Source organism: Aegilops tauschii, chromosome 1, assembly GCF_002575655.3.
Source record: "Aegilops tauschii subsp. strangulata cultivar AL8/78 chromosome 1, Aet v6.0, whole genome shotgun sequence".
Taxonomy (NCBI): Eukaryota; Viridiplantae; Streptophyta; class Magnoliopsida; order Poales; family Poaceae; genus Aegilops; species Aegilops tauschii.
In genome coordinates, this window is record NC_053035.3 from 117601896 (window position 1) to 117673984 (window position 72089).

At 46.2% G+C, this 72089-nt stretch overlaps 3 protein-coding genes across 3 annotated transcripts; 1 reads left to right on the top strand and 2 right to left on the bottom strand.

Annotated features, from left to right (window-relative positions):
• Nucleotides 1-12908: 12908 nt before the first annotated feature.
• Nucleotides 12909-15167, bottom strand: LOC109781852 (protein neprosin). The gene is made up of 5 exons (XM_045233205.2): nt 14515-15167; nt 14331-14417; nt 14023-14250; nt 13644-13862; nt 12909-13532 (listed from the first exon to the last, which is right to left on the bottom strand). Exons 1-5 carry the CDS (start codon nt 14689-14691, stop codon nt 12993-12995), a joined length of 1251 nt encoding a protein of 416 aa, XP_045089140.1. The 5' UTR covers nt 14692-15167; the 3' UTR covers nt 12909-12992.
• Nucleotides 15168-40204: 25037 nt separating this feature from the next.
• Nucleotides 40205-43448, top strand: LOC120967621 (uncharacterized). The gene is made up of 2 exons (XM_040394008.2): nt 40205-42566; nt 42845-43448. Exons 1-2 carry the CDS (start codon nt 41384-41386, stop codon nt 42874-42876), a joined length of 1215 nt encoding a protein of 404 aa, XP_040249942.2. The 5' UTR covers nt 40205-41383; the 3' UTR covers nt 42877-43448.
• A 3057-nt stretch (nt 43449-46505) lies between these two features.
• LOC109781853 (glycosyltransferase BC10) lies at nt 46506-51792 on the bottom strand. Its single transcript, XM_020340450.4, has 11 exons — nt 51140-51792; nt 50906-51022; nt 50720-50820; nt 49387-49458; nt 49050-49131; nt 48852-48932; nt 48505-48549; nt 47682-47747; nt 47458-47607; nt 47029-47157; nt 46506-46884 (listed from the first exon to the last, which is right to left on the bottom strand). The coding sequence occupies exons 1-11, from the start codon at nt 51443-51445 to the stop codon at nt 46864-46866; spliced, it is 1170 nt and encodes a 389-aa protein (XP_020196039.1). The 5' UTR covers nt 51446-51792; the 3' UTR covers nt 46506-46863.
• Nucleotides 51793-72089: the final 20297 nt, after the last annotated feature.

Genomic DNA, 72089 nt, shown 5'->3' on the forward strand with positions numbered 1-72089 from the left:
AGATCAAATTCTTCATATGGACCAAATTCTTCATATGGATCCAAGTCCTCATACGAACCAAATTCCTCACGTGGATCAAATTCCTCAAAAGGATCAAAGTCCTCATATGATTATCATCGTGCTAACAACTCTGTTTCGCAGGGAAGAGCTAAGGGCTATGAATATGAGCATTATTCTTCTAATCATTATGTTCATAAGTCCTCGAAGAATTTCTCTGCTTATTCATATGCTTACCCTAACTCCTCTTATGTGAAACGAAATGGATTGGCTTCTATGCCACCTTTCTCGTATGGAGCTCGCAGAGTGATGAACTCTTTGCCACCCCTTCAGATGTGGGTGGTGAAGAAAAAGAACTAATCTCTTATGCAGGGTCAGGTCTCCAGACGTACTTTAATGAAGAAATGAACTTTCATTTCTCACGTCCTCATACTGCTTTATCTGTTCTATTGCTGGATGAAATTTATCTGATGAATTGATGTCATATTCTTCACTGATGAAGTATATGAAGTTCGTAAGCTGCACTAATTCATCTGCAGGATGATCAACCCAAAGCCACTGAGTGGGTCCTCGATAGTGGATGTACAAATCACATGACTGGTGACAAGAATCTATTGATTGATGCTCCCTTATCACCATCGCATCTGAAGCATATCATCTTCGCTGACAAAGGCAAAAGTTAGGTATTGGGTCTAGGTAAGTTTGCGATCACAAAGGATCGACACATGGACAAAGTCATGCTTGTCGAGTCCTTAGGATACAACCTCATGTCTGTCTCAATGATTTGTGATCTTGATATGGTAGTTGTCTTTGGCAAGTATCGTTGTGTTGTGGTTATGGAAGCTGACAATTCCAAAGTCTTCGAAGGCTTTAGGAGAGGAGACTTGTATATTGTTGATTTCTCTACAGGACCGCAACCAGCCGTGTGCCTACTTGCAAAAGCTTCAGAAGGATGGCTATGGCATCAACGACTTGGTCATGCAGGCATGAGGAATTTGCACATGCTTGCGAAGAAGAAGCATGTCATTGGCATTGAGAATGTCAAATTCCTCAAGGATCACCTATGTGGAGCTTGTGAAGCTGGAAAGATGACCAAGGCTAAGCATCCAGCGAAGACTATCATGACCACTACTCGACCATTCGAATTGCTTCACATGGACCTCTTTGGTCCTAACCATTACTCAGCTGTCACAAATGACGCATCTCTCTATGGGCTTGTTATTGTTGATGATTACTCTCGTTACACATGGGTACACATTGTTACTTACAAACATGAAGTGCAGGAAGTCTTCAAACGATTTTCCTCGAGGGCTTCAACCAACTTTGGTGTGAAGATCAAGCACATCAGAAGTGACAATGGAACTGAGTTCAAGAATTCTGGTCTTGGTGACTATCTTGATGAACTTGGTATTACTCATGAGTTATCTGCTCCTTACACTCCTCAGCAAAATGGCGTCGTGGAGCGCAAGAACAGAACTCTTGTTGAGATGGCTCGCACTATGCTTGATGAGTACAAGACGCCTCGTCACTTCTGGATTGAGGCAGTTTATACTGCGTGCCACATCATCAACAGGGTATATCTTCACAAATTCTTCAAGAAGACTGCCTATGAACTCTTCACTGACAAGAAACCCAATGTGAGTTATTTCAAAATCTTCGGTGCTAAATGTTGGATTAGAGATCCTCATCACAATGCTAAATTTGCACCGAAAGCACATGAAGGTTTTATGCTTGGTTACGGAAAGGACTCGCACACCTGCAGAGTCTTCAACACCGTTCTTCACAAGGTTGTTGAAACTGTAGATGTGCGGTTCGATGAAACTAATGGCTCGCAAAGAGAGTACCTACCCTCTGTGATAGATGAACCAGCACCTGAGGAAACTATCAAGTTCAAGGCTACTGAGGATGTCATTCCTACCCAAGAATCTGCTGAAGAATTCATTCCAGAACGTGAAGAACGTCGAGCTAATGCACCTGAAGAAATTGCTGAAGAAAATGGTGCTGAAGAAAATGCTGATCAAATTCCTCGACGACAACCTATTCATCCTCGCGTTGCAAAAGAAGTGCAAGTTGAGAAGATCATTGATGACATTGAAGCACCAGGTCCTCTCACACGCTCAAAAGCTTCACATTTATCTAACTTTTGTGGGCACTATGCTTTTGTCTCTATCTCAGAGCCCACTAAGGTAGATGAAGCATTTCTGGAGCCTGAGTGGATTCAGGCCATGCAAGAAGAATTACATCAGTTCGAGCTCAACAACGTTTGGGAACTGGTCAATCGTCCAGATCCTCGCAAACACAATATCATTGGCACAAAGTGGATCTACCGCAACAAGCAAGATGAAAATGGCCTTGTGGTGAGGAATAAGGCACGGCTAGTAGCTCAAGGCTACACACAGGTTGAAGGAATTGATTTCGATGAAACTTTTGCACCTGTTGCTAGACTTGAAGCTATTCGCATATTACTCGCTTATGCTAACCATCATGATATCACTTTATATCAAATGGATGTGAAAAGTGCATTCCTCAATGGTAAGCTTGAGGAAGAAGTATATGTTGCTCAACCCCCAGGTTTTGAAGATCCTAAGCATCCTGACAAAATCTTCAGACTAAATAAGGCCCTCTATGACCTCAAGCAGGCCCCTCGGGCATGGTATGATACTTTGAAGGAATTCCTCATGAAGAAAGGCTTCAAACCCCGTTCACTCGACCCTACTCTTTTCACTAAATCATATGATGATGAATTGTTTGTATGCCAAATATATGTTGATGACATCATCTTTGGCTGTACTGACCAACGTTATAGTGATGAATTTGCCTATATGATGAGTGAATAATATCAAATGTCTATGATGGGAGAGTTGAAATTCTTCTTAGGTCTTCAAATTCGTCAACAGCGCGATGGCATATTCATATCTCAGGAGAAATACCTCAAGGATGTACTGAGGAAATTCGGCATGCAAGATTGCAAAGGCGTCAAAATTCCTATGCCCACAAATGGCCATCTGTGCACTGATGAAAATGGTATTGACTTCGATCAAAAGGTATACCGCTCCATGATTGGTTCTTTATTGTACTTATGTGCATCTAGGCCAGATATTATGCTTAGTGTTTGCATGTGTGCCCGATTTCAAGCTACACCGAAGGAATCACACCATAAGGCTGTGAAGCATATTCTTCGATATCTAGCTCACACACCAACACTAGGATTATGGTACCCCAAGGGCTCGACTTTTGATCTCGTTGGATATTCTGACTCTGACTATGCTGGTGATCATGTGGATCGCAAGTCAACATCTGGTACATGTCATTTCCTCGGACGATCTTTGGTCTGTTGGTCCTCGAAGAAACAGAACTGCGTATCACTGTCTACTGCTGAAGCTGAGTACATTGTTGTTGGATCTTGCTGTGCTCAATTGCTGTGGATGAAGCAAACTCTCAAGGACTACGGCGTCAACGTGAAGAATGTGCCTCTCTTCTGTGATAATGAGAGTGCCATCAAGATTGCTCACAACCCAGTTCAGCACTCAAAGACAAAGCACATTCAGATTTGTCATCATTTTCTTCGCGATCATGTGTTGAAGGGCGACATTTCTATTGAGCATGTGAAGACTAAAGAACAGCTAGCCGATATCTTCACAAAGCCCTTGGATGAGAAGAGATTTAGCAAGTTGCGGTGTGAGCTAAATATCCTAGAATCTTCGAATGTTCTTTGAAAAGGACACTCATCCTAACACTTATGCAAAATTGATGACTTAGATGTGCAACACATGAAGAAACGTTTTTCTTCAATCAATGAAGAATAACACTCTAAGTGTGAAGAAATTAATGAAGAATTTGATTCTCAGAACCCTATGACAATTGTACGCGGTGTCTGAAATCATCATTCTTATACGGTGGGTCACGCCACCACAAAATCTTCACTGTTTCCGTCGTTTCTCTTCATTGGCTATATATATATGAGTTTATGTCCTCTACAGCATTCACTTATTGCTATTTCTTCAAGTTGCTATTTCTGCTAATTGAATGTGATCGGACCCTTCCCCCTCTATGCTATACTCAACCCAATCTATTCACAAATTCTTCATGTGCGTTCTATTTGAAACTCGTTCAAAATCTTCACTGTGTCCTTGTCAGCTGAAGAATTTGCGAACGGAACTTTTAACTTATCTTATCCAAATTTTTGGCTTTGCCGCTCAAACCGTTCCGCTTCCCACGATATACTTATCTATTCACCCACGATCTAACACGATCTCCACTTCTCAGTACGTGGGTGACACATGTCATGCGAATGAGAAGGGCCAGGGGCACGTTCGTCCAATTTCTTCGGGCGAACCGTTTTTCACCGTGGCTATAAATACCCCCTCTCCCCTTCCTCACTTCTTTTACTCCGCTCGACCTCTCTCCAAACTCGAGCTTCTCAAACCCTAGCGTCGCCGCTACATCATCGTCGCCGGTGAGGAAGAGCTTCACTGCCTCGACCTCGTCGCCGCCGTACTCACGCAGGCCGCGGAAATCTTCACTCCGCCGCCGCCGTAGCCGTCTTCCTCCGCCAAGTTAGGGCGTGGAAGATCTGCACAGACGAGCTTCACTTCTCCACATACCAGTTCGTCGTGTTCTTCGTTCAGGGTAATTAAAAGTTACTTTTACTGCCCACTTTGATTCAAATGTTTACTACAAAATCTTCAAAGGTGTTTTTCTTCAAATCCTCACACACTAAACACCTCACATGTCATCTGCTCTTGATTCGTTTCTCTAAGCATCACTTTTCTTCAAGATTCCTCAATTGTGTGGATCTTCGATCTATACAACTCTGGAACCTAAGACAAAGAACGCTTAGTGAAATTCTTCAAGACTCATCTCGTCAAATTCCTCAAACTTGTTCTTATTGAAAAACCTTCTGAGAACGCATATGACCTCTCCAAATTCCTCGCAACTATACTCTGTTCACAGGTACTCATGTCCGCTGCTGAATCACTAGGTTCTCATCAACTTAACTCATTTGCAGCGTTCCTTGAAGAAAAGTTGCATACTTCTTCAGAGAGTTCAATTGTTCAAATTCCTCAACTAAAGAAAATGGCTAATGAAAAGAGGCCACAGAAAGGAGGAAAGAGGCCTGAGGTCAATACTGCCTTTGAAATCCCTGAGGACATTTATGCTGGGTACTGCACACCCCCTGAGGAAGATAAAAATCAGCGCAAGGTGTGCATTCAGAGGATAGAAAGGAGATGGGCAAAAGAGTGGAGGGAGTACAGGTATGTGACTCCAAAATACATGAAGAAATTCGCTGTTACTCCTCCATGCTCAAGACCTCCATTGGCACCTGGCCAAGAGGCAGATCCCACTAGCATCAAGCGCGGTGAGGATTTTCCTAAAGAATGGGCCAAGCGCCAAGCCAAGTTGGCCAAACAGGCAAAAGATGCAGTGAAGAAATTCAACGAAGATTCCACTGCTGCTGCTAAGGCCTCTGTACGGCCGAAGAAATCCATGGCAAAGAAGCCTGCGCACAAGCCAAGTGCCTCTTCTTCAATGCCCTCACGGCCAATTCCTCAAGCCGCTCCTGCTCCTCCAAAGTCCTCAGCTGCTCCGACAAAATCCTCAGCACCTGTGCATCTTGCCACGTGTCAAAGGACTACAGGCATCTCTATTGCCTCGGGAGCTTCAGCTAGTTCCTCAGCTGCACCAAACTCTTCAATAGGACCCTCTCTGCTGAAGACAAAGACAACTGCTGGACGAGGCTCTCGCCCAAGTCCTCAGAAGAAGTAGGTCACCTTCCAAGTGCCGTCTGAAGAAGACGAAGCTGATGATGAAGAACTTGCTGAAATCATCAGAGATAGGCAAGTCAGGGCCACTAGAGCCAAGGGCACAGAAGTGCCACTGCTTTTGGATCCAAAGCTAATCCTCGACTATATTGATCTCTGGCACAAGGACCCAAACACTCCTATGCCTGATTTCAAGTTGACACCTGGCCAAAGTCACATGCTGACCCATTTCATCAGTGAAGAAAAATGGAAATATGAGAAGGCCAGGCAACTCAAGAAAGCACAGTACAGGAAGGAGAAGTTTCTGAAGAATAATGTTGTCTCTATGACAACTGATGAACTCGTAAAGCTCCAGTCTGAAATCAAAGTCCTCAACGATGATTTCAACGCTTACTATGCTGATTGGAAAGGAGCCAAGGTCAGGTTCGTCAATCTGACGAAGACACTCACTTCAAGTGTCGCTGCCCCTGTGCATATTGAAGTCACTCCGGCTGAAGCATCTGCTTAGCAAACTGAAGAACATGCCAGCACCGCTGATGACAATCAGGCTACTGAAGATAATGTGAGTTCCAGGGCTGATGACTGCATTCCAGCCGCTGATGAAATTCCCAGGGCACCCACTTGTGGTGCGCCTGAAGAAAATGAAGAGGTCAGGGCAACTGCATCAGTTGTGCCTGAAGAAACTGCACCAAATTCCTCTGCTCCACCGGCGCCTACTCCAACTCCAATCCTTCCATCTGCATCAGATGTGAAGAAGACCAAGGTTGCAGAGCGTGCAGCAGTGAAGAAAAGGAAAGCATCAGCTTCTTCAGATTCTTCTGCTCCGAAGAAAATGAAGCCTATGACCAGCTCTTTTGCAAACCCGATTGATGCTATTCCAATCCCAACCATGCCATCAAAGGACCTTGTTCCTTTTGGTGAAGAATATGTGATCCCTAGCGGATCTGATGAAGAAACTCCTTCTGCTGCTACGTCAGAGCAGATGGATGAAGAAATTGAAGTGGATGAAATCCCTTCAACCCCAGTTGTTTCCTCGCCTGTGCCTCAGTTTACTGCTGAAGAGGCCGGCGTTGAAGAAATTGAAGATGAAGATGTGGACATTGGCTGTACCACACCTGTGATGAATGATGATTTTTGGGAAAGTCAGCACCCCAATTCTCCACTCTTCACTCCACTGCAGCAAATTCCTCAGTCCCCAGTCACTACAGTTCAAATGGGATCTGATGAAGCTCATGAAGACATTCCAGCCGCTAGTGCTGAAGAAACTGAAAATGAAGAATTCAAGAACCAGGCTGCCACTAAAGAGGAACCAGAAATTCCTCAACCTGAAGAACCTGAGATTGCAATTTCTGAGGTTGTGATGCAACTCACTGACACTCCTCTGCCCAAACCAAAGGATCCATTCTCCAAGAAGCAAAAATTCAAGACTGATGCCTTCTTTGGCAAGCATGTATTCTTCACTGATTACAACCCTTATGACTCTGCTCGCATAAGGAAGAGGCGTTTCTGGACTGCCAGCCAGGCAAATTCTATTCCTCAATGTTGTTCGACAAAGACAAAGTCTTCGATCATGAGCACATTCCTCACGTGGACATGGAATCTCTGCCGTGCTTCGTGCCAGTCCTCAGTGTTCTTCACGACGCTGGACTGTTAAATTTCTGCACTGACATCTGTGATTGGAATGAAGAACTTATTCTTCAATTCTATGCAACGCTGCACATCACCAGAAATTCTGAAGATGTGAATTCATGGGTGCTGGACTGGATGTCTGAAAACACTCACTACAAGGCACCAGCTACTGAATTGCTTCGTGCCTTACCTCTCAGTCCGCCCCTTGAAGGTGCTTGTTGCGTCTACAATGAACCTGAGCTAACCGATCACTACATGCAAGTGCTGATGAAGCCTTTGAAGCCAGGTCAGACCTCAAGAACAAAATTCCTTGTGAAGGAATTGTTGTATGTGCCTCGAGCTGTCTATCGCATTCTGACGAAGACATTGAGTCCAATCAAGGGCCACAACTCAAATGAAGAAGAAGTCGTTGGCATCATGAAGAATCTGCTTTTCAATATCATTCATGGCATTCCCATCAACTTCCATGATTTCTTCATGAGGACTCTGGCTAATGTCGCCATGTCACCATTTGAGTTGAAGCCTTATGCACCTTGGATTATGAGATTCATCAAGACAAGGTCTTCACTCAACTATAAAGCTGATACACTGAACCATTGCAGCTACTTGCCCCCAATTGAAGTCCTCAAACGGACATTTTCCTCAGCTGATGAAAAGGGCAAGGCTACTGCTGTAATTGATGAAGGCATTCGTCCATTGGATGGACAATTTCGCAAGGCTGCATCCTACTCCACCAATGATGACTCTGCCACCCATGACTCTGCCGCCAACGCACCCAAGCAAAATCCTCAAGGCACAGCACCCAGGGTGATGACTGACCATGAGCTTCTCCTCAGTCTTCACCAGAAGGTTGATCTCAATCATAAATGGGTCAAGCGTCAGTTTGGTTTAATTCTTCACAACATGACTGCTACCCACAATGCAGTGAAGAAAAACCACTACTACCTTCATGAAATCCTCAACCGCACCTGGGTTGTTCTGTCTCAAGTCTATAGTGAAGAAGATCTGAAGACAATGGGTCTCAAGGACGATCTTAACTGGGTTGCACCTCCTCCGAAGAAGTACAAGAAGGTCAAGGTTCCTTCCTTGGTGGCCAGCTCCTATTCTTCATCACGTGACACTGATGAACATGAAGATTTGGACGACACTGCGGCAGGCCCTACTCCAACAACCGACCCCAACAACGCTGACGCTCCTTCATCACCTTGATATTCTTCAGGGGCGTTAGTCCTCATTTTCGACCCTTTTGGTCATTCGATGACAAAGGGGGGATTTGAGTTAGTCTTCAAGCGGGTCTATCTTAAATGGGCGTTTTTTTAAGTTGCAACTCTCGTTCTTTTGAAGACTTTGCTGGATCGAGTTGTAAACTTAAACTCTATGGTGACCTGATACTTTTGCTGTTTCTTCTGCATTCCTCGTTAATGTTATTGCACGCATGCTGAATTACATCAGTCACCATATTTCATCATGCATTTCAAATTCTTCATATATTATGTCAAATGCGTGTATGAATTACAAGATATAGGGGGAGATCTCCATGATTCAACTCTTCAAGTGTGCATTGCTTCAAAAGCAAATTCCTCACTATGCACATCTTCAGGGGGAGTTCTTCTATATCTTGCAATCAAATTCCTCAATATCAGTATTTACACGTCATATATTTATCCCCATTGAAAACTTAACCTATATTGTCATCAATCACCAAAAAGGGGGAGATTGTAAGTGCATCTAGTGCCCCTTAGTGATTTTGGTGTATTGAAGACTTATAGGTTAAGGACTAATGCGTTTGTGAGTGTACACAGATCTATAAGTCTATGAGGAGTTTGATAATTACAGAGAAAGTCGACCCCTAAAAATGAAGTTCTTCGACTGAAGACTTTGGATTTCTGAAGCCTTTGAAGGTGAAGAAATTGGTGTGACCTTGAAGACTTGGTATTCATTTGAGGAATATGAAGCGTGAAGACTTTTGTTTTCGTAGTTTCATTTTCTCTTTCTTGAGTCATAGGAAACACCGTACTGTTAAAGGGGGTCGAGGAAATACTAAGGAAAAATTTCCATGTGATGCTCAACTCAAAATCCTACACCTACCAATCCCTTCGGTGAAGCCATTGGAAATCTCGTACAGTTCAGTCATATTCTTCAGTGACAGAGACGAAGTTCTTCTGGTCTCTGAGGAATTTGTTCTGACTGAGGAGTTAGGAATTCGCCAGTGCGGATTGCCTACACAGTGAGGAACATGATAGCCCTGAGAAATTTGAACCTCAAATTTTCGACCGTTGCTGTGCTATGCGCCAGCTGTCCCAAAATATCTACCCACCTAACGGTCATATCATTGAAGGGCATTTATGCCTTATCATGCGGGCTGCTCCCTAGGCTATAAATAGCCGCCCCCTACAACCACTAGCTGGTTGGCTGCTCTGAGAGAAACTGACACTTGTCATTTGAGAGCATCCCATCCTCCGAGGACTTTGAGCGAAAATCATCAAGTGAGGAAAAACCCCAAACCCACAAACACCTACAAACCCAAAGTGATTGAGCATCACTGAAGAGATTGATCCTGCGTGGATCCGACGCTTGTTATCTTTGAAGACTGTGCTTCTTCCAAACGGTTAGGCGTCATGGTCTAGAGCATCCAAGAGGAAATTGTGGATCGCCGAGTGACCGAGTTTGTGAAGGTTCGGAAGTCACCTGAAGACTTACCACGAGTGATTGGACGAGGTCTGTGTGACCTTAGTTCAAGGAGAATACGGTGAGGACTGCGTGTCCGGGACTGGATGTCCTCAGGTTTAAATACCTAGCCGCTCCAACCAGACGTACAACTGAGACAACAGTTGGAACTGGTCTACCAAATCATTGTCTTCACCAAGCCAACTGGTTCTATTTCCTCAACTCTTTCATTTCCTCATTCCTCTGTTGTGCAATTGTTCATATCTGTGTTTGAAGACTTTGACTGAAGACTTTCTCAATTTCCTCAGTTCAATTTCCTCAGTCTGTTTGTCTTCATCCTATGTTATCTTGTGTTTACACTTTCTGTACTCTGTGCTTGTTTTCATTTCATCATGATGACTATGCTTGTGTTCTGCTATGCATACTTTTGAGTACTTATTCCGCTGCAAGTAGTTCTTCGCTAAGGAATTTCCTCACCCACAAATTCCTCAGTGAAGAATTTATAAAAATCGCCTATTCACCCCCCCCCCCTCTAGTCGATATAACGCACTTTCGGGATGGTGGCCTCTCTATGTTACAATACGCTGATGACACAATTCTTTTTATGGAACATGATCTGGACAAGGCTCGAAACCTGAAACTCCTTCTTTCAGCGTTTGAGCAAATGTCGGGTCTCAAAATAAACTTCCATAAAAGCGAATTGTTCTGCTTTGGAGAAGCCGTTGAGGCGGCGGCCGATTATGCTGACCTATTTGGTTGCGCACATGGCCAATTCCCGATTAAATATCTGGGAATACCGATTCATTATCGACGCCTCACCATTGCGGAGTGCAAGCATGTAGAGGAGCGTCTAGAGAAACGGTTGAGTAGTTGAAAAGGCAAACTACTCTCAGTTGGAGGACGGCTGGTTTTGATTAACTCTGTCCTCACAAATATGGTTCTCTATATGCTTTCTTTCTTCCAACTCCCAAAAGGGGTCCTAAAAAGACTGGATTATTTTAGATCCAGATTCTTTTGGCAAGGAGACGGTGAAAAGAAAAAATACAGGCTGGCCAAATGGAGCATGGTTTGTAGGCCGAAAGACCAAGGAGGGCTCGAAATTCATGACTTGCAGGTCAAAAACGAGGCCCTACTCAGTAAATGGTTGTTCAAACTTCTTACTGAGGATGGTGTTTGGCAAACCATGCTGCGCAACAAGTATCTAGGTCAAAAGGCGGTGTCCCAGGCATTTTGGAAACCTAGCGATTCACATTTTTGGGCTGGCCTAATGGCGGCAAAGAAACATCTCTTTCGCTTCGGGTCTTTCGCGATAAAGGATGGGTCGGAGATTCGTTTTTGGGAAGACATCTGGCTAGGCAATGCCAGTCTCCGAGAACAATATCCAGGCTTATACAACATTGTTCGCGATAAGAATAATACTATTGCGCAAGTGCTCAGTTCATTCCCGCCAAATATTTCGTTCAGGCGGGATTTGATTGGCCCCCGACTTGTGTCATGGCATAATCTTTTATCCCGACTGGATTCGATTGACCTGACACAAGGCCGGGATGTGTTTTGCTGGAACCTTACTACATCAGGGTCTTTCACTGTAGACTCTATGTATCGTGCGCTCACACATTCTGAGGTACCAGTGAGTAATAACAAGAAAATTTGGAAGTCCAAGATTCCACTAAAAGTGAAAATTTTCATGTGGTATCTTCGTAGGGGGGTTGTGTTAACCAAAGACAATCTCGCACGACGCAACTAGCAAGGGAGTAAGAAGTGTTGTTTTTGTACTCATGACGAGACAATCAAACACCTCCTTTTTCAATGCAAGTTTGCATGTTCTACGTGGTCAGTCATCCAAATAGCGTCAAATTTGTATCCGCCCACAACTGTTGCCAATATTTTTGGTCATTGGTTGGACGGTATTTCAAATAGGTTCAAAACGCTAATAAGGGTGGGAGCGTATGCCTTAATTTGGTCGCTTTGGCTATGTAGAAATGATTTTGTTTTTAATGGAAGAAATGCTTATCCTCTACAGGTTATTTTCCGGTGTACGCAATTGCTACGTATGTGGTCTATGTTACAACGACCGGAGGACCAACCGCTGTTCAAGGCGGTGTGTATGCGATTGGAGCAGGTGGCTATGGAGGTTTTTTCCCAACATGGGTGGCAACATAACCTTCGGATCGATCCACCACCTCCATTGACATAGGCATAGTGTTGGTCTATAGGGCTCTACTGTTGCCGATTTGTCGGTTTTTTTCATCATTTTTTGTCAGACCTTCATATTGGGCCGTGTGCATCCTAGTTATGCAGAGGCCGGGTGTTACTCATAATGCTTTGTATCCGCTTGATGCTACATTTGAGATAATAAAATCGCCCTTTATCGAAAAATATGCAGCTCCAAAATGAGTTGGTTGAGCACATGTGAAATCACATCGGCAACCAGTAGATGTATCAGTTCATTCCCTTTCTATGTATTCAAAATAAATTTGATTGGGTTGTAAAACAATTTGATTGTGTTTTTATTTGAATGTGGAACTATTTGATTGTAAAAATTATTTGCAATATTTAATTTATTTGGTTGTAAAACTTTTTACAATGTGTGTTGTTTAAAAAATGTATACTAGGGTCTTCAGTTGGCCGTGGCGGATCAGATTTGGACGCACGGCCAGCACAAATAGAAAAACGATCAGACGCTCTGTCAGATCCAAACAGATAAAATCCAAATGGGGTTATGTGTTGGAGTTGGCAGTGCGATCTTTGGTCCATTGGTGCCAGGTGCAATGCGAGTCAATGTCCGTCCTTTTAAATAAATTCGAGTGCACACCCTATCTATGATCATAAACAAGCATGCATGCGAAGAAATTATAACTAAAGACTTTTTGTGGTATATTAATTTGCTGGAATTAGCATCTGTGGCCTGAGTAAGCAGTATTGGTTCCGTCCTAGCTAGGGGCACCGGACGTTCCTGCCAGGCCCGCCGTAGTAGAAGTAGCTGCCCCACGCGCCGCCCTGGCCGCCGGCGATGTCGTAGCACCCCGGGTGGTCGGCGAGGAGCCGGAGCCCCGCCGCCGGGATGAGGTTGTTGTCCCAGTCCACGACCTGCACGTTGCGGAAGTAGGCCGCGCGGCCGTACCCTTCCCCCGGGAACCGGCCGCTGCCCATCTGGGTGGGCGTGTGCGACCCGGACGGCCGCGTGTTGACCGCCTCTCCGCCGAACTGCACCATGTCGGCGCCGCCGCGGCCGCGCGCGCCCAGGTGGGTGAAGAGGGAGGACGGCCAGTAGCCCACCAGCGCGCCCGACGGGCCCAGCTGCAGCCACCAGTTGCCCTTCTTGGGGTCCTTCCAGATCATGAGCGTGATGTCGAACTGCCGGCCGCCGTAGGCCGACACCGGCGTGATGGCGGCCCCGATCACCACGCGGCCGTTGGTCTGCACGAAGCCCGCGCAGTGCAGGTTGTAGCACCCCGTCTCCTGGTACGCGTCGCTCTGCATCGCACACGCATTTCGCACAAGAATTTAACCTTCTTTTCTTGATTTTTCATGGACGGACACTTGAAGATGATTGAACCTTTAGACGACATCGTTTAGAGAGCTTACGGTCCAGTAGGTGAAGAACCTGGGGCTGTTGTCCCCGTATAGCTCAGGGCTGACCTGCCAGCCGGCCTCGATGGTGTTGAGGTCGTTGCCGAAGGAGCCGGAGATGACCCAGATCTGGGACAGGCTGAACTCGGCCGGCGACGACACCTGCGCCGGCCACACGTTCAGGCTCGCCTTGGCGCCGTAGAACTGCCCGCCGCTCACGTACCCCACCGCGTGCTGCATACGATACGGACCACAGTGACATTCAGTATCCGGAGTACACTAGTACTGTGGCCGTATCCTTTTGTCTGCATCCGTGTCCAAATGACTGACTGATACTGTATACTAAACAGAGACTGAATAGAGGGGGTGGTCATCCTTCTGGCCGGCGACTGACCTCATGGCCGTTGCTGGTGGAGTCCCGCCGTGCCGCGGCACTCCGGGGCTTCATCCCGAACCTCCGGACGGAGCTGGCCCTGAGCAGGTCGCCCTCCGTCGTCCGCCTCACCGGTATGGTCCCCTTGGGGCACCACTCGCCGGAGCTCCTCCACGTCTGCGGCAAGACCTCCTCCTCGTCGTCGTCTTCCATGGCGTGGTCATTCCCTGGCCTCGCCGCAGGTTCCTCCTGCATACGCAAGCAAACCATTACTGATCATGTCAAGGACAGACGCAAGAACACGATGCGCATTGCAGTCCAGGCCGTACCTCTGGTTTCTGGCCTCTCAGCCTGGGATGATCGAACGCGGGCTGCAGGTGAGAGGGCACGCAGTCTATGACGTCGCCGTCAGGGCTCTGCAAGATTACCAAAATCAGTCCCTGCCAAGAAACGGTACAAATCACACGTACCATGTGACGAACGAAGGAGCAGAACGTGTGTTGCAGTACGTGCCTGGATCGTCTTGACAGAGGCTTCCCTGACCCTGGCGAGCCGGGCCTTCATCCGCCGGAGCCCGAGCTGCTCCTCCCCGAATGTGCTGCCATTGCCCGCCGCGGAGGAGAAGAGGACGGGGAAGACGAGGAGGAAAGAGACGAACGAGGCAATGATTGGGCAGCAGCAAGAAGCCATTGACGCAGACGCGGCCCTGAGTTTCGTAGCAGCCTAGGTAGGATCAGAAGAAGAAGAAGAAGAAGAAGAAGAAGAAGAAGCTTTAATACTCTTCTGAGGCGTCAGTCAGTATGTGCGCGCGCACACCAGCATTGGCGCGGTTGTCTTCTTCCTGCTGCCCTCCTGCTAGCTATAAATACATGCACATCCATAGATCGACAGATACACGGATAGATACCTGGGGGAATGGCGCTAAACGAACCAGCAGCGAGACGGAATTATGAGCAAGTCATTTGGCCGTCTCTGCGCTCCGGTGTCCGGCTGATTTGGCTCACCAACCTGCAGGCCTTTTTCTTCCGTGCGACGGACCAGCACAGCATAATTGTCTCGAAATGAGCACCACGCGTAGCCATGCCTCCATCATTTTTCCTAGCTCCTGTCCCCTCTCCCACTCCACGCTGCTGCACTTTTGGTCTTTCTTTTAGATCTCAGTGGAGGCCAGCCCGCCCAGCGGCATGGTGTGTAGCTTTTCTTTCTGCTGCAGGACGATGGGTGCTCTCCATGTGCCGAGAGATTTCGCAGATCTGTGCAATGCCCAGAACACTGCTTGGTTAGGCAGAACAGGTTTACATCCTGTTACCTTTGAGTTCAGCAGTATAGACTGCGTAATTCAGAGGCACTGTCGAGGTTGCTGGATTCCAGAACATGCCATTACTTCTGAAATTTGCAAACCCAACTTTCCAGTCTATATAACAATAACATTGAAGAAAATAAACATTTTGCTAACGAGTACACAATTACCCTGTAAGAGTCGAGTAATATGCAGCTGACAATGTCAAAAATGCAGTTGAGAAGGAGAAATATGCAGCTGACAAAGGATAAAGATGCAGACAAGGATGTTGTGAGAGCATCTACAATCGGACCCTTCAAACCCTCACCAAATGTCCAGGGGGACAGTCAGGTCACTACCCAATCACACGGTCATCACAGGTCGCCACCCAACCGGACCCTCCAAAGCTAGCACAAACGTCCGGACTGTCCCGCACCCCTCAAACCTAGCCCATATGTAAGGCGGATATGGGGAAGCCGCATCTGCCAGTCGGATCCACCATGAATCTTTTCAAATCGTTCCCTACCTAGCCTGACATGCACTCTTCCTCTCCTCCCTTCTGCCTGATCCACACCGCCCCTTCTTAGCTCTGTCGCCATCCTAGCTCTGCTGCTGTCCCTAACCCACAGTGTCGCCACCGCCGGTTCCAACCCACAAGGCCACTGCCTGTGTCGCCACCGGCCGCTGCCCCGGTATGTCTAGTTCTCCGGACATACACCTCGCCCTCTATATGTTCGATGAAATCTCTTAGATGTTTTTTTTATTCTTTTGCTTGTTTATAGGCAAACAATGGATTTATCAGATGAGGACTATGAGAACAAGGACGTTGACGAATTCATATGTAAAGAGTTTATCGATTCGTCGGATTCAGACGACGAAGATGTTGAAATGATGAGGAGGAGGATCCAGGAAGAAATGGAGAAGCCAGAGGAGCATGTTCTGAATTTCAAGGGTTCGATAAAGGGCAGGAGAGTTGTTCCCGGGATAGGATCACTGGCTCATGGCTTCTCTACAATTACTACTTCAAACTAAACCCAACACACAATGAGGAGGGTTTTCGACGTTGCTTCCGAATGAGCAAACATTTCTCCTTGCATGTAAAAATGTCATTGAGGAATATGATCCTTACTTCAAGTTGAGAAAGATTGTTGTGGACAACTTTTATTCTGCAAAAATGCACGATTGCTCTTAGGATGTGTGCATATGGTAAAGCCGCAGATGTCGTTAATCCTAAATCTGAATCGGAGGGACCACATGCCTTGAGGCCACAGTAAAATTTGCCCGCACCATGGTGAAGGTGTTTTGACCGAAGTATATGAGGGATCCAACTGCCAAGGACACAGAAAAGTTATTGGCAATCGAAGCAGCAATAGGTTTTCCAAGTATGCTCAGTTTAGTTGATTACATGCATTGGCAATGGAAGAATTGTCCAAAAGGTTTGTGTGGGCACTACCAGGGTCACACCAAAGAGTCCACCATCATACTTGAAGAAGTGGCATTAAAGGACTTATGGATTTGGCATGTCTGGTTCTCACAATGACATCAATATGCTCCATCGATCTCTGTTGTTCAAAATATTTTGTGATGGGGATGCTCCGGCGTGCAACTACATCGCCACGGGCACAACTATACAATGAGGTACTACCTTTCCGACGGTATTCTATCCTCGGTGAGCGGCGGTCATGAAGACTATAAACGAGCCGCGAGATAGAAAACAATGTCTCTTTGCAAAAATGTAAGAAGGTGCTAGGAAGGATGTGGAGAGGGCATTCGGAGTGCTCCAGTCTCATTGGGGTATTGTTCATGAAGTTGCAATGATGTGGTAGCCGGAGACAATGTGGCAGCTTATGACATGTTGTGTAATCTTGCACAACATGATTGTGCAGGATGAGGGCAAAGGGGCATCCTGCACCCATTTTGAGAAGCCCGGAGTACAGGTCTACCTCCCGGAACAAGATGTGGAGCATGTCGTGAACTTTCTAGAGATGCATCGATAACTTCAAGATCAACATGTGCATGTACAACTACTCAACAATCTTGTGGAGCATGTGGACCCATGTTGGAAATCAAAGAATTTCATGTTCGAATTATGCACCCCAAATAATTTTGATGTCCAAATTATGTATTTTTATGTACAAATAAATTTTATTTGTGAGGTATTCATTGTTATGTGTATTTGTATCATCAAATGATCGACATGCACATGTTTGCATAGATTTAAGGTTTGAAAAGTAGGGGTTGTGGTTGCAAAGGAGGACATTTTGAGGGGAGGGCAGGCGCTATCCATGGACACATCCAAGCACACCTGCAGACATTTAGGGGGGGTCGAATTTGGCCAGTCTGATTGTAGATGCTCTGACAGAGATGAAAGTTAACAGCAAATATATTCTTTCTTATTTTTGAAAAGAAGGTTGGAACCCTAGCGGCAAGGAACGTCTTTGGAGAGAAGTGTCGTGGGGGTGGAAAACCGTCCCTCTGGATCTTTTAGATTGGGTGATTTTTTCCCATCTCCTATAAAACTCATGTGGCATGCACCTAAATCCCTTCAATCACATGAGAGTAGTACCATAGGTACACCGTCAGTTAAGGACAAAGGACACAGATGCAATTGACAAAGGAAAAAATGGAGTTGAGAAGGACAAAGATACAGTAGACCAGGATGCAGTTGAGAAGGGCAAATATGTAGTTGACGAGGATGCAGTTGAGAAGGGCAAATATGTACTCCCTCTGTAAAGAAATATAAGAGCGTTTAGATCACTACTTTAGAGATCTAAATGCTCTTATATTTATTTACGAAGGGAGTAGTTGAAAAGGATGCAATTAAAATTTTTGAAGTAGATAAAGCGAAAGTGTCCTTCTCAGCTCGAGCTCATGTGAGCTCAGATGCACAATAAAGCCCAAAATATTTGAAAATAAATTTAAAAATTCTCTTTTTTTGTCAAACTTCGACAAATGTTTGAATGCATGCAAAGTTTCATCGTGTAATGACATTGGTGGAAGTCGTGGCAAAAAATAAAAAGAATCAGCACTCCTAAATGCTTTTGAAAATACAATTCTTTGAGCATCAATTTTTTTTGTCACGTCTTCCATGAATGTCATTCGTTGATGAAACTATGTAACCAATCAAAACATATGTCAATGTTTGCTACAAAACAAATTCTATTTTTTTGAATTTGTTTTCAATGTTTTTGGATTTTACTTGAGCTCATAGGAGCTCGAGCTTAGATAATCCACGTCCTAGATAAAGATGCAATTCACAACTAGTGGCAGAGCTTGGGTCAAAAACTTTTAGGGGGGTAGGGGCAATTGGTTGGGCGAGACAAAACGAACTTTGGGTCGATATTCACTTGATGTATGTTCCAAGTGTAGAGAGAAATTTCCTCGTGTCCTAGGTGTGTGAAGCGGAAAACGTCTTACCTCGTAGAGAGGGGACACCGTACATGTTATAGGCAGGGGCGCGAGTCCCTTATACGCATACAGTTGAGATCTTACAAGAGAGGTTACAACTTGGAGATCAAGCTAGGTAGAGATAGAATTATAGTTACAGAGATAAACCTCCTATCCTAACCGAAGAACTCCTGCTAAGATACGTACATGCAATGCGCCTAAACATGTGTAACACGTACGGCCTGTTTAACACCCTCCCTTAATCACAACTTCATCAAGTTGAGATTATGCTTGAAGTCTTCAAAGCTTCTTGTAGGCAAAGGCTTTGTGAATCCATCTGCAAGTTGATCTTTGGAGTGCACAAAGCGAATATCAAGTTGTTTCTGAGCAACTCTTTCTCTGACAAAATGAAAATCTATCTCTATGTGTTTTGTCCTGGCATGGAACACCGGATTTGCAGAGAGATACGTAGCTCCAAGGTTGTCACATCATAAGCAAGGAGCCTGTTTACTTTGTATGCCAAGTTCCTTCAGCATGGACTAAACCCATATTATCTCGGCTGTGGCATTTGCCAGTGCCTTGTATTTGTTGGGGAACGTAGTAATTTCAAAAAAAATCCTACGCACACGCAAGATCATGGTGATGCATAGCAACGAGAGGGGAGAGTGTTGTCTACGTACCATCGTAGACCGAAAGCGGAAGCGTTAGCACAACGCGGTTGATGTAGTCGTACGTCTTCACGATCCGACCGATCAAGTACCGAATTCACGGCACCTCCGAGTTCAGCACACGTTCAGCCCGATGACGTCCCTCGAACTCCGATCCAGCCGAGTGTTGAGGGAGAGTTTCGTTAGCACGACGGCGTGGTGACGACGATGATGTTCTACCGACGCAGGGCTTCGCCTAAGCACCGCTATAGTATTATCGAGGTGGACTATGGTGGAGGGGGGCACCGCACACGGCTAAAAGATCAAACGATCGATTGTTGTTTTTTCTAGGGTGCCCCCCTGCCCCCGTATATAAAGGAGCAAGGGGGAGGTGCGGCCGGCCAGGAGGGGGCGCGCCAGGAGGAGTCCTACTCCCACCGGGAGTAGGACTCCCTCCCTTTTCCTTGTTGGACTAGAAGAAGAAGGGGAAAGAGGTGGAGGAGAAGAAGGAAAGGGGGCGCCGCCCCCCTCTCCTTGTCCTATTCGGACTAGGGGGAGGGGCGCGCGGCCCTTGCCCTGGCCGCCTCGCCTCTCTTCCACTAAGTCCCACTATGGCCCATTAACCCCCGGGGGGTTTCGGTAAACCCTCCGGTACTCCGGTAAAATCCTGATTTCACCCGGAACACTTCTGATATCCAAATATAGGCTTCCAATATATCAATCTTCATATCTCGACCATTTCGAGACTCCTCGTCATGTCCGTGATCACATCCGGGACTCTGAACAACCTTCGGTACATCAAAACATATAAACTCATAATATAACTGTCATCAAAACTTTAAGTGTGCCGACCCTACGGGTTCGAGAACTATGTAGACATGACCGAGACACGTCTCCGGTCAATAACCAATAGCGGAACCTGGATGCTCATATTGGCTCCCACATATTCTACGAAGATCTTTATCGGTCAGACCGCATAACAACATACGTTGTTCCCTTTGTCATTGGTCTGTTACTTGCTCGAGATTCGATCGTCGGTATCTCAATACCTAGTTCAATCTCGTTGCCGGCAAGTCTCTTTACTCGTTTCGTAATACATCATCCCGCAACAAACTCATTAGTTGCAATGCTTGCAAGGCTTAAGTGATGTGCATTACCGAGAGGGCCCAGAGATACCTCTCCGACAATCGGAGTGACAAATCCTAATCTCGAAATACGCCAACCCAACAAGTACCTTCGGAGACACCTGTAGAGCACATTTATAATCACCCAGTTACGTTGTGACGTTTGATAGCACACAAAGTGTTCCTCCGGTAAATGGGAGTTGCATAATCTCATAGTCATAGGAACATGTATAAGTCATGAAGAAAGCAATAGCAACATACAAAACGATCGAGTGCTGAGCTAACAGAATGGGTCAAGTCAATCACATCATTCTCCTAATGATGTGATCCCGTTAATCAAATGACAACCCATGTCAATGGCTAGGAAACTTATCCATCTTTGATCAACGAGCTAGTCAAGTAGAGGCATACTAGTGACACTCTATTTGTCTATGTATTCACACATGTATTATGTTTCCGGTTAATACAATTCTAGCATGAATAATAAACATTTATCATGATATAAGGAAATAAATAATAACTTTATTATTGCCTCTAGGGCATATTTCCTTCAGTCTCCCACTTGCACTAGAGTCAATAATCTAGATTACACAGTAATGATTCTAACACCCATGGAGCCTTGGTGCTGATCATGGTTTGATCGTGGAAGAGGCTTAGTCAACGGGTCTGCAACATTCAGATCCGTATGTATCTTGCAAATTTCTATGTCTCCCACCTGGACTAAATCCCGGATGGAATTGAAGCGTCTCTTGATGTGCTTGGTTCTCTTGTAAAATCTGGATTCCTTCGCCAAGGCAATTGCACCAGTATTGTCACAAAAGATTTTCATTGGACCCGATGCACTAGGTATGACACCTATATCGGATATGAACTCCTTCATCCAGACTCCTTCATTTGTCGCTTCCGAAGCAGCTATGTACTCCGCTTCTGTAGCAACCAGACCTCAAATGGCCTGTGCTGCTGTGCACCAGTGTCATCCCTGGATCAGTAATGCTGACACGCACAGTACAAATGGAGGATTTATAACAGAGTAGCAATCACACACTTATTACATCGAATATCTCCGAAGAGATTAAGTATAATAAACATGGCTTAAGGCCATCTAATAACGATAACAGCGGAAGACTTGGAAGATAAGTGAGTCCATCAACTCCAGCGGCATCACTGAGTATAAGACCACGACCTAAGGCACCTTACTCGTCGTCTGAAAAGTCTGCAACATGAAACGTTGCAGCCCGAAACGGGTCAGCACATAGAATATGCTGGCAAGGCAACACATAGAGAGCAATGAACAATGATAATGCTATACTATATGCATATATGGCTGGTGGAAAGCTCTATGGTTACAGTTTTGCGAAAAGCCAATTTTATCCTACTACAAAGGAATAAATTTTATTTAACTATCATGGTGGTTGAAACATTGAGAAGGTACCTCCAACTCAATCCCAATTAAGTAACATCATTAACCCAACAAAATTAATTATAAGTATCACGGTGATGAGATTCAAATGATAATCCAGGTACTAGATACTCAAGTTGTCCATAACCGGGGACACGGCTAATCATGATCAGTTTGTACACTCTGCAGAGGTTTGTGCACTTTTCCCACAAGACTCGATCGCCTCCGCTTGATTCTCGCACTACATGATGTTTGAGAAACGGATGACCGAGACACAGTCTTTCAGAAACAGTCACTCTCTACTCTGGATGGACCGGTACACCTACTTTCCCCTACATCTGCTAGTCCACCTCTTCAAGAGATCCTGTAACCTACTCAGCTATGCTAGAGCCCATAATAGCTTGCGGCTGCACACGGAAGTTTCTAGCATGAATAATCTTATGATCCCTTTGAGCCTGGGTGGCGGACCTTATACATACAGACAACACTGGGTTCTCCAGGTGTCGCAATCCACCCAGATGTGAGTTTTAGTTGCCACCTTACGTTAAACCATTATTAAACACTCACATCTGTCATGAATATCTCTCAAACCCAATCCACGTCTACGAGCATAGCATGGCAATAATAAAAGCAACGTAGAGGTAACTCCCAAGGGTTTGATAAGAAAACAGGTAATAGGTACTACCTCAACTACTTCCCAATACCCACAATTTAATTAGATCCTATTCATGCAATGTGTTTGAGGAAATAGATCTAATGCAATAAAACTGGGTATGAACGGGGTATGATCAAAGTGTTACTTGCCTTGCTGATGATCCGCAAAACCTAGCGAGTCGAAGTAACAAGCGGCACACTCCGGGTACTCTATCGCAAACAAACAAGCATACAATCAGTACTCATCTAATGCACAGGTAAAACTCGAATGAAAGATCCAACCAGAAAGTTCAACTTAAGAACTCCGGTTTGCAAAAAGAATCAACTCGAAAGAAGCAACGAAAGTCAAACGGCGAAATAAAGAAACTTCGTTTGCTAATCTGGATCTAGGTCAAATTTTACTGTAGCAAAAAACTTGTTTGAGTAGATTAAACGGAAAGAGAATTTCGAGACGAAACTCTAGGCGCTTGAATCACCTGATTCCGATAAACGAGCGAAAAGTTAAACAGATTCGAAGTTTCGATCAGAAATCGAATCTGAGAAAAATAACGGGAAAATCCGACGAAAAGAAAAACGGACGAACGGTTAAAGAACGGACGTTCGTTAACAGAGAAAAACCGACGAACACGTTCGTTAAAATGAACGGTTCGGTGAACGCTCGCGAAATAAGAAGACCGAAAAAAAACCGATCTAGGTTTTTTTTTAAATAAAAGGGTTTTTTTTCAAAAACCGGTCAACACGAACGGCAGTACCTCGTCGGGCTCGCTCCGGCGAGGGGCTCCGGCGGGGTGCGGGCTCGGGGCTCGGGGGCGGCTCCGGCGGGCGAGGGGCAGGCGGCTCCGGCGGGCGGGCGGCGAGGCAAAGGCGGCGGCGGCGGGCGCGGGATGCGGCGGCGGCGGCGGCGGCTCCTACGGCGGCGGTGTGGCGAAAAACGGAGGGGGGGCTAGAGGCTTGGGGGAGGGGGCACCGAGGCGGCGGCGGGCTCCGTGGCGTGGCCGGACTCCGGCGGTGACGTGGGGAAGAAGGAGAGCGCGGGCGGGCTCGGTTGGGCTCGGCCCAGCCGGCGCGGCGCGGTATTTTTTTTTTTTAATATGTTCCGCGGAAAATATTGCGTAGAAAAATAAATAAAAATAAGAAAAATATGAAATAAATTTTCCCCGTCTAGTTAGAAAATCCAGAATAGGGTGAACATTTTTAAAATCAAAAATAAATATTTTGAAAACATGCATATTTTTAAATGCAATAAAAATTGCAAATAAAATCAAATAAATTCCAAATAATGTTTTTACATTTTTCCTCCAGTATTTCAATGTTTTTGGAGAATTCATATTTTCTCCTCTCGTTTATTTTTAAAATGAAATATTTTTCCGGAGAGAAAAATAATTAAAATCCCAATCCTCGTTTGAAAAATCAAATAAGAAAATTTGAGAAAATCCCCAACTCTCTCCGAGGGTCCTTGAGTTGCTTAGGATTTATCGAGGATTTGTCAAAATGCAATAAAACATGATATGCAATGATGATCTATGTATAACATTCCAAATTGAAAATTTGGGATGTTACAGCTTCACATGTAGATCCCGCCACGACGCTTTGTTTAGAACTGCACCAACTGACAGCTCAACCGTTCAATGTAAACACGTATCCGGTTTGCGATTTAGAATCGTCCGGATCAGTGTCAAAGCTTGCATCAACGTAACCATTTACGATGAGCTCTTTGTCACCTCCATAAACGAGAAACATATCCTTAGTCCTTTTCAGGTATTTCAGGATGTTCTTGACCGTTGTCCAGTGATCCACTCCTGGATTACTTTGGTACCTCCCTGCTAAACTTATAGCAAGGCACACATCAGGTCTGGTACACAGCATTGCATACATGATAGAGCCTATGGCTGAAGCATAGGGAACATCTTTCATCTTCTCTCTATCTTCTGCAGTGGTCGGGCATTGAGTCTTACTCAACTTCACACCTTGTAACACAGGCAAGAACCCTTTCTTTGCTTGATCCATTTCGAACTTCTTCAAAACTTTGTCAAGGTATGTGCTTTGTGAAGTCTAATTAAGCGTCTTGATCTATCTCTATAGATCTTGATGCCCAATATATACGCAGCTTCATCGAGGTCTTTCATTGAAAAACTCTTATTCAAGTATCCTTTTATGCTATTCAGAAATTCTATATCATTTCCAATCAGCAATATGTCATCCACATATAATATCAGAAATGCTACAGAGCTCCCACTCACTTTCTTGTAAATACATGCTTCTCCAAAATTCTGTACAAAACCAAATGCTTTGATCACACCATCAAAGCGTTTATTCCAACTCCGAGAGGCTTGCACCAGTCCATAAATGGATCGCTGGAGCTTGCACACTTTGTTAGCTCCCTTTGGATCGACAAAACCTTCCGGTTGCATCATATACAACTCTTCTTCCAGAAATCCATTCAGGAATGCAGTTTTGACATCCATTTGCCAAATTTCATAATCATAAAATGCGGCAATCGCTAACATGATTCGGACAGACTTAAGCATCGCTACGGGTGAGAATGTCTCATCGTAGTCAATCCCTTGAACTTGTCGAAAACCTTTTGCAACAAGTCGAGCTTTATAGACAGTAACATTACCGTCAGCGTCAGTCTTCTTCTTGAAGATCCATTTATTCTCAATTGCTTGCCGATCATCGGGCAAGTCAACCAAAGTCCACACTTTGTTCTCATACATGGATCCCATCTCAGATTTCATGGCCTCAAGCCATTTTGCGGAATCTGGGCTCACCATCGCTTCTTCATAGTTCGTAGGTTCGTCATGGTCTAGTAACATAACCTCCAGAACAGGTTTACCGTACCACTCTGGTGTGGATCTTACTCTGGTTGACCTACGAGGTTCAGTAACAACTTGATCTGAAGTTCCATGATCATCATCATTAACTTCCTCATTAATTGGTGTAGGTGTCACAGAAACCGGTTTCTGCGATGAACTACTTTCCAATAAGGGAGCAGGTATAGTTACCTCATCAAGTTCTACTTTCCTCCCACTCACTTCTTTCGAAAGAAACTCCTTCTCTAGAAAGATTCCGAATTTTGCAACAAAAGTCTTGCCTTCGGATCTGTGATAGAAGGTGCACCCAACAGTCTGCTTTGGGTATCCTATGAAGACACATTTCTCCGATTTGGGTTCTAGCTTATCAGGTTGAAGCTTTTTCACATAAGCATCGCAGCCCCAAACTTTAAGAAACGACAACTTTGGTTTCTTGCCAAACCACAGTTCATAAGGTGTCGTCTCAACGGATTTTGATGGTGCCCTATTTAACGTGAATGCAGCCGTCTCTAAAGCATAACCCCAAAACGATAGCGGTAAATCAGTAAGAGACATCATAGATCGCACCATATCTAGTAGAGTACGATTACGACGTTCGGACACACCATTACGTTGTGGTGTTCCGGGTGGCGTGAGTTGCGAAACTATTCTGCATTGTTTCAAATGAAGACCAAACTCATAACTCAAATATTCTCCTCCACGATCAGATCATAGAAACTTTATTTTCTTGTTACGATGATTTTCAACTTCACTCTGAAATTCTTTGAACTTTTCAAATGTTTCAGACTTATGTTTCATTAAGTAGATATACCCATATCTGCTTAAATCATCTGTGAAGGTGAGAAAATAACGATATCCGCCACGAGCCTCAACATTCATCGGACCACATACATCTGTATGTATGATTTCCAACAAATCTGTTGCTCTCTCCATAGTTCCGGAGAACGGCGTTTTAGTCATCTTGCCCATGAGGCACGGTTCGCAAGTACCAAGTGATTCATAATCAAGTGGTTCCAAAAGTCCATTAGTATGGAGTTTCTTCATGCGCTTTACACCGATATGACCTAAACGGCAGTGCCACAAATAAGTTGCACTATCATTATCAACTCTGCATCTTTTGGCTTCAATACTATGAATATGTGTATCACTACTATCGAGATTCAACAAAAATAGACCACTCTTGAAGGGTGCATGACCATAAAATATATAACTCATATAAATAGAACAACCATTATTCTCTGATTTAAATGAATAACCGCCTCGCATCAAACAAGATCCAGATATAATGTTCATGCTTAACGCTGGCACCAAATAACAATTATTTAGGTCTAAAACTAATCCCGAAGGTAGATGTAGAGGTAGCGTGCCGACCGCGATCACATCGACTTTGGAACCATTTCCCACGCGCATCGTCACCTCGTCCTTAGCCAATCTTCGCTTAATCCGTAGCCCCTGTTTCGAGTTGCAAATATTAGCAACAGAACCAGTATCAAATACCCAGGTGCTACTGCAAGCATTAGTAAGGTACACATCAATAACATGTATATCACATATACCTTTGTTCACCTTGCCATCCTTCTTATCCGCCAAATACTTGGGGCAGTTCCGCTTCCAGTGACCAGTCTGCTTGCAGTAGAAGCACTCAGTCTCAGGCTTAGGTCCAGACTTGGGTTTCTTCTCCTGAACAACAACTTGCTTGCTGTTTTTCTTGAAGTTCCCCTTCTTCTTCCCTTTGCCCTTTTTCTTGGAACTGGTGGTCCTATTGACCATCAACACTTGATGCTCCTTTTTGATTTCTACCTCCGCAACCTTTAGCATTGCGAAGAGCTCGGGAATCGTCTTATCCATCCCTTGCATGTTATAGTTCATCACGAAGCTATTGTAGCTTGGTGGCAGTGATTGGAGAATTCTGTCAATGACGCTATCATCCGGAAGATTAACTCCCAGTTGAATCAAGTGATTGCAGTACCCAGACATCTTGAGTATGTGCTCACTGACAGAACTATTCTCCTCCATCTTGCAGCTGTAGAACTTATTGGAGACTTCATATCTCTCAATCCGGGCATTTGCTTGAAATATTAACTTCAACTCCTGGAACATCTCATATGCTCCATGACGTTCAAAACGTCGTTGAAGTCCCGGTTCTAAGCCGTAAAGCATGGCACATTGAACTAGCGAGTAGTCATCAGATTTTCTCTGCCAGACGTTCTTAACGTCGTCAGTTGCATCAGCAGCAGGCCTGGCACCCAGCGGTGCTTCCAGGACGTAATTCTTCCGTGCAACAATGAGGATAATCCTCAAGTTACGGACCCAGTCCGTGTAATTGCTACCATCATCTTTCAACTTTGCTTTATCAAGGAACGCATCAAAATTCAACGGAACAACAGCAGGGGCCATCTATCTACAATCGACATAGACAAGTAAGGTACTATCAGGTACTAAGTTCATGATAAAATTAAGTTCAATTAATCATATTACTTAAGAACTCCCACTTAGATAGACATCCCTCTAATCCTCTAAGTGATCACGTGATCCATATCAACTAAACCATGTCCGATCATCACGTGAGATGGAGTAGTTTCAACGGTGAACATCACTATGTTGATCATATCTACTATATGATTCACGTTCGACCTTTCGGTCTCCGTGTTCCGAGGCCATATCTGTTATATGCTAGGCTCGTCAAGCTTAACATGAGTATTCCGCGTGTGCAACTGTTTTGCACCCGTTGTATTTGAATGTAGAGCCTATCACACCCGATCATCACGTGGTGTCTCAGCACGAAGAACTTTCGCAACGGTGCATACTCAGGGAGAACACTTATACTTTGATAATTTAGTGAGGGATCATCTTATAATGCTACTGCCAATCAAAGCAAGATAAAATGTATAAAAGATAAACATCACATGCAATCAATATAAGTGATATGATATGGCCATCATCATCTTGTGCTTGTGATCTCCATCTCCGAAGCACCGTCATGATCACCATCGTCACCGGCGCGACACCTTGATCTTCATTGTAGTATCATTGTCGTCTCGCCAATCTTATGCTTCTATGACTATCGCTACCGCTTAGTGATAAAGTAAAGCATTACAGGGCGATTGCATTGCATACAATAAAGCGACAACCATATGGCTCCTGCCAGTTGCCGATAACTTGGTTACAAAACATGATCATCTCATACAATAAAATTTAGCATCATGTCTTGACCATATCACATCACAACATGCCCTGCAAAAACAAGTTAGACGTCCTCTACTTTGTTGTTGCAAATTTTACGTGGCTGCTACGGGCTTAGCAAGAACTGTTCTTACCTACGCATCAAAACCACAACGATAGTCTGTCAAGTTGGTGCTGTTTTAACCTTCGCAAGGACCGGGCGTAGCCACACTCGGTTCAACTAAAGTTGGAGAAACTGACACTCGCCAGCCACCTCTGTGCAAAGCACGTCGGTAGAACCAGTCTCGCGTAAGCGTACGCGTAATGTCGGTCTAGGCCGCTTCATCCAACAATACCGCCGAACCAAAGTATGACATGCTGGTAAGCAGTATGACTTATACCGCCCACAACTCACTTGTGGTCTACTCGTGCATATAAAATCAACGCATAAAACCAGGCTCGGATGCCACTGTTGGGGAACGTAGTAATTTCAAAAAAAAATCCTACGCACACGCAAGATCATGGTGATGCATAGCAACGAGAGGGGAGAGTGTTGTCTACGTACCCTCGTAGACTGAAAGCGGAAGCGTCAGCACAACGCGGTTGATGTAGTCGTACGTCTTCACGATCCGACCGATCAAGTACCGAACGCACGGCACCTCCGAGTTCAGCACACGTTCAGCCCGATGACGTCCCTCGAACTCCGATCCAGCCGAGTGTTGAGGGAGAGTTTCGTCAGCACGACGGGGTGGTGATGATGATGATGTTCTACCGACGCAGGGCTTCGCCTAAGCACCGCTACAGTATTATCAAGGTGGACTATGGTGGAGGGGGCACCGCACACGGCTAAAAGATCAAACGATCAATTGTTGTTTTTTCTAGGGTGCCCCCCTGCCCCCGTATATAAAGGAGCAAGGGGGAGGTGCGGCCGGCCAGGAGGGGCGCGCCAGGAGGAGTCCTACTCCCACCGGGAGTAGGACTCCCTTTTCCTTGTTGGACTAGGAGAAGAAGGGGAAAGAGGTGGAGGAGAAGAAGGAAAGTGGGGGCGCCGCCCCCCTCTCCTTGTCCTATTCGGACTAGGGGGAGGGGCACGCGGCCCTTGCCCTAGCCGCCTCTCCTCTCTTCCACTAAGGCCCACTATGGCCCATTAACCCCCGGGGGGTTCCGGTAACCCCTCCGGTACTCCGGTAAAATCCCGATTTCACCCGGAACACTTCCGATATCCAAATATAGGCTTCCAATATATCAATCTTCATATCTCGACCATTTCTAGACTCCTCGTCATGTCCGTGATCACATCCAGGACTCCGAACAACCTTCGGTACATCAAAACATATAAACTCATAATATAACTGTCATCAAAACTTTAAGCGTGCGGACCCTAAGGGTTCGAGAACTATGTAGACATGACCGAGACACGTCTCCGGTCAATAACCAATAACGGAACCTGGATGCTCATATTGGCTCCCACATATTCTACGAAGATCTTTATCGGTCAGACCGCATAACAACATACGTTGTTCCCTTTGTCATCGGTCTGTTACTTGCTCGAGATTCGATCGTCGGTATCTCAATACCTAGTTCAATCTCGTTGCCGGCAAGTCTCTTTACTCGTTTCGTAATACATCATCCCGCAACAAACTCATTAGTTGCAATGCTTGCAAGGCTTAAGTGATGTGCATTACCGAGAGGGCCCAGAGATACCTCTCCGACAATCGGAGTGACAAATCCTAATCTCGAAATACGCCAACCCAACAAGTACCTTCGGAGACACCTGTAGAGCACATTTATAATCACCCAGTTACGTTGTGACGTTTGATAGCACACAAAGTGTTCCTCCGGTAAATGGGAGTTGCATAATCTCATAGTCATAGGAACATGTATAAGTCATGAAGAAAGCAATAGCAACATACTAAACGATCGAGTGCTAAGCTAACGGAATGGGTCAAGTCAATCACATCATTCTCCTAATGATGTGATCCCGTTAATCAAATGACAACCCATGTCAATGGCTAGGAAACTTATCCATCTTTGATCAACGAGCTAGTCAAGTAGAGGCATACTAGTGACACTCTATTTGTCTATGTATTCACACATGTATTATGTTTCCGGTTAATACAATTCTAGCATGAATAATAAACATTTATCATGATATAAGGAAATAAATAATAACTTTATTAGTGCCTCTAGGGCATATTTCCTTCGGTATTCTGCCTATGTTCTCGACTTGGATACAGTTGCATGTTTACGTGCACACCATGATATCAAGTTAGGTCCAAAAAAGACTGCAAAACCACCAGTGGAGCGTCTGTCATCAAGACAACCTGCCCAATCAGAGTCAGAGAATGCACTGACTACAGTAAACGGTGATTTGCTGAAGTTCAGTCCTAAGTTCAGAGTGTGCTTAACATATTGAACTATGCGTTTTGCAGCTGTTAGATGAACATGGGTAGGTTCATGGAGGAACTGGCAGACTTTGTTAACAGCAAAAGAAATATCAGGCCTGGTAAGTGTGAGATACTGAAGGGCTCCTACCAGACTCCTGTATTTGGTGATGTCTTCTTGACTCAAAGGCTCGCCTTCTGCAAGGGATAATTTTTCTGAGCTAGATAACGGAGTAGGAGAGGGTTTGCATCCTTGTAGCCCAGCTTTCTTAACCAAGTCAGTGGCATGCTTTTCTTGAGAGAGAACAAGTCCATCCTTGTGCTTTTTCACCTCAATCCCAAGAAAGTAATGCAAGTCACCAAGATCCTTTAGAGCAAAGTCTGCACTCAAATCCTTAAGAAGTCTTGTGATCGCTTCATCAGATGAGCTAGTCACAATAATATCATCAACATATATAAGAACAAATATGCATGTGTTGGACTTGTTGTAGATGAACAATGACGTGTCGGACTTAGAAGGAACAAAACCAAGTGCTTGCATTTTGTGACAGAGGCGAGCATACCATGCCCTTGGAGCTTGCTTTAACCCATATAGCGCTTTATCAAGCTTGCACACATAAGAGGGAGCATTCTTACTCTCAAATCCAGGAGGTTGTTTCATGTACACTTCCTCTTCCAGAACACCATGGAGGAACGAGTTCTGAACATCAAGCTGTCTGAGACTCCATACTCTAGAGACAGCAATAGACAAGACAAGGCGAATAGTGGCCGCCTTTACTACTGGACTAAAGGTGTCCTCGTAGTCTATGCCATATCTATGTTTAAAGCCTTTTGCAACGAGTCTAGCCTTATAACGATCAATGGTTCCATCAGCTTTCCTCTTAATCCTGAAAACCCACTTGCAATCAATCAAATTTTTACCTTGCCGTGGGGGAACCAAGTGCCATGTTTTGTTTCTCATCAATGCCATGTATTATTCATGCATATCTTTCTTCCACTTCTCATCACACAATGCTGCTTCAAGGGTGTTAGGCTCATCCGGTTCACATGTGGAACAAACCATACCATACTTGGTTATTTGCTTATAATTAATGGGTTGAATTACCCCTTGTTGCAGTCGTGTGCGCCGTGGTTGTGAAACATCAGGATCAGTGGCCACAGAAGATCCTGCAGACTGCTCATGTGTGACCACATCGGATCCCAATGAAGATGCTGTCGGATTTTCTGCGGCTGATTGTTGAAGTAGAGCACGTGAACTTGCCGCAGAGGATCCCGCCGGTGCATGTGCACGTGCATGCAGCTCATCATTGCGTGATGATGGCGCATCCACCTGGGTCGCCGCACCGGTTGGACCCTCCCTGCGTCACGTGCCATCACGCCGCGTGTACGTCACCGGGTGGGTGGCGTGATACGTCTCCAACGTATCTATAATTTTTGATTGCTTCATGCTATATTATATTCTATTTTGGATGATTAATGGGCTTTGTTATACACTTTTATATTATTTTTGGGACTAACCTATTAACCGGAGGCCTAGCCCAAATTGCAGTTTTTTTGCCTATTTCAGAGTTTCGCAGAAAAAGAATATCAAACGGAGTCCAAACGGAATGAAACCTTCGGGAACGTGATTTTCGGAACAAACGTGATTCAGAGGACTTGGAGTCTACGTCAAGAAACCAACCAGGAGAGCACGAGGCAGGGGGCGCGCCTACCCCCCTGGGCGCACCCTCCACCCTCGTGGGGCCCACGTTGCTCCATCGATGTACTTCTTCCTCCTATATATACCTACGTACCCCCAAACCAACAGAAGCATCCACGAAAACCTAATTCCACCGCCGCAACCTTCTGTACCCGTGAGATCCCATCTTGGGGCCTTTTCCGGCATCCTGCCGGAGGGGGCATTGATCACGGAGGGCTTCTACATCAACACCATAGCCTCTCCGATGATGTGTGAGTAGTTTACCTCAGACCTTCGGGTCCATAGTTATTAGCTAGATGGCTTCTTCTCTCTCTTTGGATCTCAATACAAAGTTCTCCACGATTCTCATGGAGATCTATTCGATGTAATCTTCTTTTGCGATGTGTTTGTTGAGACCGATGAATTGTGGGTTTATGATCAAGTTTATCTATGAACAATATTTGAATCTTCTCTGAATTCTTTTATGTATGATTGGTTATCTTTGCAAGTCTCTTCGAATTATCAGTTTGGTTTGGCCTACTAGATTGATCTTTCTTGCAATGGGAGAAGTGCTTAGCTCTGGGTTCAATCTTGCGGTGTCCTTTCCCAGTGACAGCAGGGGCAGCAAGGCACGTATTGTATTGTTGCCATCGAGGATAACAAGATGGGGTTTATTTCATATTGCATGAGTTTATCCCTCTATATCATGTCATCTTACTTAAAGCATTACTCCGTTCCTTTGAACTTAATACTCTAGATGCATGCTGGATAGTGGTCGATGTGTGGAGTAATAGTAGTAGATGCGAGTCGGTCTACTTGTCACGGACGTGATGCCTATATACATGATCATACCTAGATATTCTCATAACTATGCTCAATTCTATCAATTGCTCAACAGTAGTTTGTTCACCCACCGTAATACTTATGCTCTTGAGAGAAGCCACTAGTGAAACCTATGGCCCCCGGGTCTATTTTCCATCATATTAATCTTCCACCACTTAGTTATTTTTATTGCCTTTTATTTTACTTTGCATCTTTATTATAAAAATACCAAAAATATTATCTTATCATATCTATCAGATCTCACTTTCGTAAGTGACCGTGAAGGGATTGACAACCTCTTTATTGCGTTGGTTGCGAGGTTTTTATTTGTTTGTGTAGGTGCGAGGGACTTGAGCGTGACCTCCTACTGGATTGATACCTTGGTTCTCAAAAACTGAGGGAAATACTTACGCTACTTTACTGCATCACCCTTTCCTCTTCAAGGGAAAACCAACGCAGTGCTCAAGAGGTAGCATGGCGTACCTTGTACCGCAGGCGGATGTCGACTGGTGTGGGGCCTCGACCGCCCGAGTGCATGTGTGCCCCACGAGGCCGGCACGTGGGTCTGGGGAAAGCGCGGCGCGCGCCCGCGCCTGCGGCTGCCCTGTAAGCAGGAGGAGATCCCGAGGCACCTGCACCTGCCTCGTTCGCAGGGGGCGATCCCGAGGAGGATTCGATCCGCTACAGCTGGGGAGATCCCGAGGCGGATTTGTCTCCCCTGGTGAAGCACATAGAATATGGCTCAATTTCAGCCTCTTTTTCTACAGTTTCCGCACTGTTTCCTTCTGTTGCATCAACACAAAACTCATGCACATCATTAGACGGGTTAGTCAATAGGTCATCAATATTAGGTCCCCCTTGGTCAAAACTAGTGAGATGAGAGGGCAAAAGAAGGATTTCTTTGCGAAGGAGTGCACCAGCATTGGGATGGAGGTCAGCGAATGGAAATTTGGTTTCATCAAAGACCACATCACGTGAGATGTAGACACGGCCAGTGGAGACATCTAAACACTTGACCCCTTTATGTTGTGCACTATACCCTAAGAAAACACACTGTTTTGAGCGGAACATGAGTTTGCGGTTGTTGTAGGGACGAAGGTTCGGCCAACATGCACACCCAAAAACACGGAGAGACTTATAATCTGGTTTAGTGTGAAGGAGTCATTCTACAGGAGTTTCATTGTTAATGACACGACTAGGTAGCATGTTGATAATGTGAACAGCTGTGAGAAAAGCTTCGTCCCAAAACTTGAGAGGCATGGATGCGCCTGCCAAAAGGGCAAGGCCAACCTCGACAATGTGCCTGTGCTTGCGTTCTGCGGAACCGTTTTGTTGGTGAGCATGCGGGCATGACACGTGGTGTGAAATGCCAAGATTTTGGAAGAAGGAATTTAACTTTTCGTATTCCCCTCCCCAATCCGATTGGACAACGATGATTTTGCTATCAAACTTTCGTTCAACAAGCGCTTGAAAGTTTTGGGAAACTTGAAACACATCGGATCTCCGTCTGAGGAGATAGATCCAAGAGAATTTATTATAGTCATCAATGAAAACTGACGTAATAAGTATGTCTACCAACGGAGGTAGGGGCTGGACCCCAAACATCGGAAAAAATGAGTTGCAATGGTTTGGTAGAAACACTAGTGGAGATAGGATACGACAATTGATGACTTTTAGCTCGTTGACATGAATCACAAATAGTTTCAACATAACGCTCACCAACAAACGGGAGCTTATTTTTCCTAAGCAACTTTTCTACTAAAGAAAAAGAGGCATGTCCTAAACGATCGTGCCATCGTGTGGACGAAAGCTTGATAGCACCACAAGCTTGTTTATTGAATCTTCTAAACTCCGGAATCAACAGGTAGAGCCCTCGAACACATCTACCTCGATAGAGAATTGTCCTCGTTGCCTGATCCTTGATCAAAAAGAAAAAAGGATGAAATTCGAGAAAGACATTATTATCAAAGGCAATTCTATGGACGGAAAGAAGATTTTTGTGTGCACTAGGGACATGCAAAATTTTCTTAATGTGTAGTTTCCGACTAGGGGTACGAAATATAGAGTGACCAATGTGACTTATACCCATACCTTCTCCGCTGGCAGTATGGATTTGATCTTTGCCGCGGTATTTTTCCTTCATGGTGACCTTCTCAAGCTCGTTCGCGATGTGGTTTGTGGCTCCGCTATCGACGTACCAATTGGTGTCAATACCGTAGGAACCATCAGCGGCGGCAGCTACCTTGTCATCATCTTGAGAATCAGCATCATCATCATAACGGTACCAGCAATCTTTTGCTGTGTGGCCAGGCTTCCCGCAGATCTGGCACCTCCGAGTCTCTGGACGCGTTCTGTTGCCACCACCGCGCCCGCGCCCGCGGCCTTGGCCGCCCGAGTGCTGAGGAGAGTGGCCGCGGTCATTTCCGCCGCCGCCGCCAGAGCGCCCCATGTAGCGAGGAGGGCCACGCGAGCGGGATCCACCACCCCAGCCGCGCGACGCCATGTTTGCAGAAGATTTGAAGCCGCCGGATCCGTGGAACTGGGCCATGCGCTGGTCGAAGTTGGACAGCATAGCGAAGAGCTCGTCGAGGGTCGCAGGAGTAACACGGGCGTCGAGAGCCGACACCAGAGGTTGATATTCCGCCTCCAACCCATGGATGATGTACGAGATGAGCTCATCATCCTGGATAGGCTTGTCCGCCGCGGCCAGCTCATCGGCATAGCCACGCATGACGGCGAAGTAGGAGGCCACCGAGAGGTTTTCCTTCTGCGCGTTGATGAGGGAGGTGCGGATGTTGTTGATGCGACTCGCCGATTGCGACGAGAACATGGCCGCGAGCGTCGTCCAGAGCGCGCGCGCCGTGGTGACCGTGGTCACCGTGACCAGGACCTCTTTTGTGAGGTTATTCAGCAGGTAGCCAAGGACCTGTTGATCCTCCCGTACCCATATAGGATGGAGAGAGTTGGGCGATGAAGTCTCCTTGCCATCCTTGGTGGTGACAAGGAGCTTGACCGGCTCCGGGTTTGTGCCGTCGATGTAGCCGAAGACGCCGGCACCGCGCAGCTAAGGTGTGATCTGCGTGCGCCACAGCACGTAGTTCATGCGCGACAGCTTCTCTGTGACCTGATTGTTGAGGCTAGGCGAGAAGGAGCTGGAGGAAGACATGGCTAGGCTAGATGGGTTCGACAGAAGCTCTAGATGGGAAAAGGAAAGGCTCTGACTACCATGTGCGAAGCGGAAAACGTCTTACCTCGTAGAGAGGGGACGCCGTACATGTTATAGGCAGGGGCGCGAGTCCCTGATAGCGCATACAGTTGAGATCTTACAGGAGAGGTTACAACTTGGAGATCAAGCTAGGTAAAGAAAGAATTATGGTTACAGAGATAAACCTCCTATCCTAACCGAAGGACTCCTGCTAAGATACGTACATGCAATGCGCCTAAACATGTGTGACACGTACGGCCTGTTTAACACTAGGGGGAAGGGGCAGCCTAGGTTGGCACTAAGAAAAGTTCCGCCGCAATGCCGACTGAGGGTTTTACCTGCACTTTTTGTTGCACTCCATGTTTCAAATACATCTTGCTTGTTTCAGCCGCATTTTTTAGTTGCATTCCATGTTTCAACTGCATATCACGTGTTTCAACCGCACTTTTTCAATTCATTTCATTTTTCAACTGCATCTCGCGTGTTCCAGTTGGACTTTTCAAATTGCATCACATGTTTCGACTGCATCTCGCGTGTTCCAGTTGGACTCTTCCAATTGCATCGAATGTTTCGACTGCATCTCGCGTGTTTCAGTTGGACTCTTCCAATTGCATCGAATGTTTTGACTGCGTCTCGCGTGTTTCAGTTGGACTTTTCCAATTGCGTCGAATGTTTCGACTGCATCTCACGTTTTTCAACTGCATCATGTGTCTCAACTCATTTACTAAACTTACTAAGAATTAAAAAAAACTCATTTACTAAATTTAAAACCGGAATACGTTTACTCAATGGTCGCAGCAAAAGAAGAGGGCATAAAACCCAGTCATTATGCATGCACATGACGGCCTTGCCGGTTCTTTAATCTCTGCATCTTCTATGTTCTCTCATTTTCCTTTCCATCATCGAGAGGTTATCTTCGATGCGACAAAAACATTCAGTTTTTTATGTTTTTTTAATAATTGTATTTTTAGGATTCTACTGTTCATTGAAGGAGCATACGTTCTCGTGTCCTTCCTGAACCTAGCGTGCATATTATGTAAAACAATAGCCATCAGTATCAGTATCCTTGAACCAAATGCAAGACTAGCAAGACATGTAACGAATGGACTTGATTCACTGATTGGACTTGAGCCGCAAAGAAAACAAGACAAGGCAGACAGCAAAGTGAAGTAGGGCCGTCGCAAGCACGGCCATTCTCCAGTCTGCACCACCACTCGCGCTTGCCATCTGGGCAGTGCATCCTGCTCTTTTGGCCGCTCTACTGCACCTACCTAGAGGTCCGTCCTTGAGGTACAGGGACACAAAGGGGACACTCTCGCACTGCTCCCGCTGCATTGTTGGTGAAGGAGAGGTCCACAGCTGGAGTGGATGCAGTGAGAATCAGCTGCCTTTTGGAAAGAGCGGCGTGGAGGAAAGGCTAAACATACCTCAGTGGGAGCAACTGCTAATGCTGGGGTGGGGGCGCATCTTGACAACAAGATTCCGTACGGGGTTAAAAGTGTTGAAGTATATTCTCCACTCTTCTCCCCGGATCAAGTTTTGGGGTAAATTCAGTACCCAAGAGGTCTCCATTTTGACAACTGGCCAATGTAAAAAATTGCGGCCTGCCTTAGTTCGATGTCTACTCCCTCCATTCCAAACTAATTGGACTTTTAAGTTTGTCCTAAGTCAAATTTAGATAAGTTTGACCGAGTATATAAGAAAGTTAAGATATAGAAAAATAAAAATTAAAGTGTCAAAATACATTTTATTTGCTGTTGTAGATGTTGATATGTTTTTGTAGAGACTTCGTCAAAAGAAAATTGACTTGGAACAAAGCTAGAATTTCAGTTAATTTAGAAAGGAGAAGACCTATAGGAGCATAGAACGTATCCACCTTTCTCAGCTTGAGCCTTTGAATGAAGTGCATGGGCAATTTGCCAAAGGTGAATGGTTAATGGCATGCTGATAAAGCAAAAGCTTTTTCTGCAAATTTACAGCGAACAATCAATCCTTGCGGGAATTAGGGAGGGAAAGTGCTGCGTTCGAAACAGAACCATAGAATGTGGTGGTGTTTCGCTACATCCATTTCCACATTCAATCATTGATCTTTTAAATTGACTGCACGCTCCTTTCGATGCCCAAAATGGCTAGCTGGTGTTACCTACATGTCATGTTGTACCTTGCCTACAAGTTTATATATGCATGTGATAGTAGCTTAGGCATTTTTCTAATAAGAAAACACTAGCTTAAGCACGCATGAGGTGCTCTAAACAATGCATGAGTTGGAAAACGTGAAAAGAGAAACAAAAAATAGACAACTAGAATGTTCCTTTGATCATGTGAGAATGAAAACACCGGGCATTGCTGAGAAGAGGCCTTTAAATGGTGTAAAGCAAATGAGCATGAAATTTGAGGTTAAGGGTTAGTTGATTTTTAGCGAGAAAGGTAGAGACAGACAGAGAAGATGCACTGGGACATTCAAAAGAATTTGTCCATTAGGTTGGTCCCCGTGTGTTATTTCGTACATGAGCAAAAAAATAATTCCCCATCCTACAAAATTCCTATGATTCGATTTTAAGATCCAGACTGTAGGAGTAGAGACTTCTTCTTAGTAACTGCCCAACTTCCCTGTCGAGACTGCCTAACTTTTGTGTCGATGACAATTTAGTCAAACCTCTGATTGATTTTAGTCGACCCAAGTTTTTTTTTTTGGGAAAAGGAGGCTCACCCCCGGCCTCTGCATCTGAAAAATGCATGCGGCCAAGTCGGCCCGAGTTTGTTTCCAACCAGTTTCACTTTGTCTACTGATTTGAATGAAAAAAAAAACGAGTATTGGATCTATTGCTCGGGATTGTAATGATTTACCTGAGTAGTCAAAATCCATTGCTTGGTCCCAGGTTTCTTCTGAAACTTGGCTGTCCGCTATTGGAACAGATAAAGCTCCTCCTACAGTGGATGTGCGCAATCTCGCTGTAGAAAACTGGGACAGATCATCCAGCTTCTTTCACTTCTGTGTCAGAAAATATACCAGTACTTGGAAAGAAGGAAAAGGCTCTTCTCCGCTTTGTGGATGACAGAACAAGGCAAATCTGAGAACTCTGGCCTGCTTGCAATATTCAGAGCAAAGGCAGGGACAGACACAAACCACAAATAACACAACCACATCATCATTTCTACTCGCTCCGTAAAGAAATATAAGAGCGTTTAGATCACTAAAGCAGTGATCTAAATGCTCTTATATTTCTTTACAGAGGGAGTATTTTCTAATTCCAGGGGTCTCAAAGGTTTTTTACCTGCTTCGTCCTCGGCAAGCAAATTCCACACCAGAGCGGTCTGAGAAATCCGCAAACTGTGAAATGCATGGGAGTATTAACACAACGGTCAGTTTTGCTTTAGCAGGCAGCTACAGACATTCTGGACAATGGATCATAGCGACAGTGACAATGCAGCCGTTGAAAGAGACACCGGGCTAGTGGTAAGCAACACACATGCTCCCTCATTCCCCTTTCTCTTTGGTACCACAAACATCATGATACAAATCTTGCACTAGATCCACCCAAAAAGAAGTGGAAGGAAATAATGCTATCCAACGAAATGTACGACGAGGAATCGAACATCATAAAAGGAAAATAACAAACAGATGAAGGCGCTGGAGGAGCACACTGATGAATATTATTGGTCGTGCGACAGAAATCATTTACCTGCGGAGGGCTTGATGGTCTCTTCGGGTCCAAAGCAGCGTCACACCTCAATTCGTCACATGCTATGTCAACAACTCTCCTGATATGTTAGATCGCCATTTACATGTATCCGGATACAGTAGAGTACTTGTAAACTGGTCAGTCTACCAGTACAATCATAAATGCACCAGAGCTCTGACGAAGATGAACTGAGAGTATCAAAGTCCACAGAAGTAGATTCCCGTATCTCTGACGAAACATACTTCTTGTTAGAGTTATATTAAGTGATGTCTTTTGGCCTTTTACATTCTAGTCTCTTGGCATCCTTTTGTAGCCTTTTGGCATCCTCATGTATGTGTATATATGTTGGCATTGGCCTCCTAATAACATAAGTTGCTATTCCAACATGGTATTAGAGCCTAGGTTTTCTCCGGCGCTGCAACTCGCCTGACGATCGTTTTTTCTTTCCAGTCTTCTTCTCTCGATCTCTTCTGAATCGATCTCTCTGCAGCTATCGATGTCAGATCGATCGATGGCAAGCAAATACACTGCCACTGCTCCCTCTCGTCCGGTGCTTTTCTGATCCAAGTTGATCGGGACGCCCGCCCAGGACGCCGGCCCCGCCTCCTCCCGGCCAGGCCGCCGCGGCCCTGCCTCCTCCCGGCCAGGCCGCCGCGGCCCTGCCTCCTCCCGGCCAAGCTGCTGCCGCCCTGCCTCAGGCCGTGTGCGTCCACCTCAGGCCGTGTGCGTCCGCCTCAGGCCGTGTACATCTGCGTCCGCCCTGCTCCGTCTCCTCAGGCCGCTCCGCTGCCGTACGCACCCACGTCCGCCGGTTCCTGTTCCCGCTGTCGTCCACGTCCGCCGGCCGCCGGATTCCGTCCAAGATCTGCCGCCGGCCGTTGCCCGTCGGTTCCCGTGCCAGATCGGCTGTCAGGCATTGGATCCATCTCACGGTAGACGTGTGTTTGACTGGGTGGACTGCATCGATTCACCTGCTTCGTGTGTGCGTGCGCGTACTCCCTGTGCCGCGCATCGCTTTGCTTTGGGCTGCTTGCGGGCAGCCGGGCTTCAGTTGGCCTGCTTCTGCTTCCGGCTGCCTGGCTTGAGCTCTGTGTTTTCTCAAAAAAAAAAAGGAGAAAAAAAAAAGAAAGAAAGAGAAGAGCACCATGTCTTTGGCGTTATCTGGCTATGTTGCCATCCCGTGCTGCCCGGTGATATTTGATGGGGCTAACTATGCTGAGTTCGTTGCCTTTATACGCATTCACATGCGTGGCATTCGTCTCTGGGGTGTTCTTTCCGGTGAGGTCCCTTGTCCTCCGCGCCCAGTGGCTCCTGTGGCTCCTACCCCACCGCCGACGCCACCGGCTCTTGACACAAATGCTTCTGATGCTGATAGGGCTGCAGCCAGGGTTGCTGCTGATGATGCAGATGCCGCTTATGACCAGGAGGTCTTGGATTATTCAAATGCTCTTTCTGTTTATCGTGACGATCTGGCTGCTTACACTCAGTGGTGTGATGATGATGCTCGTGCTGCGACTGTTCTCACTTCCAGTGTTTTGCCTCAGTTTGCTTCTGAGTTTATAGGCCTCGGTACTGTCTTTGAGATGTGGACTCATCTTCGTCAGCGCTATCAGCCCTCTGGTGATGCTTTCTACTTGTCTGTGGTCCGTCAGGAGCATGCTCTTCAGCAGGGAGACTCCACTATTGATGAGTTCTACACTCAGAGTTCTGCTATCCGGCGCCAGCTTGACTCCCTTCGCACTACTGTTTGTGGCACTTGCCCGTGTTGCCAGACTGTGAGGTCAGACTTGGAGTTTCAGCGCGTCTATGGGTTCTTGTCACGGCTCCGTGGGGAGTTTGAGCCTCGACGTGCTCAGTTGTTTGCTCGTGGCCGTGTTCCTATTTCTGAGGTGCTTTCTGAGCTTCGTGCTGAGGAGACTCGCCTTCATGGTGCTGGTTTGCTTCAGGTTCCCTCTGTGCTCGCTGCTCGAGGTGCTACTCCACCAGTGTCTTCTCGCTCCAGTGCTCCGCCGCTTCTGCCCACTCCTCTGGGTAGTGAGGTCCGCTCTCGTGAAGGTCGCTCTCGTCCTCGTACTCATTGTGACTACTGCAACAGGGATGGTCACCCCGAGTCTGACTGCTTCAAGAAGAAGTGTGATATGCGTAATAGGGAGCGCAATTCTTCTTCTGGGACTCGTGCTTCTTCCTCGACGCTGTCTACTGTCTCCTTGACTGAGCAAGATATTGTGAAGCTCAAGCGACTACTTGCTGCTTCAGGTTCTTCGACAGGTACTACAGGCTCTGTGACTGGTGCTTCTAGTGTTGAGCGACCATTGTCTACCCAGTCAGGTACATCCCCATGGGTTCTGGATTCTGGAGCTTCATTTCATATGTCCTCCGATTCTTCTATCTTGTCCTCTCGTAGATCTCTCGATTTTCCAATTAATGTTCTTACTGCTGATGGTACTCCTCTTCCTGTTGCGAGTCGAGGCACTCTTGCCACTTCTTCCTTTTATGTTTCAGATGTTTCTCATGTGCCTCGCCTTACCATGAACCTATTTTCTGCAGGTCAGCTTACTAATTCTGGTTGTCGTGTCATTCTTGACGTTGATTCTTGCACTATCCAGGATCGTCACACGAAGGCTCAGGTTGGGGCTGACCCGCGCCGCCGTGATTCTCAGGGGCTTTGGGAGTTGGACTGGCTTAATGTTCCTTCCGCTACCACCACACTGGCCAGTCCATCTGCCTTCGCCGCTTCAGCTACCAGCTCCTTCCAGCAATGGCATCATCGACTTGGTCGCCTTTGTGGTTCTCGACTATCGTCTTTAGTTCGTCGTGGTCTTCTGGGGCCTGTCTCAAGAGATGTCTCCTTACAATGCCAGGGTTGTAGGCTTGGTAAACAAGTTCAGTTACCTTATCCTACTAGCGAGTCAGTGTCGCAGCGCCCTTTTGATTTAGTACATTCAGATGTGTGGGGTCCGGCTCCCTTCTCTTCCAAAGGGGGCCATCGCTACTATATTATTTTTATTGATGATTTCTCTCGCTACACTTGGCTTTACTTCATGTCTTCTCGTAGCGAGGTTCTCTCTATTTATAAGCGTTTTACCGCCATGGTCCACACTCAGTTCTCTACACCTATTCGTGTGTTTCGTGCTGATTCTGCTGGCGAGTATATCTCCAAAATGTTGCGTGGTTTCCTTGCCGAGCAGGGTACTCTTGCTCAATTCTCTTGTCCCGGCGCTCACGCTCAAAATGGCGTGGTTGAGCGCAAGCATCGTCACCTTCTTGAGACAGCTCGTGCGATGATGATTGCCGCCTCTCTTCCGCCTCATTTCTGGGCTGAGGCTGTCTCCACTGCCACATATCTCATAAACATTCAACCCTCATCTGCTCTACAGGGAGGTATTCCTCTAGAGCGTCTTTTTGATCATTCTCCTGATTATTCTGCTCTTCGGTTGTTTGGTTGTGTTTGTTATGTTCTCCTTGCCCCCCGAGAATGCACCAAACTAACCGCTCAGTCTGTTGAGTGTGTTTTTTTTTGGGCTACAGTGATGAACATAAGGGTTATCGGTGTTGGGATCCTGTCGGTCGACGGATGCATATTTCTAGGGATGTGACTTTTGATGAGTCTCGTCCATTCTACCCACGACCATCCTCTTCGACCTTTTCAGTAGAGGATATCTCTTTTCTCACGTTTCCTGATACACCTCCCTCTATGCCTCATATTCCTACTCCTCCTTCTCGTCCCACTATTGCAGATCCGACACCATCTTCTCCTATCGTTTCTTCTCCTTCCTTATTGCATGACACTCCACCTTCATCACCAATGTCTTCTCCATCTCCATCACCTGCGGTGGTTCCCTCTCATCCCACTTTTCCTTTTCATTATACCCGTCGTCGACCTGTTATGGATGAATCTACTGACATGCCATCTACTTCTGGTGCACCGTCTTCCTCGTCCCAGCCGACTTATGGTCTTCGGGCTCGACCTTGCCCTCCTCCTGACCGCTATTCTCCTAGCCGATACGGCCTTTCGGTTGTACTTGAGCCTACCTCTTATCGTGATGCTGTTGTTCATCCTGAATGGCAGTTTGCGATGGCAGAGGAGATTGCCGCACTTGAGCGCAATGGCACATGGGATCTGGTTTCTCTTCCTCCCCGTGTTCGTCCCATCACTTGTAAGTGGGTCTATAAGATTAAGACTCGCTCTGATGGTTCTCTTGAGCGTTATAAAGCTCGTCTTGTGGCTCGTGGCTTTCAGCAGAAGCATGGTCGTGATTATGATGAGACTTTTGCTCCTGTGGCCCATATGACCACTGTCCGCACACTTTTCGCCGTGGCCTCTGTTCGCCACTGGTTCGTGTCACAGCTTGATGTTAAAAATGCCTTTCTTAATGGTGAGTTGCATGAGGTGGTTTATATGCAGCCACCACCTGGGTATTCAGTTCCTGATGGCATGGTTTGTCGTCTTCGTCGCTCTCTCTACGGCCTTAAGCAAGCCCCTCGCGCTTGGTTTGAGCGTTTTGCCTCTGTGGTCACTGCTGCTGGTTTTTCACCCAGTGATCACGATCCAGCGTTGTTTGTCCATCTTTCTGCTCGTGGTCGCACTCTTCTTCTTCTATATGTTGATGACATGATCATCACCGGCGACGATTCTGAGTACATTGCCTTTGTCAAGGCCCGTCTTAATGAGCAGTTCCTTATGTCTGATCTTGGTCCTCTTCGTTACTTTCTTGGGATTGAGGTTTCCTCCACCTCTGCTGGCTTTTTTATTTCCCAAGAAAAGTATATCCAGGATCTTCTTACTCGTGCGGCTCTTAGTGGTGAGCGCACTGCTGAGACTCCTATGGAGCTCAATGCTCACCTTCGTGCTTCTGATGGTGAGCCCTTGTCTGATCCGACACGTTATCGTCATCTTGTTGGGAGTCTTGTGTATCTTGCTGTCACTCGTCCGGATATCTCATATCCTGTCCATATTCTGAGTCAGTTTATTTCTGCTCCCACTTCAGTTCACTATAGTCACATTCTTTGCGTTCTACGATATCTTCGTGGCACGATCTCTCATCGTCTCTTTTTCCCCCCGTTACAGCTCCAGGCCTATTAGGATGCTACGTGGGCTAGTGATCCTACGGATCGCCATTCACTTTCTGCCTACTGTGTCTTTCTTGGTGGTTCCCTATCGATATCTTGAGAGCTCAAAATAAAATTAATAAAAAAAATACCCTACATAACATATCCAACTCTTCTTGGTTCAGGGTTTTCCGTTTCCGAAGACTAGTAAAATAGGCGGATTCTGGAACCCCAAGGATTCAATGGCTTTTCTGATGGTATGCCTTTAGGAATCTCTGGTACTTTCAACTTTATGATTGTATTCCAGGCAGAGCACAACATCCTTACACAGAGGAATGGAAAAAATCGCGGAAAACCGAACTATTATACAATACTTACCTTATGTAACAAGGTGGGATTATTTAGCTAGCTTGTTTCCAATATTCAGCAGCTTGATCAAACCAAGCTTCCGCAATTTCCGAATCACCTTGTAGAATGGCCTGTTCTCCTCGGTCGGAATAGGAAGTTCCTTCCCTTAGAACCGTACTTGAGAGTTTCCTACCTCATACGGCTCAGAAATTAGACGAAGAAACAGACTGCAGTTTCTCGTTCGAGTGCAGATGCCGAGTTGCGAGCTATGGCTCTTCTGACGGCTGAGGTGACTTGGTTACGATGGTTACTGGAGGATTTTGGTGTTTCTGTTACTACACCTACCACCCTCCTGTCAGACAGCACAGGTGCTATCAGTATTGCACGGGACCCCATGAAGCATGAGCTTACCAAACACATTGGTGTTGATGCTTCTTATGCGCGCGCTGCTGTGCGGGATCATGTTGTTGCTCTTCAGTATGTGCCTTCTGAGTTACAGCTAGCGGACTTCTTCACGAAGGCTCAGACTAGAGCGCAACATGGATTTCATCTCTCCAAACTCAATGTTGTGGATCCACCATGAGTTTAGGGTGTGTGTGTGTGTGTGTGTGTGTGTGTGTGTGTTAGAGTTATATTAAGTGATGTCTTTTGGCCTTTTACATTCTAGTCTCTTGCATCCTCTTGTAGCCTTTTGGCATCCTCATGCATGTGTATATATGTTGGCATTGGCCTCCTAATAACATAAGTTGCTATTCCAACACTTCTGACCATCTAGATTATCAACAAATATGTTCTGAATCAATGTGAATCATGCAGTTCCATACGCTCGATTCACATTCAGATCACCGAATAATACTGAACGAATGAACATGCCACAAGATGCAACTGCTTCCATAAATTTGCAGAAAGGATTTTCTCAAGAATAGAACTTAAGTGGTTCTTCCAGATCCAACTGTGGATAGTTGCTTACGGTTCCAGTTACAATGCTGAGCTGAGCTGTGAGCTAACATGTGTACTAACCTAGCGCTATATGAAGCATAAGTTTATCTCTTTACAACACCCTATTGTACTTTCTAGAGTACAACAAATTATATCTAACACAGGCCAAAAATCGCTGCTATTTTCTGTCACCTCCACCCCTTTCCTTTAGGTATATGCAAACTGGCAGTATTCTGCTTGTAAGGGAGAAAACCTTTACATGGCAGATGTCCCCTGCACTATATACTCATCATCTTGCTGCTATAAATGACTGCACAGGAAAAAGGAATTACATAAGCAAAGCAGAGTGTTATTTCTTAGGCCAAATCAGGTTCATGGGAAGTAAATTTGGCAACTGGTTTGCCTATGTTTGTGCAGGCTCATCCACAACAAAAGTTAAAGGTCCTGAACTCACTGAGTTAAGAAGCTTCAGACCGGCTCCGCGTGTAAACTTCCTTGCAAAGAGGAAGCAAGGTGCTGGTCTCTCATTACTTGTGCACCACTCTTTTCTATATTCGGTCTCATAATATATATTATCAATATCCTACAAAAAGTATAAAGAGATAGACCCTCAGTGAACAGTTAGAAATTGTCCTAGGCACTTCTTACAGGCAGTTTATTTTACAGACATGCATCTTATTATGCCAGAACTACCGCATGGAAATCAAAGTATGTATCTCTCATCACCGATTTTGCCATCGATGTAGCTAGATATCAACTTATATCAAACTCAGCAAACCAAAACAAATAATAAAAGCATACATGGTTTTTCTGTGAAATACAAAAAAAAAATACAATCATCTTTCTAGGGAATACAGTGTTCAGATTTGACAGAAACATATACCTTAATGGATTTTATAAGTGCGGGTGTAGCATCAGAGACTTTGTATGTTACAGGATGCCATCCACGCCTTTCACGATCTTTAGAAGATGATAGATCCCATGCGCTATGTGTAACTGATCTCCGCGTAAGCTCTTCTTCAAGCCCATTTTGCTGTAACAGAGATAGGTCATGTGCATTTGTGTAGAGAACAAATTCAAGGTATGTTACAATGATTATTGACTTACTGCAAGCAATGTTTGAACATAGTGCTCATCTGGTATGCAGTTATGTGCCTTCCATGCCTCAGCAGGCTGGGTAAAATGAGGACATGTAACACGTAAGACTACCAATTGAACTTTTTCCAGTGAAACAACCATAAACAAATGTACTTATTGAGTTCATAAGTAAATCTTGAAGGCTTAGATAATTATTTGGTTAAGAAAATATTTTAGGAAATATAAGAAATACAGTAGACATATGAGTAGTGGTTCTATGTACTCTTAAGAAGTTAAAGTATATGCCGTGCTTAAAATTTGGCTTCACTACATATACGTACGGGAACATGGCGGCAGAAAAGGTTATTGCAGAAATAACACAGATTATGAGATTAATCTAACTTTGGTTCCACTTCCGTATACGAGATCCTTGTGAGCGCACAAACTATCACACATAGTGTTATCTATTTTCATGTATAAGCTTTAACTTGTCCATAGTTTGAGAACAATACCTCCTTTATATTTGCATACGTTGATGAAAACAAACAAAAATCAATTCATTTGGACGGGTACTAGTTAACATTATAGCAAATACAGGCACGGATCAAGTTCATGCCTGCAATTCATGTCACAGGAATAAGGCCAGATGTTAACATCCAGAACCCACAGGAAAACAAATGGCGTGATGAACACAACCTCTAATCTGTCATGTATTCTAGACATACTCCAGGTACAAACTGCATCCAAAACAAGCTTGAACTATTTTCAGAGAAGAAGAAAAGACAGCATGAACCACGGTACAAGATACTCCAGAAATAGATGGATCGGTATTTTGTTAAAGGGTCTCACTTACAATAGGTTTATCCCAGTCCCGCCAGAACTCTGGTAAGGGCCTTCTCTGCAGCACATAAAAGATATACTTTCTTTAATAAGAACAGGCACAGAAAAAAAAAATCAAGTTCCCATGTATGTACAGATGGAAAAACTGTCATTTGTACATGCATACCCTACAGCACCATATGTAAGTACAGATGTAAAAATTGTCAGAACTTAGTAGAATAATAAGAAGTGTGCAACTATTTAAGTGCCATTATCTTGATGATGCGAAACTACTACCTTGTGAAGTTATGTCCATCTATGAACTATGTTACAGTACTGAATATTTCTGCACATAGAACATACAATTATTGAGGCACGTACCCTGCAATGCTTCTTGAATTCTGGCAACACCACATCGTCATAAACCACAACTTCAGCATGCTTTTTAATCAGCACAGCCCACTGTATGGCGAGTTAGGGCGGCAGAGATACAAGAATGAGTTTGTTAGACACACAAAAATTCAAGTTAAACTTTTGTTTTCCATCTTTCTTCTTTCATCAGTAAAAGCGGAAAGGTACCTGTGAGCCTTTTCTCCAATTCTCCACCGGGATGATTGGGTCCATTCGTGGATTGTACCTGCCCTGTTTTGTATCGGCGAAACTGCCAGCATTACACAATTGGATGCTATTAGTCAGACTATAACATCAGCTAAAAGAAAAGCTTACATCTTAATATGAACAGATCTGCAATATGTTATGCTAGCAATCCATCCAAAAGGTCAAGGTGCATGAAAACACTAAGACAATGTAAAATGGAAAAGGATATGATGAACTTATATTGTCATTCATAAATACTGACTGATACTCATTCTTAATCAAGGCTAGGAGACATAATGCAAAACTGAGATGTTTATACCTGTCCACAAAGCTGGTTGATGCAGACATTATGTAGTCATAAGTGTAGTTGAAATTGTACAATGGTACACAGCTGGCAGAGAGAGAAGATCCTAGTAAGCACGAATTCAATATTAAGATCCAAATACGTTCATAAATGATGTGCGCAGTACATAACCATTTTGACGAAAACAAGTTTGTAAAAAATAAATGTCGGATTGTTGAGTATTAGTAACTGTTGAGTCAAACACCAGAGCCATGTAGAAGCTCTCAAATTTGCAACAGACCCAAATTTGGTAAATAGGTATAGCTATACATGTGGATTACCATTATAGGCACTTATCCGAGACAACCAACAGAACATAGGGACAATTGGAAAATATAACCCAGGATTCACTTCCTGCAAAACAAATGTTCTCTCCAAGTCACAGAAAACACGGTTATGAATAACCTGGTTATCTACTGATTGTAAAAGTAGGATTTCCTGCGAGCAATAATAAGCACTTAAAAAATACAATTAGAGTCTACCAGTATGTTTAGGTGGAAAGGGAAACAACAGAGGGATCTGAACTGGACCTAAATGTGAATGACATGAAAATTCCTTTTTTAAGGGCGTGGAGACGGTGTACAAAAGGGGAGAAAACTCGTGACTGGTCTAAAGGAAAAATGTCCAATTATGTCTTAGCACTACCACATTGCAATTTTTTTATATACAAGCTTAGAAGTGCATTTTTAGCGGTGTGGTCCATTGTTGGGTAGCTTGAAACCTATACCCCCCGCCGCCCCTAGTGTGTATAACATGTTTGGCAACTGGTTGAGGTGCATTGATAAAAAAAATCTTTCCATATCCTTGCGGGGGCGGAAGCCTTGTGTTGGGCTTTGTGGCTTTCCATGAATGATGTGGTTTTTAATAAAAAGAGTATTTCATCTCGTGTGTAAGTTATTCAGGCATGTACATGTTGGCACCGTGCGTGGTTTATCATGCAAAGGTACGTATCACGAGTTTCTTTTTTCTGTAAAACCCTACTTTTGTGTTCTCTCGGACATGTTGGTTGTGTGCATGTTATGCAGAGGTTGGGCTCAGTGTGGTTGTATTAGCTTGATATAACGATTGAATGAAATTCCATTTATCTAAAAAAGTTAAGACAATTTACATGGGACAACACAAGAAACGGGTACACAATCTCAGGACATGATACAGCAGATTTTCCACTTTACTAATTAGTGTATTGCAGAGAAATCAAACACCACATAATTGATGTGTTAAACAGTACAGGTTCCCCCGTTAGACCTTATCTTCATTGATTTCATTCTTTTGTGCAAATTGCCATTCTAAGAACAGCCTCGAACTGTACCTGTCGGACACAAAAACGAAGCGCTCATTGAAGGGGTCCTTGAGTGCATGGCTGAGAAGGATTCGCTCGGCCTCGATCATGCTCGCCTCACCCCAATCCACCTGAAAGCCAAAAAAGTTAAAATCATATCGGCAGTAATGGAGCATCGCACGCAGAGTTCATATGGTAGGAGCTTCCGACACTAACCTGGACGCTGTTGTTGACCTGCCGGTTGTAGAAGAAGCGGGAGCGGGTGGTGGCGCGGGTGAGCACGAAGCCCGGCCGCGAGTGCACGAAGATGGAGAACCTCCCTTCATTGTCACCCTGATCCGCATAATAAGAATCACAATGCGAGTTGAGATTAATTCACTCATTCGCTCCCGCATTGGTGAAATCGAGACGGCAATCGGGAGATGAAGCGAGAAGGGCGGGGGGACGTACACGGAAGAATGCGTCCCAGACGAGGTCGAGCGGGAGGCGGTTGCGGGCGATGAAGAGGAAGGCGACCCTGGCGTTCCCCGGCGGCAGCGGCGCCTCCTCCACCTCGGCCAGGACCATCGGCTCCTCGTTCCTCCCCCCTCCTCCCGCCGCGGCCGCCTGCTCCTTCCCTCCCTCCGCGTCCAGCGGCGGGGAGGAGCCGTGCAGCAGCAGAAGGAAGACGCCGGTGACGCAGAGGCACAGCACCAGCGGCACCGCCGCCGCCGCGCTCCTGCCGCCCCTGCCGTACGAGTGCCGCCGCGGCCTCATTCCCCGAGACGGGTCGGGAGGCCTGCAGGCTAGTACCCCGTGCTATATAGCAGTATTACCGGCTCACCGCCGGCGACGCTCTCCCGCTCGCTGCATTGGGGGGGAGCAGAGCGTGGCAGAGCAGAGCAGAGCGGAGCGGTGCGCGCCTCAGCTCAGATCTCGAGCTCCCGCGGCTGCGCGGGGGGAGTGTGGTGCGGTCTCGTGGTCTCGGGAGGTTGGTGGTGGTTGCAGTTGCGCCGCAGCGGGGAGGCGGGGGATCGAATCTCGGCAGGCTCCGCTCGCTCGCTCGCCTGCTTGCCGGGGCAGCGCGGCAGCGGCAAGTAAAGCTAAGCAGTCTCGTGAGAGATACTCCTGAACGGGCGTGCCAACCACCTACCGGGAACGGGAACGGGGACGGTGCGGATCCACGTTCCAGTGAGGTCGGGGCAGCAGCAACGGTGCGGATCGAAATCCCGAAGAGGGACAGGGAGCAGCAAAGGGCCATGTTGTGGTCTGACAGTGGCACGTGGACTTTCCATTATTCACATTGACTAGCCCGTCCCAAAGTTGCGTCAAAGCGACACGCCGGTGCCGACCGACGTGCTAAACGGAACCGACAAACCGACCGCAGCGTGCTTACTGACCCATGCGACGTGTGACGAGCAGTAAAACTGGTTTAAGAGGGGTGTAAAATTGGGCGGTAAAGTACAAGGGTGTGTAGTACAATGTTGTTGTTTTACAAGTGTCACGCACGATTAGTGTTGCGGTGGAAGAAAGAGAAACTAGGGAAAAAGTTTTGCATTCTTTTAATTAAGAAGATGATGTTGTTCTCAAATTAAGAAGACGATGTCTCAGAGCAACTACAACATAATGAAAACATTAGTCAGGAGCTCTTTCCTCAACAAGAAAACGCCTCAGCTTTATCTTCTCCTCCCGCCGGCGCCGCCGACAATCCGCCTTATCTTCAATGGCCTTTGGGCGAGTATTTACAAAAAAACTACCACAATTCGTGAAACCGTGCCTCAAACTACCACTTTACAAATTTGTGCGGAAAACTACCATTTTTGTTCTAATCTTTGCCTAAAAACTACCAAGTCAGAAATGTGGCCGATTCGACTCGTTTAAGCGTGATTATGACAGGGCTGGCCCACGTGTAAGCATTGACATGATAATAATAGTCAACCCCGCTAGGTCGACCGTTATGACAGATGGGATCCATGTGTTCACTGGGACATTTCTACAAACACTTTCTATGCGTAGTGTCGCCGGGCCGGCTGTGGGCGAGCTGCCGCCGCACCGCCGAGCAAGCGAGCTGCCGCGCTGGCTGGACTCCGCGTCGCTGGGCGAGCTCGCCGGCGACCGCCGCGCTCGAAGCTGGCCTCCGCACGAGCTTCCATTCCGGGTGAGCTGGCCATGGCTACGCGCTGGCCTCCGCGACCTGGCCATGGCTGCCGCCGTGCTCGAAGCTGGCATTCGCGCCTCCGGCCAAGCTGTCCTGGGTCGTGGCGGCGGACGGGTCCGTGGTCATCTGCGACGAACGCGCCATGGCCAACGCCGGGAGTTCTGCGGCTGGTCCTTCCGCCCTTCCCGCCCGGCTGCATGTTCGGCCGCGATTTTACATCGAGGAAATTGGAGCTAGCTAGCTCGATTCGTCCGAAGCAAAAGTCGATTGGAGCCTGGCTATTAGAGCTAGCTAGCTCAATTCGTCTGCCATTGAAAGCCACCGGAGATCTCCATGGGGAATTTTAGAGGAAGATAGTGAATTTTAGAGGAAGAAGAAAGAACTGACATGTGGGCCCCACATGCTAACGGTCAAAGTAACGGGGTTGACTTTTTCAGCCCCGACGGGTGGGCCCAGCATGTTATAATCACGCTTAAACAATCTGAATCGGCCACTTTTCTGACTTGGTAGTTTTTAGGCAAAGATTAGAACAAAAATGGTAGTTTTCCGCACAAATTTGTATAGTGGTAGTTTTTAGGCACGGTTCCACGAATTGTGGTAGTTTTTTGTTAAATACTCCCTTTGGGCCATAGAGATGTGGAGGATCTCGACTCCTCGTCGGCAGGAGGGGACCCCATTTTCGTTCTTGTTAGGTTCAGTGTTTTGGTTGGGGCTGTGTGGCGGCGGCGATGTAACTCAGCAGGAATAATGTCTCCCACGTTCTATCCTCATTTTGATGGCGCGTCTAGCGTTGTCGGAGGGCCTGTGGAAGTGTGTCTCCATCGGATCTCGCGAGATTCGGTCGGTGTTGGTCTTTGGTCAATCTGTTTTGATCCGGTCTTCGTTCGTCTTTGTTTGGTGTTTATATGTTTGATCCTTTTGATCTAATACTTTCTTCATCGGCGATGGTTGCTGCTCTGGCGCACTGGTTCTATGGGCTTTAGCACGACAACTTCCCGATTGTCTACTACAACAAGGTTTGGCTGGCTCCACTGAGGGAGGGGCGATGACGTCGGCACGTCTTCGACTCGCTCTAGTGCTTGTAGTAGTCGCTAGGTGGTCCACGAATCTTGTTGTAATTTTTATTACCTCTAGTGTTCTTTGTATTGTCAAGATTATAGATGAATAGATTGAAAGTTTTTCGTGCAAAGAAAAAAGATCAACTACGAGAGTTTCTCCAAAAATACTTCCCAGGATGTCTATACGTTTTAGGGGAAGTTTCCAGAGAATTGTTTTTGTCAGATTCAATAAGTTGCGTTCTGATGGGGCAATGATGACGGCGCATCGAGAAGTTTCAGGCGTTTTCTAACCCGTTAAAAGTTTGCGGGGAAGAAAGAAAGTTGGGATCAAGTTTACAGAATCCTTTAGAGTTATGTCACATTTACAGTATATGTTGATCCAAACTTGCTCTAAATGGTATCCTTTTTACGGATACATGATATGTTGGAGATGTTAGCATAATATGTTTTACCACATTTTTAGAAATAACTATTTATTAGATATAAAATTAAAAGATTACCCATTGTACACATGTTTTTATTGCCATCTACTTATAAATTACATGGAAAACTTAAAATAAGTCTATCTTATGAACCATCGTATATGCCTAAAGTTCACTATGATGAAAAATGCAAGTACCTTATTGCAACAAGTAATAAGGGCATCTCCAAAGCGGACCCTCAAACCTCCACTATATGTCCGGACCGTAGTGTTCGGATCATTTTTGCCATCCAATGAGGACCCTTATATGTCCACTTAGCAGTCCGGAGTACGGATTCCAGTATCCTAGCAACAAACATGGGGGGCTTTGCCGGAGTCTAGACATGCACTCAACACAAAGCCTCGGTGTGGCCCTCCTCTCTTTTCCCTCACTTCACATGTATGGTCCCCTCTTCTCTCTCTCCCCTCAACTGTACATCACACCACAATATCCCACCACATGCATGGTCCCCACTACTCTCTCTCTCTCTCCCCTGCCAACCGGATTAATTTTGTGAATATGATTGGATGGCTCTCTTCCGCATCATATCCGCGGACCACGTCCGGACATAAAAACAAACATTTGTGGTGTTCATTTACGGGTCAACATTGGAGATGCCCTAAGTTTGTTCCTTTTGGATTGGTGTCGGTGTCAAAACTGGCAGATCTTGAGTAGGGGGTCCTAAGTTGTGTGTCTTAGGATCTATGGTAACAGGAGACAGGGGACACGATGTTTACCCAGGTTCAGGCCCTCTTAATGGAGGTAATACCCTACTTCCTGCTTGATTGATCTTGATGGATATAGAGATTACAAGAGTTGATCTACCCTGAGATCATATGTTGTGGTCTAAAACCTAAGGGTATGATGAATAACGTCATAATGATCTAGCATATCCCTATCGACTAGCCCGACCTCGGCTTATATAATGTACCAGAGGCCTAGGATAACAAGAGCCCTAGTCGAATACGCCGGTGGAGAGGAGTCCTTGTCTTGATCACCAAGTCTTGTGGAACCTTCCTCGTGTATACATCGGCTGTCCGAACTGGCCCATGAGTAAACGACCATGGGGGTCCTCGGCCCAATCCAACTGATCGGGAGACGACGTGGTGAGTACCCCCTAGTCCAGGGCACCGTCAGTAGCCCCTTGAACCGGTCTTCAAGTTGGGGACGCTCCTCGATTCTTCCAAACTGTTCTTCATCTCTGGTCGCCGGTCTTGAAAACTGGTTCAACAAATCTTCCCATCTTGGATCTTTATCAATGCCTTTAAGTTCAAAGAGTTTACACGTTGGGTATCCGAGGAGCCCCTTTAAGTTCTCGGCCTTTATCAATGCCTTGTTATTTTTTATGCCACACCTTGGGTTTGAAGTTTTTCCCGTGCGGCGGTGTCCTCTTGCATCCGAGCTCCAACGCCGGACTGCATCCGAGGTATCTTTTGTAGCCGAGCACCAACGCCGGACTGTATCCGAGCTCCAACGCCGGACTATGTCCGAGGTGTCATAGATCACCTTGGTTCAAAAAAGTTGAAGCCCTCTATGAAGCCAGCAACTTGCATCCGAGCTATATCCCGAAATGCTTTTAAGGTGGTTCAACACCTCGGTCATGGGCTGATTGTTTGCGGATTTTATTTCCGATGTGTGTAAATTTATTTGCTGTTAATATGTATAACCAGTAGCCCTCAAGGTGTGTGTCGGTCTAAAATCCGAGATGCACCTGAAGGAAAACATGAAACTGCTGATCCTAGTAGCCCCCGAGACTCAGGTCGATTCGCAAAATCGGCCTGAGGATCAATTCCTAGCTCGGCAGCATACGTAGGAATAGAAATGCAGTGTAATATATTAGAAATAATGATCGGCGGACGGGCCCCTGAGAGAGGGTCGTGAGAAGTCGCCGTGATATATTAGCTTGATGCCGGATAAGTCCCAGATGGTACTTATTATTGTCCGAGGACGCGCTTGCCCATAGTTCGGTCATGCCGAACACTAAGCACTTTGAATTTTCTTCATTGAATAGGCAATGCAGTAGCCCCCGAGACACTGGTCGGGTGGCAACACCAAATCAGGGGATTGATGTGCCCCTTTAATATTTATAAATAATGAGCGCGAAGCCCAGTAGCCCCCGAGCCTTAATGTGGGCACGGGTGGCCAAATTAAGGATCGATATCCGTTTGACATAAATTTTTGTTGTGTTTAACACAAACTTTTCGAAAAGAGAATAAAGATCTCTTAAAGGAGCTTAGAGCTGGTCGAAATCCGAGCTCGCCAAGGTAGGCCCCAAGGGGTTTAAAAAGATGGATTGCAGCAAATGGATTTTACTCGCAATTTTTATGTGTAATGATTCTATGTATCCAAGTACTTTACATCATTAATGCTCGGATCCGCATTGTACAACACTTTGTTGACCGACCATCGACTTCAACCTCCTCGGCCAGTAGTCGGGGAGTGTTTGTCCTACTTTATAAAGCCTTTACAAGGGCAAAGGTTTACGACAAACAAGGCAATCCGGCCATATGGTTTTATAAACAAAGGTATGCAGAGAGAAAGTTATATTGCTATTTAATGTAAGAAACATCTCCCAAAGAAAATAATCCCGCTATTGGTTCCTTTCTTTGGGTTGTCATGTCGACCATGATCATGAAACCTCAACTCCGATCGATGCGGGAGAAAAATATTGAGGATTTAGTTCGGGGTAAGTTCCCGATCTCTGTGGTTTTTAATGAACCAAAATTTTCACTTCCATCGTTGCCAACCAATTATATTCTTTAAGATGGCTAGCTTTCGGCTTCTCCCAGTCTGAGGTACTAACACGGATGACCCGGAAGTAACAATCACAGAGGTGCTCCCTTTACCTCCTAGCCGAACAATCGGGAACGTAGGGTTAATCACAGGAGCCAGGCAACCCAGCTTGGCCGAAATCTTAAGTCAAATTGATGCATATTTATGGCTTCATAACGATAATTATGGAAGACAGCGCTTGTATATTGAATACGAACACTGATGATATATTTATTTTGACTCCGTTGCGACCGTTTATCCATTGAAAGTGGCCCATCGTCGGCCTCTACCCCTTTGTAGATACTATGCAGGGTGTTTCCACAATAACAAGACAACCCTTAGCCGACGTCTCGGTGCTCGGAGGCGGTTGTGTTTAGCGGAAACGAGGCAATCAGATATGCGGGCTTTATAACTTTCACTTAGTCATAGGAGCTTAAAGTTGGGAGGCTAGCTAGTAGCCCCCGCTTAGTGTTCGGCAACAGCCGAGGTCAAGCCGTAAACACTTCGGCCAATGTTATGAACGGCTCTTCATTTAACACACTCATTGGATCGCTGACCAGTTTACGCTTATTGTGACAGTCAGTTTTCGGCTTTCTCCACTCAGGTGCTTAACCATGCGAGCTGGAAGCACAATCACAGTGGTTCTCCCTTTGCACACCTAGCCGAACAAAGCGGAACGTAGGAGGCAAGCACAGGAGCCGGGCAACCCAACTATTGACCGAAGACACAATTCGAAACCGATGCATATATAGCAATATCCGAGAATGCTTTGCCGAGGTCCTCATGGGGTACCTTGATTTTGGTGGGTTTGGCTGTAGTTTCAGCCCCCCGTTAATATTTCCAATGCTTGAAAGGCGTCTGGCATTGCACTGCTCGAGAACTAGTCATGATGTGGCATGTATTTTGTCAACACCGAGGTGTAGTGCAGCGGGAAAGATGCCGAGCTGTAGGTCGGAAAAAACCTCCCGAGTTGAAATAGGATGCAGGGTACCTCGGTCATGAGGATGCCCCGCTTCCTGAAAGAAAAACATACAAATAGCTAAAAAGTGTCATAAGCTCAAAAAGCCAAAAACTTATGTAAAAGCTTGATGTCCGGACTAAATCGAGATTTTGGTGCCAATCCAGAAATTGGTCTTAAAAAAATTGTGCTTCTGTCGTGCTTTAACATGACGCATCCGATCTCAAGACTTCAAGCGGGTCAGCCTACGGCTTCAAGCTCCTTATCCCGAAGGCGGAGTGCTTCTCCGAGGCCAGTTTAGCGCACTAAACTCGAGCGGCTTTATAGAGAAGCTAGGCTATCCGGCTATTGACCATACACTCGAGTCGAAAAAAGGAGCGGTAGAAAAAGACTTTGCAACGATCAAGAAGAAAACACATTTACTATAAAATGACTCATGTAAATTTTAAGAGCCCCCGGTTAACATGGGTAAAGGGAGTTTCTTTTAACGAACAATGCATGTGAGCATGGTCGAACCAAACACAAGTTAAAATTTTAAAACTTTGAGCATGAAAGCGACTTAGCTGGTTAGTGTGTTCGGCATTGATGACGCGGTCCGAGCTTGATGCGGGACAAGGTTCCATCCCCCAATCCGGTCCCGAGGTGGCGGAGCGAAGAGCTCGACACTCCGAAGTGGTGACATAGCACGGCCAATGCAGGCCAGCAGAGTGACGCCGAAATCCCCGGCGTGGGTTAATGAAGTGATGATGAAGCCCTCAGTCCAGCCGAGGTGACGTGGTATGTCAGTACGCCGAGGTGACAACACTGCCCGACCCGGATCATTTACCTGTGCACAAAAAATAGTGCAAACCGGATACAATAGTAATAATAATAAATTAAAAAAATTGTTGCATAATTAATAATTTATGCAAAGTGAGTAATAAAAGAAATATGGCCCGTGTGCCGAACACTCGATGAGGTAGAGCCCTCTCAGCAATGCCGAAGTACCCGAGGTAACCGAGCATGTCGGTATGGCAATTCGACCAACAAGGTGATCACGCGAGCCGATTTATGCCGATTGGGACGATGGCGTCGGCTTGCCGAAGTGACCACGTGACGCAGTCGAAGTCGATTACCTACACATGTAAAATAGTGCAGGCCAACAAATAATAATATAAATATATAAAAAAACTCGCATAATTAATTTATGCAAAATAATTTATTTAAAGATATGTGGCCTGGCGCCGAAGTCAATGTCGATGCGGGGTGTCAGCGTGATGCGGTAAAGATGTGGCAAAGCCTGAATTCACAGGTCGGTCCGAGTTCCGGGTGCGGCGTTCACCGAACTGTGTACAGAAACTGACCGAACCACCACGCGACCGTTGTTAATGCGGCCACCATTTGATAAACCTGTGTACAGATGATGGAACAAACCAAAGTAATAATTACTTGGGAAAAATAAATCCAAACAAGCAAAAATTACTAGGATTAATAGCACCTGGTTTATTTGTTGTAGCAATACGAAGAAAAGTGACTCCCAAAATTGGGACTCCATCCGCACACCCATTGCCTTATGGGCGATGAAGCAACGGCATGGCGATGCTGGCTAAGGTTGGCTCGCCGAGGCAAAGCCCCTGGTCCAGCTAACGTGACGAAGCCGGTCGGCTGGTGACGCCGAAGTCTTCGGAGTAGGCTGATGAAGAGATGGCGAAGCCCCCGGTCTAGACGAAGTGACGGAGCAGGTCGGAAAGGAGACGTTGCAGCTGCCATGTCAGCTGTGACGCCCCCATTCAATCGTACACTAATCATACACGCAAACGTGTACAATCAAGATCAGGGACTCACGGAAAGATATCACAACACAACTCTAAAAATAAAATAAGTCATACAAGCATCATAATACAAGCCAGGGGCCTCGAGGGCTCGAATACATAAGCTTGAATACACAAGAGTCAGCAGAAGCAACAATATCTGAGTACAGACATGAGTTAGACAAGTTTGCCTTAAGAAGGCTAGCACAAAAGCAACAACGATCGAAAAGGCAAGGCCTCCTGCCTGGGAGCCTCCTAACTACTCCTGGTCGTCGGCGGCCTCCACGTAGTAGTAGGCACCCTCAGTGTAGTAGCAGTCGCCGTCGAAGGTGGCGTCTGGATCCTGGGCTCCACCATCTGGTTGCAACAACCAGAAAGAAGAAAGAAGGGGGAAAAGGGGCAGCAAAGCAACCGTGAGTACTCATCCAAAGTACTCGCAAGCAAGGATCTACATTACTTATGCATCGGTATCAATGGAAGGGGTAGTATCTGTGGACTAACTGCAGAATGCCAGAATAAGAGGGGGAGAAGCTAGTCCTATCGAAGACTAGCATCTTCTAGAACCACCATCTTGCAGCAACAGGAGGGAGTAGAGTAGTATAACATAAGTCATATTTATGTTGTTGTGTCAACGCTCCGGGATCCTTTCTCGACTCCCGAAGCAACATATCCAAAACATGCCTCAGCATCCAGTTCTAGTTGTATCGATCGGGATACAACTCCGAGTGTCCGTTACCGTACGACAGGCTATCGATAGATGTTTTCTTCCCTGCAGGGGTGCACCAACTTACCCACCATGCTCGATTAACTCCGACCGGACACACTTTCCTGGGTCATGCCCGGCCTCGGCCAAACAATACGCCGCAACCCGACCTAGGCTTAATATAGAGGTCAGCACGCCGAACTAAACCTATGCCCCCAGGGGTCATGGGCCATCGCCCCGGGAACTCCTGCATGTTGTGAGGGCGGCCGGTGAGCAGACCTAGCTACCTCCTTCAAAAAGGCAGGTGCTTACGCAGTCCAACCCGGCACGCGCCGCTCAGTCGCTGACGTCTATTAAGCTTTGGCTGATGCATACGACGCAAACACCCATACTATGCCCACGTGATGGTTAGTGCTATCAGGCCAGAGGCCCCTCAGATCAAATATCCAAATCGTAGTGGATTAGGAACGTCGGTAACAAGCAGAGACTCACGAAAGATGTGACCCCGTCGCCCCGTCTCGAGGACTTGCGGCAAGGGCTAAGAATGCCCGGCCACGCCTCGTAATTATCTTGCGGGCACCCTCCACGTCAACCCGACTCCTCATCACTCGCAAATATGCTCGCGCGGGTACCCCTCAGGGCCGACCCGTCTTTAGTAATAGGGTTCAGTGTAAAGTCATAGTAACCATAGTAACCGTGTGTCTAACACCAAGGGGAAAACCTGAGGAATCACCCTCGACGGATTCCACTCGATGTAATCATCAAGGTGAACATAAGAGGATCCACCCTCGAGGTTCACACTTGAGGGGTTGCACGACAGAGTCGTATCGGAAGTGGTTAAGGCGGAATCACCCTCGATGACCACGACCGAATAGCTACACTACAGGGTTAACATCAGAAGTGCTGATGAGGTCTCACCCTCGGCACTCGATAGTAACCCAGTAGTGTCGAGCAACTAAGGGGAAAGTGATGTGATGTGAGGTGTCGGGCTTTGCTCGTCGATCACGTTGATCGAGTCGTCGATGATGAAGCAGGGGCAACAAGGACAAGGTGGGGGTCACTGATGGGTCTCTACCCAGCCTATACTAAACAGTTTAGGATAAGTAGGTAGGTAAGAACAACATGTTACAATAAACATGCTATGCATCAGAATAGGAGCAAACAATAACAGTAGCAAAATCTAATGCAAGCATGAGAGAATGGAATGGGCGATGTCGGGATGATCAAAGGGGGGGCTTGCCTGGAAGCTCTGCTAAAAAGGGAGAAGGGTCGTCGTCGACGTAGTCGATCACAGGGACATCAGCAGCGGTCTCGGGGTCTACCGAAGAGAAGAGGGGGGAGAAACAGTAAATACATAGCAAGCAAGTGCATAACAGGACAACAGGCAGAGCTAGACTTGTTCTAACGCGGTGCTACACGTTACCGGCGAAGGGGATAACATCCGGGAATGCTTTCCTGAAGTTTGGCATTTCCGGACAAACAAACCGAAGGGGAAAGGTTACATCTTCGCTATGCTAGGGACGTGTGACGGACGAACGGATCGCGTATTCGGATTCGTCTCGTCGTTCTAAGCAACTTTGATGTAGAAAACATTTTCATCCGAGTGATGGATTATTTTATAAGTTTTTTCAAAGATTTAAGAAATTTCTGTATTGGTTTTAATTCGCAAATAAACAGAAAATACTAAGTGTACCCAGCCATGTGCTAGCCACAGAGGCTGGCTGGTGGGGTCCAGAGGGGTGTCCAGTCAGCAGTTGACCAGTCAACTATTGACTGGTCAACAAGGTCAAACAGGGCCACATGTCATTTGCTCTATAGACTAAACTAATACTAAATTAGTACTACTACTAAACTAGGCCTAATTGGTCCTAATTAGACCTAGTCTAATTAAACAAGGCTGGCCACTTGCAGTGGCATAGCCACGGCTGTGCTCAAGGAGCACGAGCTCCATGGCCAGCTAGGAGCTGTAGGCGGCCACAGCGCAGCACAAGAGCATCACATAGCAGCAAGAAGATGCATTAGCGCAAGCAGCAGTAGAGCAAGCAGTACAGGAGAGTCTCAGCGCATCAGCAAGAGCAGTACGCGCCAGCAGTAGCAGCACGTAGCACGCGTGCGGGAATGCAGTAGGCGACGGGGCAGCAGAGGCGGACGATGCGCCGGCTCGCAGAGGCGGGCGCCGGTGTGGCGCGAGGCCAGGACGCGGGAGCGGTGATGAGCAGCGGCAACGTCGCAGGCGGGGCGAGCGACACAGCAGCGGCGAACGGCGCAGGCGCAGGAGGTCGGGGCATCGGGGAGGCGATGGTTGGAGGCGGGCGCAGGGCAGGGGCGTCCTGTGGGAGGCAGGGGAGCACAGGGGGCGGCGCCTGCGCGGCCGGGTGAGCAGCGGGCGAAACGGGGCATGGCGAGGGGCGCGTACAGATGCGGCCTTATGTAGGCGAGCGCGCACGGATGCGAAACTTCGACCATGGCGGCCGGGCTCGCGGGGAGAACAAAACGGCGACGGATCGACGCAAATGAGACGGGGATTCGGGATAGGAGCTCACCGCGGGGCACACGAAGGTCGTCAATAGCATAGGAGCGCAGAGGACGGATCGGAGTGGCGGAGCCACGATGGAGGCCGAAGGAGGAAGAGGACGCGGTGACGAGCATACAGGGCCTCCCTGCTCGATTCGATGCACGTAGGCGAAGGAGACGGCGGCGGTGAAGCTCACGGACATCCCCTAAACGCCGGGGAGCACGGTGGCCGCGGGATCGACGGATCCATGGCGATGTGTGGTTCGGCCTCGAGCGTGGGAGGAGAGATCGAGACGAGAGGGGGATTGGGGGAGCTAGGGTTTGACCAAGAGGGGGGGTGCGACCTCAAGTAGGCACTGGGAGGGTCGGGATGGCCGGCACGTGGCCGATCCGGCCATGGACGCGCGGGTAACGGCCACGGCGCCATGGATGAATAGGGGAAGGAGATAAGATGGGGGAGTTGGGCTGGGCCTCCCTGTAGCCATAGAGCCCAAGTGCACAGCAGTTAGTTAGGCCATTTTCTATTTTTTCTGTTATGTATTTTAGTTAGCCACTGTTCGTATTTATTTGAGTGACAAAAAATGAATTCAGTCAAACTTGAAATTTGGCACACACTTCGAGAACAACATTGTGGTGTTGCATAAAAAGTTTTAAAGCCAATGGAATTGTTCAAAGCATTTTTAGAAATTGAATAGGTCAATTAATATGCTGCTGGGCCACTTTATATTTTCCTAGGGATTTAAAGAGAGCGCCAAATGTTGGTTGCCACATGATAATTAGCTAGTGAATATTTGCAACCCAACGAACATTTTTGTTTTGACATTTGAAAACTTTATTTGTTTGACTTTATTTTATAATAGAATTTGAACGGGTTTGAATCAACGCGAGTTTATCAACAGTAACCATGGTGACGTGGCATCATTAGCAGAGGTTATTGTAGCTTAATTATCTGGGTGTCACAATTCTCCTCCACTACAAGAAATCTCGTCCTGAGATTTAAGGGGTGGAGTAAGGGGGAAAGACTCGAGAAGGACGGAGCTCAACACAAGATAGGCACCTGGGGGCTATCTCAGTGAACGTGGCATAGAGGCATCTCTCGAGTTGAAATTCAAGAAAGTCATCGAGAGCAAGGCTAGAAGGTGCAATAAAAAGCTTCAAGCGGATGGACAATTGTTTGATATCGGAAACAGGGGGGTTCAGAGCAATGGGAATAAGTATTGCGTCTGATACCAGAACAGATCACAAGAAGGTGGCTCGTGAATTACATACGAAACCAAGCGTGAGGAAAAACTTTTAGAAACAGGGGTATACATGAGAGTCAGGTTTCGATCCTGTGGAACTGTGGGTTATGGGCCCACTATGTGGGTTAAAAGTAGAAAGGGGGCCGATAGAAAGGCATGTCAGATGATAGACTGTCAGTTATGTTGCCAACAACGTTGGTACCAAGGGTGAGGGACAAAGAGAACTATTTCCTGCTCGTTCAACGAGGTGGACCAATAGGCAAAGTTCTCGTCCATCGGTGGTTACCGGAATGTCAACAACAATGATAACAAGGTCTTACTGACAAATTGTACACCGAGGTGTTTACATAAGCAGGGAACTATTACTGCTTAGATCATATAGATCACAAGAAAGGTTAAACAAAACAATGGAAAGGAAAATGTGGTTATTAGTTTAACCAGACCAATGGAAAGGAAAAGGTGCTTATACAAAAGTATTAGAGTATATGCTTCCCAAGAACAAACAGAGCATGATATACATGACAGGACATCAAGTACTTATCCATTTAGTTAATAGGGCATGGAGAATCATGATGTTTACCCATACAGTAGTGTTTGGATAATTGATCAAGAAACATTTAGCATTGCGCCTCCAATGTTCTTAATGATGTTCGGAGTAACACAGTCATACTTTTGGATAGCATTGACATGGTCATCAGGTAAAGGCCGTACCTTGGGAACACAAAGGATCCATCGGGAATTACTTGAACACCTCATGCAATTTTATCAGGGAAGATGAGGAGCTGGCCCATGGTTTCAGCAAAAATCCATCGACATGTCAAAAAGGATGTATTTCCAAAATTTATATGAACAAATTCGTGTTGGGGGAGGCAAGAATGTTGTCGATGATAACACAAATCATCGAGGGGCAAGGATGGTATTTCTCATCATGAATTTGATTGATATCCTGGAAGAGCTCAGAATGTTGATGATGATCACGACACATTTGTCGAGAGATTTCATGAAGATGTAAACGGTCGCCGATGACATCAAGTCAAAGGAATGATGAAGCGAAAGGTTATTGGAACCACGGGTACGACACAAACTCGAAATCAAGCTTGCTGTTCAAGGCGAAATGATATGACGTAGGCTTAGCTCATCATCAAAAATTGTGCTCCGGGAAGAAGGACCAGGTAGCACTGTTAAAAGTTAGCACGGTAAAGATATAGCCGATCAGGCTAGGAATGACTTGAAGGATTATTAAACTCGTAAGCAACACAAATTACTTAGAGTTATAGAATCGGAGTGTGGAATCGATTCACTTATCGGCGTTCTCGAGTGACTAACAACTCAAAACCCGGGGAAATCTGAAATCGATGAGAAGCAATACCAGATGAAGACTCGTAGGAAGCAACACAGTTCTTTGTTATTCTCGAGATACCAGAGGGTAATACTCGGTGGAAGATCAAAATAGAGATTGTGAAGATGCATTTATCTACAGAAGACAAGTGCTTTAACTTGTCCGAGAAATGGAATCAAAGGGGAACAATCATGGTCAGAACCACGGTTGTAAAGGATCAAATCCTAGATATAAGATGATCTTATACCAAGGGGATAATTAATTTTAAGAGAAGCTTCCATGATAAGATCTACATCGTGTCCATGGGCATGAACACAAAGTTCAAGGTCGACTCCCACTTCTTCAATGCATATCATTTCATTTACTTCTCGCTTTCGATGAAGTTGTAGTGTTGAAATGTTATCTGGCAAAACACCAGAAGAGTATGACTCGTGAAAACTCTCGGGTTCACATGGATTAGGGAAGGCATAGGTTCAACCCATAGGGGCATCTTGGGAACATATACCACAAACTCCACGAGTAAAATAACACAAGCTCAAAGGCAGAGCATGGTTGAGAAGGCAGAGGATACAATTTACCAAAGGCATTATGTATCCGAGGAACGGCTCAAAAGGTTATTGAATATGAAGGACGTTGTTGGATAAAATCCAACAAAGGATCTGGCGGTCCACATAGGATCTGATGTGAGTATCAGTACTCAACCAGAAGAAGAAAGAATGCAAAGGCTTCGGATTATAGAAACATCTGAATAATTTGATGCTTAAATGCAAAGAAATCATGATTTCAAAAATAGAAGATCAGAAGCAGACGCTCTGATCAAACGATAAGTAAGTTGAATAGCCTTAGGGATATAATCGACGACAATTTGATTGGTCGAGAAACAACTCTTGGTCAAATGACGTCCAAGCCGGAAGGATGAATTCTATGATCCGACTGAGGATTGCGAGCATCCGCAACATATTGAATCAAAGGACTCAAAAGGGTAGTGACAAAGGATGCCAATAAGATTACTAGACTTATGGGATTATCCATAATGCAAGCAAGTAAGAGTTGTAAGAACAACAGGCTGTTGAGGATTATCGAAAGATCGAATAGTATTTCAAAGACTTTGGTGAAACATATGAACAACTGGGGATGAACGAATCCCCGGCAATTGTGAGGAATTATTCATACACGTACTCATGCGTAAAAGGAGCTGCAACACAGCAGGCACAATGGATCCTCGAAACATCGGAGTGTATTACGAAGCATCTTGTAATAACAAGAGCAACTGGAATATGATGTAAGAACGATAGGTGTATGTAATTATTCATAGGGGTTGACAGTGGAAGGGAATTGCAAAAGCGATGAGCACATGTTCTAGGGAGAACATCGGAGAGTAACTTCGAAGTCTTCTGGTGAAGCAGGCGATCATCTCGAATGAAGGGGCTCTCCAGGTGGAAGTGGTTACGAGATCCTAGAGTCAGAGTTAGCAAAATCATTTAACCCGAATAGAGGAGAGATCAGAATCCCAGAGTAAAGACGAGGAATAAAATATCCTAATACCACCCAATGGCGACGTGGGCCCGTAAGCCACACAGCCAAGTTAGTAAAATAGTTTTGGACGACTAGACTCAACTTTGGCCAAGGAGTTGGAAAGGGGGCTACCCACAGGCAGTCGGCTCTGATAGCAACTTGTGACGCCCCCGATTCAATCGTACACTAATCATACATGCAAACATGTACGATCAAGATCAAGGACTCACGGGAATATATCACAACACAACACTAAAATAAAATAAGTCATACAAGCATCATAATACAAGCCAGGGGCCTCGAGGGCTCGAATACATAAGCTCGAATACACAAGAGTCAGCAGAAGCAACAATATCCGAGTACAGACATGAGTTAGACAAGTTTGCCTTAAGAAGGCTAGCACAAAAGCAACAACGATCGAAAAGGCAAGGCCTCCTGCCTGGGAGCCTCCTAACTACTCCTGTTCGTCGGCGGCCTCCACGTAGTAGTAGGCACCCTCAGTGTAGTAGCAGTCGTCGTTGAAGGTGGCGTCTGGATCCTGGGCTCCACCATCTAGTTGCGACAACCAGAAAGAAGAAAGAAGGGGGAAAAGGGGTAGCAAAGCAACCGTGAGTACTCATCCAAAGTACTCGCAAGCAAGGATCTACACTACTTATGCATCGGTATCAATGAAAGGGGTAGTATCTGTGGACTAACTGCAGAATGCCAGAATAAGAGGGGGAGAAGCTAGTCCTATCGAAGACTAGCATCTTCTGGAAACCACCATCTTGCAGCAATAGGAGGGAGTAGAGTAGTATAACATAAGTCATATTTATGTTGTTGTGTCAACGCTCCGGGATCCTTTCTTGACTCCCGAAGAAACATATCCAAAACATGCCTCAACATCCAGTTCTAGTTGTATTGATCGGGATACAACTCCGAGTGTCCGTTACCATAGGACAGGCTATCGATAGATGTTTTCTTCCCTGCAGGGGTGCACCAACTTACCCACCACGCTCGATTAACTCCGGCCGGACACACTTTCCTGGGTCATGCCCGGCCTTGGCCAAACAATACGCCACAACTCGACCTAAGCTTAATAGAGAGGTCAGCACGCCAGACTAAACCTATGCCCCCAGGGGTCATGGGCCATCGCCCCGGGAACTCCTGCATGTTGCGAGGGCGGCCGGTGAGCAGACCTAGCTACCTCCTTCAAAAAGGCAGGTGCTTACTGTTGGGGATCGTAGAAATTTTTTAAAATTTCCTACGCATCACCAAGATCCATCTATGGAGTATACTAGCAATGAGGGGAAAGGAGTGCATCTACATACCCTTGTAGATCGCGAGCGGAAGCGTTCAAGTGAACGGGGTTGATGGAGTCGTACTCGCCGTGATCCAAATCACCGATGACCGAGTGCCAAACGGACAGCACCTCCGCGTTCAACGCACGTATGGAGCAGCGACGTCTCCTCCTTCTTGATCCAGCAAGGGGGAAGGAGAGGTTGATAGAGATCCAGCAGCACGATGGCGTGGTGGTGGAAGTAGCGGGGATCCCGGCAGGGCTTCGCCAAGCACAAGCGGGAGGGAGAGGTGTTGCAAGGGGGAGAGGGAGGCGCCAGGGGCTGTGTTGTTGCTACCCTCCCTCCCCCACTATTTATAGGGGTCCTGGGGGGGCGCCGGCCACCCTGGAGATCCCATCTGAGGGGGGCGCCCCCCACCCCTAGGGTTTCCAACCCTAGGCGCAGGGGGAGGCCCAAGGGGGGCGCCCCAGCCCACTAAGGGCTGGTTCCCTTCCCACTTCAGCCCATGGGGCCCTCCGGGATAGGTGGCCCCACCCGGTGGACCCCCGGGACCCTTCCGGTGGTCCCGGTACAATACCGATAACCCCCGAAACTTTCCCGGTGGCCGAAACTGGACTTCCTATATATAATTCTTCACCTCCGGACCATTCCGAAACTCCTCGTGATGTCTGGGATCTCATCCGGGACTCCGAACAACTTTCGGGTTTCCGCATACTAACATCTCTACAACCCTAGCGTCACCGAACCTTAAGTGTGTAGACCCTACGGGTTCGGGAGACATGCAGACATGACCGAGACGCCTCTCCGGTCAATAACCAACAGCGGGATCTGGATACCCATGTTGGCTCCCACATGTTCCACGACGATCTCATCGGATGAACCACGATGTCGAGGATTCAATCAATCCCGTATACAATTCCCTTTGTCAATCGGTACGTTACTTGCCCGAGATTCGATCGTCGGTATCCCAATACCTTGTTCTATCTCGTTACCGGCAAGTCACTTTACTCGTACCGTAATGCATGATCCCGTGGCTAACTTCTTAGTCACATTGAGCTCATTATGATGATGCATTACCGAGTGGGCCCAGAGATACCTCTCCGTCATACGGAGTGACAAATCCCAGTCTCGATCCGTGTCAACCCAACAGACACTTTCAGAGATACCCGTAGTGTACCTTTATAGTCACCCAGTTACTTTGTGACGTTTGGTACACCCAAAGCACTCCTACGGCATCCAGGAGTTACACGATCTCATGGTCTAAGGAAAAGATACTTGACATTGGAAAAGCTCTAGCAAACGAACTACACGATCTTTTGTGCTATGCTTAGGATTGGGTCTTGTCCATCACATCATTCTCCTAATGATGTGATCCCGTTATCAACGACATCCAATGTCCATAGTCAGGAAACCATGACTATCTGTTGATCAACGAGCTAGTCAACTAGAGGCTCACTAGGGACATGATGTGGTCTATGTATTCACACATGTATTACGATTTCCGGATAACACAATTATAGCATGAACAATAGACAATTATCATGAACAAGGAAATATAATAATAACCATTTTATTATTGCCTCTAGGGCATATTTCCAACAGTCTCCCACTTGCACTAGAGTCAATAATCTAGTTACATTGTGATGAATCAAACACCCATAGAGTTCTGGTGTTGATCATGTTTTGCTCTAGGGAGAGGTTTAGTCAATGGATCTGCTACATTCAGGTCCGTATGTACTTTACAAATATCTATGTCTCCATTTTGAACACTTTCACGAATGGAGTTGAAGCGACGCTTGATATGCCTGGTCTTCCTGTGAAACCTGGGCTCCTTGGCAAGGGCAATAGCTCCAGTGTTGTCACAGAAGAGAGTCATCGGGGCCGACGCATTGGTGAAGGAAATATGCCCTAGAGGCAATAATAAAGTATTATATATTTCCTTATATCAGGATAAATGTTTATTATTCATGCTAGAATTGTATTAACCGGAAACATAATACATGTGTGAATACATAGACAAACAGAGTGTCACTAGTATGCCTCTACTTGAGTAGCTCGTTAATCAAAGATGGTTATGTTTCCTAGCCATAGACATGAGTTGTCATTTGATTAACGGGATCACCTCATTAGGAGAATGACGTGATTGACTTGACCCATTCCGTTAGCTTAGCACCCGATCGTTTAGTATGTTGCTATTGCTTTCTTCATGACTTATACATGTTCCTATGACTATGAGATTATGCAACTCCCGTTTACCGGAGGAACACTTTGTGTGCTACCAAACGTCACAACGTAAATGGGTGATTATAAAGGTGCTCTACAGGTGTCTCCAAAGGTACTTGTTGCGGAGAGGTATCTCTGGGCCCACTCGGTAATGCACATCACTATAAAGCCTTGCAAGCATTGTGACTAATGAGTTAGTTGCGGGATGATGTATTACGGAACGAGTAAAGAGACTTGCCGGTAACGAGATTGAACTAGGTATCGAGATACCGACGATCGAATCTTGGGCAAGTAACATACCGATGACAAAGGGAACAACGTATGTTGTTATGTGGTTTGACCGATAAAGATCTTCGTAGAATATGTGGGAGCCAATATGAGCATCCAGGTTCCGCTATTGGTTATTGACCGGAGAGGTGTCTCGGTCATGTCTACATAGTTCTCGAACCCGTAGGGTCCGCACGCTTAACGTTACGATGACAGTTTTATTACGAGTTTATGTATGTTGATGTACCGAAGGAGTTCGGAGTCCCGGATGAGATCTGGGACATGACGAGGAGTCTCGAAATGGCCGAGACGTAAAGATCGATATATTGGACGACTATATTCAGACTTCGAAAAGGTTCCGAGTGATTCGGATATTTTTCGGAGTACCGGAGAGTTACGGGAATTCGTATTGGGCCTTAATGGGCCATACGGGGAAGGAGAGAAAGGCCCCAAAGGGAGGCCACACCCCTCCCCATGGGCTAGTCCGAATTGGACTAGGGAGGGGGGGGCGCCCCCTTCCTTCTTTCTCCTTCCCCCTTCCCTTCTCCTACTCCCACAAGGAAAGGAGGAGTCCTACTCCCGGTGGGAGTAGGACTCCCCCCTTGGGCGCGCCACCTCCCCTTGGCCGACCCTCTCCTCCTTGCTCCTTTATATACGGGGGCAGGGGGGAACCCCAAGCACACACAAGTTGATATACGATATTTTAGCCGCGTGCGGTGCCCCCCTCCACCATATTACACCTCGATAATACCGTTGCGGAGCTTAGGCGAAGCCCTGCGTCGGTGGAACATCATCATCGTCACCACGCCGTCGTGCTGACAAAACTCTCCCTCAACACTCGGCTGGATCGGAGTTCGAGGGACGTCATCGAGCTGAACGTGTGCTGAACTCGGAGGTGCCGTGCGTTCGGTACTTGATCGGTCGGATCGTGAAGACGTACGACTACATCAACCGCGTTGTGATAAACGCTTCCGCTGTCGGTCTACGAGGGTACGTGGACAACACTCTCCCCTCTCGTTGCTATGCATCACCATGACCTTGCGTGTGCGTAGGAATTTTTTTGAAATTACTACGTTCCCCAACAGTGGCATCCGAGCCTGGTTTTATGCGTTGATGCTATGCACGAATAGAACACAAGTGAG

Excerpts from the sequence above, each read along its gene's own strand:
- LOC109781853 (XM_020340450.4), bottom strand. The coding sequence starts at position 51,445 with ATGAGGCCGCGGCGGCACTCGTACGGCAGGGGCGGCAGGAGCGCGGCG. Across the intron at positions 51,023-51,139 it reads TCTGGGACGCATTCTTCCGT|GGTGACAATGAAGGGAGGTT; the intron begins GTACGTCCCCCC and ends TATGCGGATCAG. Across the intron at positions 47,748-48,504 it reads GGGACTGGGATAAACCTATT|CCTGCTGAGGCATGGAAGGC; the intron begins GTAAGTGAGACC and ends CATTTTACCCAG.
- LOC120967621 (XM_040394008.2), top strand. The coding sequence starts at position 41,384 with ATGTCTTTGGCGTTATCTGGCTATGTTGCCATCCCGTGCTGCCCGGTG. Across the intron at positions 42,567-42,844 it reads ACCATTGTCTACCCAGTCAG|GATCGTCACACGAAGGCTCA; the intron begins GTACATCCCCAT and ends TGCACTATCCAG.
- LOC109781852 (XM_045233205.2), bottom strand. The coding sequence starts at position 14,691 with ATGGCTTCTTGCTGCTGCCCAATCATTGCCTCGTTCGTCTCTTTCCTC. Across the intron at positions 14,418-14,514 it reads CCTCTGTCAAGACGATCCAG|AGCCCTGACGGCGACGTCAT; the intron begins GCACGTACTGCA and ends GTAATCTTGCAG. Across the intron at positions 14,251-14,330 it reads TGAGAGGCCAGAAACCAGAG|GAGGAACCTGCGGCGAGGCC; the intron begins GTACGGCCTGGA and ends TTGCGTATGCAG.